General features: G+C 34.8%; 1 protein-coding gene across 2 annotated transcripts; it reads left to right on the top strand.

Moving 5' to 3' along the window:
* Window positions 1-4,779: 4,779 nt before the first annotated feature.
* LOC131162044 (methionine aminopeptidase 1D, chloroplastic/mitochondrial) lies at window positions 4,780-58,742 on the top strand. Of its 2 annotated transcripts, none has more exons than XM_058118156.1 (10): window positions 4,780-5,011; window positions 19,174-19,243; window positions 23,868-24,096; window positions 24,620-24,781; window positions 24,879-24,920; window positions 25,336-25,407; window positions 34,621-34,700; window positions 35,374-35,471; window positions 42,527-42,574; window positions 58,232-58,742. In XM_058118156.1, exons 1-10 carry the CDS (start codon window positions 4,906-4,908, stop codon window positions 58,375-58,377), a joined length of 1,053 nt encoding a protein of 350 aa, XP_057974139.1. In that variant the 5' UTR covers window positions 4,780-4,905; the 3' UTR covers window positions 58,378-58,742. The 2 variants fall into 2 exon arrangements, with proteins under 2 accessions (XP_057974139.1, XP_057974147.1); XM_058118164.1 differs by having other exon boundaries at window positions 4,924-5,054.
* Window positions 58,743-72,089: the final 13,347 nt, after the last annotated feature.

The raw sequence follows: 72,089 nt of genomic DNA on the forward strand, positions 1-72,089 counted from the left end.
TTTAAGGTCTTTTGAGGATACTGAAAAAATCCGGCGTCGGCCGACCGAAGAGTGATCCCTAAGGTCTTTCTATGGTCTGTGTATGATCATTTGCTGAGCTTACTTCCTACATGCATGACATACAGAAATGATTACAGACCCATTTAAACTAAAATTATTACAGACCCAATGATAAAAAATACAACAATAAATATGTTGTATCTTCACTTCTCTTCAGGTTGCCACATGCCATTATGTGAACTTGCCAATAAGAACCTATACACAAACTTGACAACCATTAAATACCTGAGTATTTGTCATAATCAAAACAAGATATGACCCATAGGGTCAACAGGGACTCTAAATTGTTGCTTCTTAATTACCAGACTCAATTCTATAGTGTTGGTTCTTAAATGACTACATGTACACAAAGAATACATGCCCATTACTAAAAGAATATGGATGTTGATCTAATGATAATGTTTTATGTTCTATTTGTTTATGATTTTCTTTAATTTTTAGGAATTTAGAGAGCAAATAATTTTATTTTATTTTTAAAAACAAATACATCTTTACAATTGATTTCGGGGTTGAGGATTTCCATGTAATTTTCTTAATGTAGATTAAGATGTTAGTTATGGTTAGTTCTGTAAAAAAAGGATCATTTATTTGTCTTTTCAAGGTCGCTCCTGATAGTTTGTATTTTAACATGACTTTTAATGATAATATAGGTTGTTTCTTTCATGATATCCAAAAGACAATAATTTTGGTATTTTCATTGGGATGATATTCTCAAAACTCTCATAATTAAAGCTCTCTAGCTTGCACTATACTTTTTACTGGCAAAAAAAAGGGGGAAAAAAAGAGTAGATGCATAGGGTGCTTCACGTTGTTATTTTATCTTCTTGTTTTACTTCTAGATTTCACCCTCTCCTACAGGATTGAAGCTTGGCCATTGTTGAACCATTTGAAAATGGACAACTCCAAGAAGGAAGAACTGTAAGGTTTCTTTGATCGTGTATTTTTAAAGATGCATCTGGTATGCATACTTTAAAGTTTTCTTTATTTATATTATGTAAAACCAGTGGTTACAAAATATTTTACCTTTGAAATTGTTGTATTATTTTTTCTCCTACAAGAATTAGGATTTTTTTTTCATGCTAAAAACATTTTTAGGGAAGTTTAGCATGATTTGTAGGATGTGCATCGCTAAACATATTGTGCGAACTTATGGGGAAAATATGATTAGTTGATTGTTGTACAATTGGAATAGGGTATGAATTTTTTTTTTATCTTTTAATAATTTAATATTTGCCCTTTTTGTGAAAATATGCTTACTATTTCTTTGGTGTTTGTGATTAATTTTATTGATCTCTGCATCTATAGAGATGAAGCTATATTATTTGCTATTTAAATGGGCGAGAGAAACTTGAGTTGCATTTTAATAAACTACATTGAGTGAATTTAATGGAATTAGCCATGGCTGATGTAAAGGTATTGTTTTCAAAAGCATTAGTTAAGCATTAAAAATTATAATTGTAGTCTTGTGTTTTATTTTTGATAAACTAATTTCATGTTTGAAAGGTTTGAGTAGTCTAGGTATTTACTTAGGGTTATTTTTGTAGTCTTGTTCGATAAATTTTGTTTACGTTGAATTAGTGTATCCAATGGATGATGGAGATCCTTAATGAAAGCATATGCAACAATGTGCAGTAATGTGCAACAATCATTATATTATGAATAATACATAAGGTTTTATCGAACATCAATTAACAGAGGTAAATGAAATTAGATTGCCTAATAGATCGCCCCTAGATGATGAAATATGGTAGCATATTTCTATTCTTTTATCTTGTTTGTATGCATTTAATTTACTATGCATCTAAGAGTTAACCAATAAATTTATGGTTGGACCTAATTTGCTATAAAAATTCATTTTTTCAACAATAAGAAGTTTTGTTTTTTTGGATTACGCACCGGATTTCCACGTGTCCGTTTTACGGTCCACGTGACTAATCCCACGCCCCTTAAAGCTGACCCCACAATTCCAAAGGGAGGTAAATTTTAGGAATCCAAGGGCGGAAACGAGTTTGAGAGAGTTTGAACACCTGACCTCGTGAGGTTCTAACTATTGATCTATTTCATACTTGGACAATAAATACTAAGTTAAAAGCGAGATAATATGAGCAGAAAATTGGTTGTCATTGAATTTAATTTTACCCTTCTTTTCTATTTATGAATCAGGACAACTTTTCTACTATACGACTTCATTTTGATGTTTAAATTTGTATGTTTTATAAATGAAGTACTACTCTTTAAATTTTTTTCTTGATTTTTTAAGTATAATGTTTGTGTAATTAAGTTTGCTTGAAAATAACAAAGAAAGCAAATTATAGGCCAAGAAAATTTTGGCTTAGGCAAAGTTTACGTGTCAATACCCACTTAATTTTATAAAGTGTTACATGAAATATGACATCTCTTATGCAATTACAGTCATATTATCCAAAGGATTTTCTTTTTGGTGGTGGAAATCTCAACACATTTTTATAAAGTTACCATAGATATTAGTCTCAAACTACTTCTTTGATATGCAGAATGTTGGTTTTAAAAGCAACCAAATTTAGCACTAAATATTTAGTCAGATTTTGTTGTTCATTGAAGTTTGTAGAGCATTAGATTCTGATTGCATGTATGAATAGTGAAATATTTGACCACAATGATAGAATTTTTAATTGCTAGTTTTTTTATTTATTAATTGGTAGCTTTCTATTTCTATTCATAACCTTTAGTAATCTGGTTCTAATTATTTATGTTGTAAAGAAAGAAATTTTTTGCTTTGTATCTTCATGAACTTCACATAATTTATATGCAACCTTGAAGAAGGGAAGAAAATTATTTGTAACAATATGTCAAATGTTGTATGAATAAAATAATAGGCATTCATGTTTTGCTTTTAGGCTTATGTTTAGTGTTTATGTGATAAAAGGGTTGTTAGAAGTTGAGTAGGTCGTCTCGGGGCTCAAAATAGGGGGTGAAAGTGGGTGATGGGTAACAGAAAAGGGAAAAAATATTTGTTTATCTAATAAACATACTCATTTTATTGAAGCACCTAAAGAGTTTCTTAATTATCATCACACCTATTATTACCTGTAGGATTTTAACTTAATCTTGCATGTCCATTTTTCTTTTTAAGCAATGAGAGATGACAAACTCAAGTATTGACGCTAGTTTTGATTTGTTTAAATAAATGGCGTCATAATATGAAAAATCACCACCATCAATTGTCAGAGAAATTTTTGAATGTATGACTAATCAAGTTAATGACTTTCTTACCCAAGTGGGAGGTTACAATTTGTAGTTTGTGAAATTGTCATATGCCTATTGTCTAAAGTAGCTTGGATTAAAAACTCACTAGGGAAGCTTTTTATGCTCTCTCTCTCTCTCTCTCTCTCTCTCTCTCTCTCTCTCTCTCTCTCTCTCTCTCTCTCTCTCTCTTTGTGTGTGTGTGTGTGTGAGATTAATTTGTATTATATGTATGCATCAAGCCAAAATGCAATCTTTTATCCTACATGTTTTCAAATTTCAACAATTCCATCATTGTATAAATTATATTTGGAAAAAATTCAGTGAAACACTCTCAAATTTATGATATATCTTATGTTTGAGTATTGATCTACTAAAGCTGATGAGCATGTTGAAAAAACTGTTCAATTGGTTGTTTCATTAACGAAATCTCTCAAACAAGTTTAGGAAGAGTTTTTACTTGAGCATATTCTAAAGATGATTGATGAAGTGGTGGTAGGTCACCAACACGATGGTCATGATGGCCGCAACCACCATGATGGTCATGCTCATGATCTCATCAGTTATATGGATACATATGATCTCGATCACAAATGAGTGGTTGAACTTCTTTCATAATTTTCATTGGTGACACAGGACTCGAGCATTAGATTAAACATCTAATTACATTTGATAATGTAATATGTTGAAGAAAATGTGAACAATGCACTTTTGACCCATTTGGTTGAAGTCATTTGTATTGGGGGGTCATTTTTTTTTTCTCTCTTTTTCCACCTTTAGCCTTGCATCTTGAAAGAAGCAAAAAGGGATATGGAGTAAATAATGCGATCCATACTATAAGTTGGTTTATTCTATGATTGTACATGTTTTTAGCATAATGTATCTATTAATATTATTTTAAATAAATACAATTTGATAATTAATAATTTGGATGAATATCATTACTTCATATATTTTAATATTGTGGATTTTTCACTCACTATATCAACTTTTTTCAAAAGTATTACAAAAGTACTTCGATCAAACGGTAAATCATTAGGCTAACTAATATTATTCATTGAAAAAGAGTATAATTTAAGACTTATTTAACAAAATAATATATTCAACTTGAACTTGAGTATTTTTATTTGAATAGAATTTAACCAGCCTAGATTTAAGGTTGAAACTATTTTATTGTTTTTCTAATTTGTATCACTCCTACATAACTATAAGAACCTTCCCTAGAGTCGTAAGTAATATTTGCAGGTGAATATCCATTAAATATTGTTCTCTAATAATACTTTGTCATGAACCCAAAAAAAAAAAAAAGAAAAAGGATAAACTCATTCTAAAATGCTTGTGGGAAAAAAAAATTTCAATTTTAATGCATGCACTAAACTTCAAGTTTGATGGTCAAGTTGATTGGCTAGAAGGAAGGCTTTTCAATATTTACTTGGGATATGGGCCCTACGGCCCAACGCCTTGGGTAAGACCAACTCTCTGAGGTCTGACCACGTTGGGCCCTTGGCCCAAAATTTCGATGGAGCCTGAAAGTAATAATATTTCCAGGATTCACAGCATCCATCCATACAGAGCACAGAGCAGTAAGTGCTGTGCTGCTTTCTAGCCGTTTATTAGAGGAACATGGCAGGCGCTTCGTTTCTGCAAACTCGTGTTCTGTCTTCTTTTGTTGGAGATCGGTTGAGTCATTCGAAGCGCCCTCTTCATCAACTCTTCGGTTACAAACGAGGTCCTTGTTTTACTCTTTCCTTCCCACTTTTTTGATTTTTCAGGTGTGTAAACTTTTATTTATCTTTCTTATCGATCATACTGTGCAATCTTGTACACCCATATTGTCTTACTCTATCTTTTGGGATTTTTATTTCAGCTGTTTGTCTCTTGTTTTTCGTTCTTAATGCTGTGTGCAATCTTGTACACCCATATCATCTTACTCTTATCTTTCATTCTTATTACTTTGTGCAATCGTCACATTTTTTTTTTTTGGAATTTTTCAGCTGCACAGACTCTAATTTATGCACCCAGATGCCAAATTAAAGTTATTATTCAAAGGGGTGCTTGACCCAGGTGCATGGTTGGTTTGTTTTGATGTTTGAAATGGAAACCTAGCTTGCGCAAAATGAGTGTCGAACTAGCAATTTTGGGACTAAAGATTTTTGGCAGGGGCGGGGCCTTTTTTTGCGAGGGTGGAGTTGGGGGTTTGGAGTAGATTAATTGCTGGAGGAAACTTAGTTTAGGGACTCAAGAAATTTTTAGGACCAGAGAAGAGTTTTTATGTATGGAGAAAGACTGAGATTTTGGAGGGACTCAGCAACCCACAAGCATACATACCATGTTAGGAGTACCTTGAAGCCACAGAGAGGTGTAATTTAGTATGAGTCCCAATAATGTTGGTTTTGTTCTATAATGACTCCAGACAATTACATGACATTGTCACATTGATGGGTTGCGAATCCTTCGTGGAGGAACATGCATTCCTAAGTTGTTCTCATTTGGCTACTTACAAACAAAATAAAGGATCATTTGTTATAAATAAAGACTTGGATGTAAATATATTTTAAAAAAATAAAAATAACTCAGTTTTAGGGTTTTGATGCCCTACACTTGTTTTAGGTATGATTGGCTTGAAAAAGGCCCCCCAGAGTAGTGAGCTAGCTGCTACCTAGGTTGAACCCTAATCTTCATCATGGATCAAGGAGATGGAAACCATTGAGCCAAACGGCCAAATTCTGTTACTGATGATTTACACTTTCTGATTTAACAACAAATTTGTCATGTTATTATATGTAAAAGCAAACAAGACACAGCCAAGTTGATTTTTACATAAAAAATAGAATGCAGTGGTGAAGAAATATGAAATACAAATAACTTTAGTGTCATGTTATTATATGGGTCATCCAGACGCAAAGGAGTGTCCTCCAGCTCCACTGGGATGATATACTCTCTCCGATGCTGCCATGCATCCACATACATCCCGTGGAAAGCCGTCGAGTCGGTCACCCTTTGACCGCATCCATCAACTGCATGGAGGTCGTGCGCATGTAGATGTACCCCCGATGTTGAGAAGGGGTCGAGAATGCCTTGACGATAGCCAAACTGCCGCATAACTCTGTCAGGAGATACCACTCGACAATATGAAAGCATATGAGTGGCACTCGGGCTACCCACAAGTCACTTTTGACGTGATAATTGGCGGGTAAGTCGGCTCTAACCTCATCGATGTATGGCCTCCATATGAACTGCCCATAAATAGAAAAAAAAAATTTGAAAAGGTCTATACATATCTCCTACAAAAAAAGCTATGATTTGTTAAAGTTGAATACCTTTTGCTCCCGATGCATGTCCAATTCGAACTTGTACTAGGGCAATGTATGTTGTGCAACTTACGGCGCCCTCATGTTGTCCCTCCACCTGTACAAAATGAAAACTTAAATATTAGAATGTAACGAGAGTACAACTCCATTGTAACAGATGTTGTTACTAACCGGTATGCCAGTGGTAATCGGTCAACTGAACAACCATCAGCCTCCTTTGCAATCTACAGCATACCCAGGTGCAAAGGAGCTAGGGAGGGGCATCTCCCCTATGCCCAGATCTGTAGTAAACGTAGAGCACCGGAGATCTCCCCCCTCGATGAGTGTGTGGCGCGACATATCTCTCTGTACAGCCACGCCAAAGTCGCAAATCCCCAACTATGCGAGCGAATCGACCTAAGGTCCTCTAATAGTGGCAGGAACATCAGATGGGCGAAACTGCCTGACAGATCGCAAAATAACATCGCATATATCAACCGCAAAATGTGGGCTCATGCGAAGCATACTATAGTCTCAGCATTTGCATCTTTCGGTAAATGACTGAACTACTTTTGTAGATAGCGCATCCGGATGCGGGCATCGTGCATCTTGGTGTCAGGTGGCACAACCCCTAACAATTGGTGGCACATACGGTGCAGTGCCATTTGTCCCTTTCGGTCTACATCACCGTCTGCTAGTTGACACGTATGACCAGTGATGGACCTTCCGTCAATGGGCAGGTCAAACAATATTGCGACGTCTTGTAACGTGATCGTTGCCTCACTGTGGGGTAGGTGGAACGTGTGCTTCTTCGGTTTCCATCGCTCCATGAAGGTTGTGATTAAATGCCAATCCAAGCGGATATGGACGATAGGGTAAACATCGTAGAATCCTACCTCCCGAATCCATGCAATGATGTGGTCATCCATATCAAATAAGGGCTTCAAGAACTATGTGCCCCCTCGGTAGTACAAGGACTTCGTGTGACCCTCGGCCCATGCTCGACTAGACTGGTGCTACTCGATCAACGTCAACACTGAACGATCCCTCGGTCCTGGATTGATGCTGCAAAATGGGAAAGTTGAATATAGTCACTATTTAAATCAAATAATATAACGTAGTAACATATTTTATAAGACGAGGCTTGCGTAGAGGTTATCAGTCAATGCGATGGGCTAGCTCCATCCCTAGGTTGGGTCCTTCTTGTGGACACTTTGTGCGGTTATGCTCTTGTTCATAACATATGCTGCAAGTGTTCTTCTTCCTCCCTTCCCTTACGTTCATCTCATTATGTAGACGTGAGCTCCTAGGCCAACCTTTATGTTGAGCTAACACAGGATTTGCTTGCAATGTTGGCAACGAGAATGTTAGCCAGTACACTTCGTGCCTAATCAGGTTAAAATCAGCTGCGTAGGTCGTACAGTGTTCGGCAGTGCTGTAGCAGGGATGACAAGCCTGACAGCGTTTAGCTGTGTCTCACCACATGTAGCTAACAAGTCAGAGCAGGGAAAGTTTAAATCTTGCCACTTCTCACATAAGCATTCACGTCCATTGGCGCTCAAAGTTTGAACATTGTTTCTTTTATGTGGCCCTTGTTGCGTCGTTGTTATGCTAAATGTACCAATGGACTTGTTGAACATCGTGACTCGATGTCCAGTCGCCTTAAGCTTCCCTCTTTCCATGGCTAGCAGTATATGTGGAGTAAATGCATTTCCTCTAGCAATTGCCTTACGAGCAGCCTTCCGCCGGCTATTGAAATAATGTGCAACGCGATAAAATGTTAATTGCACAAGGGCCGTTATTGGGAGATTACGAGCTCCTTTCAGGATGACATTGAAAAATTCCACAAGGTTAGTTGTCATGTTTCCATTCCTTCGTCCACCGTCGTGACACTGAGTCCACATATAAGGAGGGATCTGGTCAAAAAATGACTTTGCTGGTTCTCCACCTTCAGCTATTATCCTTTTCATCCACTTGTCAAACTTTCTTACCTGATGCTCCCTTCCCGCTCGCTGTGCCATATGCTTTAGATTGACACTTGCTACTTTAGTATTGAAGTTACTTACCATGTGCCGAAGGCAGAATCCATGGTGGGCACATGGTGGTTGTCAATCCAATTTCGTTGCACCGTAGCTAGAATTCCTGAATGTCTATTTGATATTCGGCAAATGTCATTCCTATCAGTAACAAAACGAAGACAATATAGAAACCAATTCCATGTATCGAAACTTTCCTTATGGATAATGACAAATGCAAGAGGAAACATTTGCCTATTTGCATCCAGGGACGTAATAATAAGGAGTTTATTTTTATACTTACCATACAGGTGTGTCCCGTCTACACATATAATAGGAGGGCAATGACGAGAACCCTCAATGGATGCTACAAACGACCAAAATGCAGATACAAACGTTGCAGTATTTTTGCATTCTGGAACAAAAGTCCACCTCCACTTGATTACAATACCAGGATTGTACGCGCACATTGCTTCCATCTACTTCGGCAATATTTGATATGACATCTCGCAATCGCTGAAGACTTGAGCAATGGCCTTCTATTTGCCCAACCACACCTTTTTATATGAGATCGAATAGCTGAAGCGACGATCTATGAATTCTTTCAATGTGGCGATTAATGTAGACGTATCTCCTATAATCATATTCACTATCTCCCCAACAATTAGGGACGATGTGATTTGGTTATGGTCCTGCGATAGCAGTTCATTCAAACACATGTGCGGACCACCATGTTGAGTGATTTTGAATAAATTGTGTTTCTTTCGAAACATTGCACGCAATCTCCATCTGCAATCAAACTCCTTACACTTAGCAACCCATAACACTGGGTTAGACTGCACCACGTAGAAGTCATGGTGAGTTTGAGCATGATAAATCCGTACCGCAGTTATCAACTTATCCTTGGACCCAAAGAACATCCCCTTACACAACTCATACGACTTATCCCAACAAGTCACTTCTATAGGAAGCTTCTCTTGGCGTGACACATTTGCAGCATTTACATCAATTTGAGTGTACATAGGAGGTTCGTCAATAGACCGTGCATTGTAGATGACATCATTTGTTTCACCGAAGGGGGGGTGGTGGATTCACATCATCGGCAAACTCATTTAACCCTTCAGCGGTTTCCTACTTGTAGATATCTTCGTCTTCTAAATTAACATCGTTCGTAATGTTCATCCCCTCATCTAACGCAATGTTCACAATGGCGAACAAATCAGCGAAGACGTCAGCGTGCCTTCCCTGTTCATCTGTGTGATAAACAGGGATTTCATATGTCGGCTGCTTAAACGACGATCCCGGACCTTCATTCAAATCCACTGCAGTCGTCCCACCAAATTCCGCACTCCTGTACTGCTTATCCATACCATATGCAGTCATTTCATAATGACGTGTTTGTTGGGTGTCTTCTTCCACTTCAGCCACATGTTTGGCAAGCGCCTTTGTCTACCTATCCTCGGCAACACCAATTTGAGGAGCGGTCTCCACATATAATTGCATAGTTATGTGTCGTGCCAGAGCTGTGTGCATCCAACAAAATGCGCAAACCATAGTCATCTGTTATAGGAATAGCCTCATATAGTAGTGTATCATTTAACCCCTTTATAGGGTATTTTGCGGTCACCCGCAATGCATATTGGCTTGGATCAATATGCAAATATTTGTATGTCTTCGGATACAATTTGTTTAATTTAGCCCTATTGCCAAATCAAATTGCTCGAACAAGCTTAGTACTATAACTAACACTTTTTACTCCTGTGATAATTCAACCTCCCCCCCCACCCAATATACAATAGCACAGTCATCAGAACATTGCTTGAACTTTCTGCCATTTAGATGGACCCTCAGGAAATAGTAAAGACCTATGAAAAACAAAAAATCGGTTGAATGTAGTGCGAACTTGAAAAGAGTTTATTTTACTTATTTGGCTTTTCACTATCTAGTGCGAAAACATATTATGCATATGTAGGATGTATATATAAACACATGGCATAACACGAAGTTTTTGTCTTTATTGGTGATTTTCTATTTTAATTGTAAATACACAACACGGGTCTATCTCATTTTTCAATTCTAATTTTTACAAGAATGGATTCATTTTGTTGCCACAATAATCTTCCTAAAATTTCTTGTTACTAAAGAAATAAATGGGGTGAAACAATTCATCCTAATCCAAAATAGGTTGAATGACAAACTATCATTTCAAAGACTTACTGTAGAAACACATGAAATCAACAATTAAACAGTTCCAAATTTTAATTCCACAAAATTATTAGATATCTTATTAGAATAATTTCAGGGTAGACAAAGAATCAAACACATATTTTGCATGGTATATTTTCCAAAGATAAGTATCAAACAGAACTTTCACAATTTTATTAGATTGCATGGTATATTTTTCACAATTTTAAAAAATCAAACACAAATATTTTACATGGTTATAATCAATTCTGTTATAACCAATACAAAAAATAAGCATCAAGAGGAAAATAACAAATCAGCAAGAACGAGTACAAATTGGACATGAAAAATCTAACTAACAGCTACAAAAAAATTTAAATTCAAGACAAAAACAATTGCACATGAAAATAATGACAAATTCAAAGAAATTAAATAGGAACAATTCAAGCCAGAATAAACCCTAATCTTAAATTGGGGGTTTCCAAATGATGCTTCCAATCACAAAATTTGGTTTAATACAATCAAATTGAATGTATCAAACACTAATTTATACCAGAAACTAACACAAATTTTGAATCAAAATTACGAATCATAAACAAACAAGATTAGAGTTTAAATGGAGGAAACCTATCTCATCCTCCCTTTATATAATACCTTCACCAATGTTCGAGTTCTCCCTTGTCTCACAACGGTCACCTCTTCAATCCCAACAACAGTCACCTACAACTTGCTAATCCAGCCGTTAGTCGTCCTTTTGTGCGTCAGTTCTCCCTCGCCTACAGACTCTGCAAATCGCATGAAAAATGGAGGAAGAAGAAGTTCAAAAACCGGAGCCAAACTCGTGAGATGATCCAGCATTTTTTCCTGCTATGCATCAAACGGCGCTTGGCTTTCCCAGGAAAAACTTGTTGGATGGTCCAGCGTCTTTTCATTAAAAATCGTTGGACCATTGAGCAAGTTTTGGCTGTCACGCGTCAACCAACGGGCAGCCCTCCTTGTTTATAAGACTTTGGATGGTCCAACGTCTTTTGTTTAAAAATCGCTGGACCATCAAGCGATTTTTACTTCACATTAAAATAGGAAATAAAGTTCCCACTGAACCTTTATTAAATATTTTATATAGAAAAAACCAAAAAAGGAAAAAACTCTGAAAGTTTGGCTACACAACATAGAGTCCTAGTATTAGATACAAATAATAGAAAATGGAAGAGAAAGAGTAACATAAATCAACACAAGAGGACTAGGTGGTGGAGTTTGAAAGGAGAAAATATGGTAAGATTCAAAGATAAAATGGTTAGAGAGTGTGATTGGATAATAGGGGGTAAGGTGGATGCGAATACTGTTTGGAATAAGATGGCTAACTCTATTCTAAAGATAGCAAAAGAGATTTTAGGTGAGGCCAAAGGAAAATACCAGCGTTGCAAAGAAAGTTCGTGGTGGGATCAAGAGGTCCAAAAGTCCTTTAAGACAAAAGGAAACTAGTATAAAATATGACAAAGTTGTAGAAATATAGAAAATCTTGAAAAGTACAAAGAGGCAAGAAAAAATGTGAAAAAAACTATTAGTGAAGCTAAAAATAGAGCTTATGATACTTTATACAATAGATTATTTACAAAAGAAGGAGAAAGGGACATTTATAACCTTGCTAGAGCTAGAGAAAGAAACTACAAAGATTTAGGTAATGTAAAATGTATAAAAGATGATAATTATAATGTCTTAACTAGAGAAGGATGCATAAAGAGGTGGCGAAAGTACTTTGATAATTTGTTTAATGTAAACCAAAATGAAAAATTAAACTTGGAAGTGACAAATGAGGAAAGGTCTAAAAATTGGAGATTTAATCGCCAAATTATAGTCCTTGAAGTTAAGTTGACTTTAAAAAAGATGAAAAGTGGGAAATCTATAGGACCATATATAGTTTTAAATCGCGGTAGTGAGTAGCATAACGTAACGGTAACGGGTGTAACGGGAAGCGGGAGTAGCAGATATTACATAACGGGAAGCGGGTGTAACGGCCGTGAATTTTTTTTGAAGCGTGCACAACCTTGTGCATATTAGCGAACTTGCATGTTTTAAACTTTTAGTCCTTCTTAGAAAGAGTTTTAGTGTATTTTGGATCCTTTAGTTCGAGTAACTAAGTCATTTGGTAAGGACAACAAGTTTACATTTGTTTTAAACCACCATTGATAGAAAAATTACATGTGTGTGAGTATTTATACTTCTCATTGTTCTTATCTGTGATAAATTCTTATGTGTGCTAAATTAATTAATAAAACAAAATACATTAGATACTTCATTAATCTATTAGACACATAAGACATACGAATAATACAAATGTAAAATAGCTAGAAAAGAAAGAAGGTTGAATTGAAAAATATAAAACATAAATATCACATTACTAATATTATCAAAATAAAATATTTTCCTAGCAAGTTAGTATTTTCAAATTGTTAATTAATGCATCTATTGTGAGTATTTAAAGAAATAGTAAATTTTGTATCATTGTCATCCTCTTTATAATCTTTTCCCCCTCTTGCCACTTAGTATATTGAGAATGATGTATGAAAGAGAGGGAAAAAGTGAGAAGAAAAAGTAAATAATAAAATTATTTTTTGGTGTAACAGTTGTGTAGCGGTTACGTAATGGCCATAGGGGCCTTTACGTAAATGGTCGCGGACTGTAATGGCCTCTACGACCATGATTTTTCTTCCCACCGATTTTACGGTGTGTAATGGTATCAGTAACCCAAAAAACCTTTACATAATGGCGTTATGTAACGGTCGCGGCCTTTATTTAAAACCATGGGACTAGATAACATACCAATTGAAGTTTGGAAATGTTTAAGAGATAGAGGAAGTATATGGTTAACTAATCTATTCAACATTATTCTAAAAATCAAGAAAATGCCGGAGGAATGGAGGAGAAGCATTTTAATACCTTTTTACAATAACGAAGGTGACATTCAAAACTTTAATAACTATTGTGAAATTAAGATTATGAGTCATATGATAAAAACTTTGGGAAAGGGTAATTGAACAAAGAATAAGATTAGAAATGAGTTTTTTAGAGAATCAATTTGGATTTATGCCAAGGAAATTGACAATAGAAGCTATTTATCTTTTAAGAAGAATAATGAAAATGTTTAGGGTAAAGAAGAGGGACTTGAACATGGTTTTTATTGACCTAGAGAAATCATATGATGGAGTACCTAGGAAAGTTCCTTGATGGGTGTTAGAAAAGAAGGGGTATGTAGTATATATTAAGGTCATTAAGGATATGTATGATAGAACAATGACTAGCGTTGGAACTTTAGGAGGATGATCTAGAGATTTTCCAATCTCAGTAAGTGTACATCAAGGTTCTACTTTGAGTTCTTATCTTTTTACTATAGTGATTGATGAACTCACTTGGAGTATTCAAAACGGGATCCCTTGGCATATGTTGTTTGCAGATGATACTGTCTTGATTGATGAAAGTAGGAGTAGAGTGGAAACTAAGTTAGAACATTGGAGAACTGCTTTAGAGTCTAAAGGTTTTAGGATAAGTAGGAATAAGATCAAATACATGAACCATAATTTCAATAATGTAAGGAGTAGTGGAGAGAAGATTAAACTTGATGAAGCAAGAAATTATTAGCATTATAAAATTCAATATCTTGGGCAAGTGGAAGGGGGAATTAAAGAGGATGTAATGCATAAAATTGAATTAAGTTGAGGAAAATGAAGGAGTGCGTTAGGTCTGTTGTGTGATTATAGAATACCCTTAAAATTAAAAGAAAAGTCTATAAGATGGCTATAAGGCCAGCTATGCTTTATGGCTTAGAATGTTGGGCAACTGAAAACAACATGTACAAAAGGAAGTTGTCAAAATACAAATGTTAAGATGGATGAATGGTATAACATTAAAAGATAAATTAGGGAAGGAGCATATACATAATAATCTAGGTGGAAGACAAGATTAGGGAGGGGCACTTAGATGGTTATTTCTAGCATGAAAAGGGATGGGGGTAGGCCTAAAATAACTTGGAATGAGGTAGTGAGGAAGGATTTAATAGTTCTTAATCTAGTAGAAGAAAATGCTCTTGATTGGATGGATTGGCGGAAAATGATTCATGTAGCTGACCCACCTAGTGGGACTTAAGGCTTCTTCTTCTTCTTCTTCTTCTTTAGAACACATGAAAAAAAGTTAGTGTTTGTGTTGTGGGGGGGGGGGGGGGGGGGGTGGTGGGGTGGGGGTGTTGAATTAGGCTTGGCACAAAAAAATTATTCAAAGGAATGTTTTTAAAGGTGATAACCCTAACGAGACCAGCAATATGCCTCTAGGTGTTAAGGCACAAACCTTTTGGAAGTAAATTATTTCTTGGTCAAACTAAGCATACAAACTTAAATTTATTGAAGTTTACCATTTGAGTGATAGCCACAACATTACAAAGCTCGAAGTTCATGATCCAAGATGCTGCTCCATTGTTTTCTAAATGTGAGGGCAGATCCACTGGTATTAAAGCCCTCGTATATGATCTGGTTCAATTTTTGCAACCTTAGTTTGTTAACCAAAATCTAACTTATAATTCAAGGACTTAGAATGCACAATCCTCAACCAAAAAAAGATAAAAGGTGCACCATTTGCACAATTGTGTAAGCCTATTTGTATTATGCATTAGACTTTGAGTTTTCTATTTTAGACAATGCCTTATGACATCTTAGGTACACCTTTTCTTGAGGCAAGACTTGATTGTGCATCTTACATTGTTGATTCAAAGAATTCAATCAATTTCGAATCCTACATGCAATTTAGTGTAATGTAAAAGAGAATGCGAAGAGAGGTGCGACCAATTTATGGTTCAGCCCAAACTTTATGTTCACTCCCCCTCCTCAAGGCTTCTCCTTGAGAATTAACTAACTGCAATCTTCTGTGCTTCAAAGGTCAATTGAAAATGCGACATGCAATTTAGTGTATAGATGTAAAAGAGATAGGGAAGAGAGATACAACCAATTTATAGTGGTTTGGCCAAACTTGATGTTTATGCCCACTTCTTAAGGCTTTTCCGTGAGAATTAACTAATTGCAATGTTCTGTGCAGCAAAGGTCAATTGCAAATGGCACAGGCAATTTACTTTTCCTTGAGAATTAACTGGCTGACAATCTGCATGGCAAAGATCACTCCAACGTTATAGCTGTTTATCACATTAATCAACAAGGGGCACCTTTTTCCTTGTTCGAAGGTCCAATCCTTGTTAGTAGGAGACCATGGTCTTAAATTTCCATGAAATTGTCAAAATTTTCGTCGAAATTTTCGATTTTCGTCACCCTCGAAATCGAAATGGCAGTCGATTTCTGCCTTGCATAATTCCCATTGAAATCTCAACGAATCATCCAAAATTTATCGAAATCTTGAAATTTAGTGAAACTTGTCGAAATTTTAACTATATGATGAAATTTCGTCGGAATTCAAATGAGAAATTTGGGAGTGAAGTGAAATTTCTATCTTAATTTATTTTATCGAAACAAAATATTATTACAAGTGCTTTTGAAATTATGTGAAAAAATAAACTTACAGTAACATTTTATTTAACCATTCATGTCTAAACTATCATTAATTGTGTACTAAATAATATTTAAATGATTTATGAATTTCATTTGTATTAACTTAATATGTTTAATGTACATTATCTTACAAATATGTTTGATACACATACTATTTTACAAGTTTTCCACCTCCTACAAAACATAGATGTATTTCATATGTAATGTATTAGTCCTAAAACTTATATTATTATGTTCGTTAACCATTTCTAAAGTTTCACAAAGAATTCCATGCTTTATTACTAATTTCCCTTATTTTTTCAAATCGAAATTGACATCGAAATTGAAATTTTCGTACTTTTGGAGCTTCAAAATTTGAGTCGAAATCGAAATTTAAGACCTCGAGTACAACAAAGTGTTTATGTTTACTTGGTTTGACAGCCCACTACAAAGGTTCTCAGACCCAGTTAACAAAAGATTTAAAAAAAAAAATCTTTAGCCCATAGAGTTAGAATCCTATGACAACACGGTCATATTGCTGGTTGAATAATCAATGATGAACAGAGAATGAGCAGAAAATGGATTTCCCAAACCATAGTGCACTCAATTTGCACAAGCCATCTTCAACATTGTCTTCAATCTTCCTTTTATTTATTGTCTTCAAAAATAGCTATGTAGATGCATACTGATTTGAATCTTGTGGTTGTTAAAACCCATTGCCACTTGGCCCATTATTTCCAATCTTTTACTCAAAATCTTCACCTAAGTTTTCAAATAAGGCTTCATGCAAGCTGTGGTCATATGCACACTTTATGGGAGGTTTTCTAGCATCCAGTGTTGAAACCTCATACACTTTCAGCTTTAGAAATCTTTCCTTTGTTAGAATATTGTTGGTGAGTTGAAAGTCAATCAACCAAGACTTTCTAAATCTTTGCAAGATCTTCATTATTGCAGGATTTCTAGCAATACAAAGGAGCCATTTGCCCATAAATTTTGAGCCCACTTTATTTAAAATTTTTCCTTTAATTGTTAATAAATATCTTTGTTAGATTGCTGCTTTACCAAAAAATTAAGCTGTTAGGTTGTGGGCCAACAATGTACATCAAGCCTTAAGACTTGCATGCACATGCAGCTCAATTGTATGTGGAGATAAAAAAATGATAAACTACGCCCATCATGGGGAATCAGATAGTTCTTAACAAGCAAACAATAAATGCAGGCAACAAGATTAGAACATAGGACCTTCTAGGAACCATAGCTCTCATTCAGTTATACCATGTTAAGCAACCATTTTGACTAAAAGCTTAAGCTTTTAAGTTGTGGGCCAAGAGTGTACATCAAGCCTCAACAATTTTCGAAAAATCTCCTGGAAGAATCTATATAAAAGCTCAAATCTTCAAAAACTCATGCAACTCCTTGAAATAACCTAATAATCTTTGTATTTCCAGCCATTAATGAAATATAATTGGTTTAAATGCTCTTTATGAACCAGAACAATCTTCATAAAAGCTCAAATCTTCAAGAAATCTCGCAACACATATTCTTGGAAGTACATTGGAAATCATTTCCAAAATAGCTCCTTGAAATAAGCTAATAATCTTTATATTTCCAGCCATTGTTGATGAAATATGATTGTCTTAAATGCTCTTTACGAACATTAATATATTAAGTCAATTTCCTGCGCACTTAAATCCTGAGCGAATCGGGGGCAGCTCACAATTTTGTACAGTTTCATTCTTAACTTGTTTCCATAGTTTCTCATCCAAGAACAAAGTATGGGACAGCTCAGATGAGAATATGCTTTCTCAATTTGTTTGACTAGATTTTTCAAAACAACTAAAGAAAATCTTAATGAGTTCATGACTTAATTGGGTGATATGTGTCAAATATGTATGGGATACCTTAACATCAAGTAGTACATGTGTTCTTAATTTACCTACAATTACAACACTCAAGTACAAATATTAGCACAAGTGTGTTACCTCAATGTTAAATGTTTTGTTATCAACAAAAGTGGTAATGAAAGCTTGGGCCTACTGAATTTTTTGTTATTGTTTTTTAAGAGGGAAAAAAAACTCTCCTGGCCATTTTTCTGCATGCATACCTTTTGGAGTTGTCATATGGATTTAGTGTTACTTTAGTAATGATAAGGATATGGTTATCTTATATTATAGTCAATAACTAGTGAATAAATTTGAGGGAAAATGGAGAGACCAGAAGTGTGTTATGAAACTTACAATGCCAATCCTTACTAACCAAATGAGAAAATCATTACATACTTTATGAAGATGAGATGAAGGTTGTGTAGTCACTGGTTCAACCCCCCCTCCCCCCCAAAAACCCCCAATCTTCCTATATATATATAATGAGTTTGAGAGAGAGGTTATTGAAGAATTTACCATTCAGTGCTAAAAATATAAAGAGAAACAATCTGACTGAGTAAGCCCAAGAGTGCTTTAATATTTCTGAACACTGAACAATTTTATCCTACCAGCTGCTCAAAGAAATGGCAGATAGTGCCAATCTACATCTGAGCCTGGTATTATTTATTAACTAATATTTTATTCTGCTAACTGAAATCACAAAAAAAAGGCCTTGGATGTTGTGTCATCTGACATTATCCTAGTTTTTTACACTTGTGACATAAATTACCACATGAAGCAAGCTTCACTGTTTTTCTGGCCAACTTGGTTATATTTTGTCTAGAGATATAAATAAAATATTAAATTATTAATACAATTTTGAAGGGGGTTGTTGTTTTGGATGCGTGGTTTTTTCCAACATATATCAATGTGCAAGGGGTGGCAATATATTCATAACCATAGATATGCATTGTTTGTTTGTCTGTTTGTTTTTTAATATATATTTTTTCACAAACAGGAGGCAAATATGCGTCCATGCAACTATCAAGAACACTTTCTGGCTTAACAAACCTCTTATTCAATAAAAGGTATGCTTTAGTACTACTCTCTCTCTGTCTCTCTCTCTCTCGATGGCTGGTTGTCTATATGTCTTGCCCCCCAAGGGATGCAAAAATATATCTCTCAATTCCTCATCCTTCCTCTGACAAGGGACCACCCTACTTATTGCGATCCAATCATTTATTTTTTCCTACCTCAAAAGGGTACAGTTGTCTTTACCTTTTTTAGTTCTAGCCATCGGTAAAATTTCTCCCCTTTGTCTTATTACTATTTTTTTTTTCAATAGTTGGTTAGCTGTGGTGATTTTATGTTTAGGATTTATATGCTTAATATATGCATTTTTGTTTTTTTTTGTTTTATTTGCAAGACTTGGAATATAACAAATTTTTCAAAAGTACTATTACATGGATTTTAGTCTAGCTCAGATTTACACCCAAAACTGTATACCTTAAAACTTTTTTATTAAATGTATTGTATTGTGTGTGTGGTTCCTACTAGTTGTAGGGTGTGACTAGGAAAATTATCTATGTGAAATAAGTTGTGCTAAAAAAATAAAATAAAATAAAATATGCAAATGTGTACTTCGCTTGTGTAACACAAATTATTTATACATAGAGCCGGTCCCAAGCCTGAATAAAGGAGTAGGGTTGTGTTAGGTAGCTGACAACCAACATAAAACTTTGTCAGATCTAATTATTATTGATTCTTACCAAATTCACCTTGATCAAAGGAATAGACCAGGCTAGTATAAAAGGGAGAGGGTTAGCAAGTTAACACAAGAAACTAAGATACGATTAGTAACTTGGAATATAGGGACTCTTATGGGAAAAAGTATGGAAATAGTGGAAATAATGTTGAGAAGGAAAATGAACTTAATTTGCCTTCAAGAGACGAAATGGGTAGGAGAAAAAGTTAGAGAAATTGAAAAATCAAGATTTAAACTTTGATGCATTGGTAAAGAGAAACATAAAAAAGGGGTGGGTATTATTGTAGATAGAGACCTAAAATATAATGTAATAGATGCTAAAAGAATAGGGGATAGGATCATTAAAATGAAGATAGCTTTAGGCTTGGAGATATTGAACATCATTAGTGCGTATGCTCCCCAAATAGGCTTAGCAGAAAATTTGAAAAGACAATTTGGGAAGATATGGATAGTATTTTACAAGGGATACTAAGGTTTGAAAAGACATTCATAGGAACTGATTTGAATAGTCACATTGGCAAGGATAATGTAGGACATGAGAGGATACATGGAGGCCATGGATATAGAGATAAAAATGAGGCCGGTGATTTAATCTTAGATTTTGCCATGTCTTATGATTGGTTATATTAAATGCTTGCTTTATAAAAAGAGAAGAACATTTAATAAATTTTAAGAGTAGGTACAATAAAAGCCAAATAGATTTCTTCGTAACTAAGAACGGGGACTATCTATCTTGTAAGGATTGTAAAGTTGTTCCAAGTGAAAGTTTGGCTACACAACATAGAGTCGTAGTATTATATATTCATATTAAAAAATGGAAGAGAAGTAGTAGCATAAATCAACACAAGAGGACTAGTTGGTGGATCTTGAAGGGAGATAATATAGTAAAATTTCAAGATAAAATGAACAAAGAGTGTGATTGGATAGTAGGGGATAAGATTGATGCAAATACTGTTTGAAATAAAATGGCAAATTCTATCATAAGGATAGCAAAAGAGGTTTTAGGTGACTCCTCCAAAGGAAGATACTCGGGTAGTAAAGAAAGTTGGTGGTGGGATCAAAAGTCCAAAAAGTCGTTAAGACAAAAAGAAATTGGTATAAAATATGGCAAAATTGTAGAAATATAGAAAACCTTGAAAAATATAAAGAAATGAGAAAAAATGCAAAAAAGACTATCAATGAAGCTAAACATAGAGCTTATGATACTTTATATACTAAACTAGATACAAAAGAAGGAGAAAAAGACATTTATAGACTTGTTAGAGCTAGAGAAAGAAAATGCAAAAATTTAGGTGATGTAAAATGTATAAAGGACGAGAATGATAATGTCTTAAAAGACAAAAGAGAGGTGGCGGAGATACTTTGATAAGTTATTTAATGAAAACCAAAATGAAAGATTGAACTTGGAAGTGACAAATGAAGAGAAGATTTAAAATAGGAGATTTATTTGCAAATTAGAGCCCTTGAAGTTAAGATTGCATTAAAAAAGATGAAAAGTGGGAAATCTATAGGATCAGATAAAATACCAATTGAAGTTTGGAAATGTTTAGGGGATAAAGGAATTATTTGGTTAACTAATATTATAAAAACCAAGAAAATGTCAGAAGAATGGAGGTAAAGTCGTTAGTACCTTTGTATAAAAACAAAGGCGATATTCAAAATTGTAATAACTATTGTGGAATTAAGATTATGAGTCATAAGATGAAATTATGGGAAAGGGTAATTGAACATAGAATAAGATTAGAAACGAAGACTTTAGAAAATCAATTTGGTTTTATGCCTAGGAGATCAACAATAGAAGCTATTTATCTTTTAAGAAGTTTAATAAAAAAGTTTAGGGATGAGAAGGAGGACTTGCATATGGTTTTTATTGACCAAGAGAAAGCTTATGATGGAGTACCTAGGGAAGTGCTTTGGTGGGTTTTAGAAAAGAAGGGAGTTTGCAGTATATATACGGACATCATTAATGGTATGTATGATAGAGTAGTGACTAGCGTTAGGACTGTAGGAGGAGATTCTAGAGAGTTTCCAATCACAATACGAATACATCAAGGTTCTACTTTCAGTCATTATCTTTTTATATTAGTAATTGATAAAATTACTAGAAATTTTCAAAATGAGATCCCTTGGTGTATATTATTTGCAGATGATATCGTGTTGATTGATGATAGTAGGAGTGGGTGGAATCTAAGCTAGAACTTTGGAGAGCCACATTAGAGTCTAAATGGTTTAGGAGAAGTAGGAATAAGACAGAATATATGAAATGTAATTTCAGTAATGTAAGGAGTAGCAATAGAGAGAAGATTAAACTGGATAGTCAAAAGATTAATAACACTGATAGATGTAGGCATCTGGGATCTATTATGTAAGGTGAAGGGGAAATTGAAGAAGATGTAGTACATAGAATTAAGACAAGTTGGGTAAAATGGCGGAGTGCGTCAAATGGATAATTAGGAATAAGACAGAATATATGAAATGTAATTTCAGTAATGTAAGGAGTAGCAATAGAGAGAAGATTAAACTGGATAGTCAAGAGATTAATAACACTGATAGATTTAGGCATCTGGGATCTATTATGTAAGGTGAAGGGGAAAGTGAAGAAGATGTAGTACTTGTGTGATCGTAGAATATGCTTAAAATTAAAAGAAAAGTTTATAAGACAGCTATAAGGGTAGCTATGCTTTATGGTTCGGAATGGTGGACAACTAAGAAACCGCATGTACAAAAAATGAAAGTTACTGAGATGCATATGTTAAGATGGATGAGAGGTTTGACTTTAAAAGATAAAATAAGAAATGAACATATACGCAATAATTTAGGCATAACATCAGTTGAAAATAAGATAAGGGAGGGGTGATTTAGATGGTTTGGGCATTTGAAACGTAGGCCTAGTAGAGCACCCATAAGGAGGGGTGAGTTAGTTATGGTTTTTGGAGAAGGGGTAGGGGTAGGCCTAAAATAACTTGGAATGAGGTATAGTGAGGAAGGATTTAATAGCCCTTAATCTAATAGAGGAAAATGCTCTATATTGTGTGAATTAGCGAAAAAGGATTCATGTAGCCGACCTCACCTAGTGGGGCTTAAGGCTTCTTCTTGTTGTTGCTGTTGTAAATTTTCAGTGCACAATTGCACAGAGAACAAGAACACATTGCCACTGTTTTTTTTTTTTTTTGATGGTTGAGCATATTTAGGTGATACTTGTACACTCGTAGTACCCATTTTGTCTTATGGATCCTTGCTTATATGTTATATGACGAGTCTATGACACTTCCCTACCACTCACTCTCCTGACTTGCGTCCAGATAAGACTGTTCTATAATTAATGAACAATAAACTATTACGCTGAAATACTGGTAAATGGAGACAAATAGTTCTAGAGAAGTAAGAATTCAGCATGAGTAAAGAGAATAGCCTTTTTTTTTTACAGTATTCTTATCATGCTTCATCACCTGTTTATTGAATTCAATTGGTAAGATTTTATTGCTGTCTTCTGTAGAAAGAATTATCTGTATAAACAAATTGCTGTGTTCTCGTCACTACTCATCATCTGGTTATTGATTCAGTTGGTAGGATTGCATCTTTGCCTTCTGTTGAAAGAAGTATTTGAGTAGACAAAGCCTGGTAGATGATTTGAATTTGGTTATGATTTTGTGCAGATTTAATATAGTTTGAACTTATATATGTTGCATATACTTATTTTTGGGCCTTGATGAGCCTCATTCATCTTAATCTTTGATCTGAACATGGATTTTCTATACATGCACACACACATGCACAGAAGGGCATGCTTCTTACTTCAAGGTTGGAGTCTTCTGTGCTTGACATGCATGAGCACAGAGGGATGTGAAAACTTCATATATGACAAAGTCAAGCACATGCATGCATGCCTTGTCTGCTTCTGTATTTGAGTTCCTGCATTAACAGATGATTGTTTTTGGAATTGGCAGAAATCTGGATAAGTGGCCAGACAGCAAGCGTAAACGTTTAAAGCCTGGAAAAGTGTCTCCTCTTCGACCTGTTCCAGATCATATACAAAGGCCTTCTTATGTCAATTCTCAGCAAGCACCTGGAATTGCTAGTGGACCAGAAGTGCATGATGAAAGGGGGATAGACTGCATGAGAGCTTCTGGACGGCTTGCAGCTCAGGTTCTTGAATACGCAGGGACTCTAGTCAAGGTGATATTGTGATTTCTCTGGTCTTGCTAGTCCTTTGAAAATATTTCTAAATTTCAGTAGAATTGGTAACTAAAACTCAGATGTGAGACTATAAGATGATTAGGTCACCATATCCAAATACAAACTCGAAGAAAATATATAATCCTTTCAGATCAATGAGCTCTCTTTGTCCCTGACCTAGTATTGGGGAATTAGGAATTTGGACTTTGGATATGGTTTTTTGTGAAGTTTTTACAACACTGCAAAATTATAATGAGTTTCATATAAACCCACACAGGTCCAAATCCAAGGCCTGAAATCCATAATCTATACCCCCAAACACAACCTAACTGATTTTTTTTTTCTCTTTTTGGCTCTTTGTTATATGTTTCAAGTGGCTGTAATGTGCATGATGATACACATAAAATTTTTAGGTTGGCATTTTATAGCTAGTGAGGTAAGAGATTGAGAATGAATTGTGTATGCACTATCTTGCAGGGATGTTTTCTACATTCAACTGAAGTCTTAGTTGTTCTATTCGCAGCCAGGCATAAAGACAGATGAAATTGACCAAGCAGTTCACCAAATGATTATTGATAATGGAGCGTATCCTTCACCTCTGGGCTATGGTGGGTTTCCAAAGAGTGTCTGCACATCAGTGAATGAGTGCATTTGCCATGGAATACCTGATTCCCGTGCACTTGAGGTCTTCTTATTTTGAATGGTTTCATTACTCCATCCTGATTTTGTAAGGCATGTACATTTGAAGAAATCCAGGAAATTGATACTTCTTGTATTTGCAGGATGGTGACATAATTAATATCGATGTCACAGTTTATCTAAATGTGAGCTCTCTGTTGCCTGTAGTTTTGGAGCCTAAGCTCATGAAGTTAAATTTGGTGAAATGGGTCATTTGTTTTTTGTTTAAACCGAGAAAAAAATTTAAAAATTGTAAAAAAAGAAGTCCTTTTTCCTTCTGCATATGTCTCTAGACGGACTGACTTTTCCTTCTTGTAATATTGATGACTGTGGGAGCAAGAATATGCTACTGCTTTCATTTTAAACAACAAGAGTTTGTTGCTTCTTTAATATTTTCTTCCTGTTTTTCATTTTCTAAATAACAGGAGTTTATTACTTCAATTGTTTGCTTATTGCATGACATTTTTTTCCCATTTGTAAATGTTGTTGTCTTGCATATATTGCAGCTTCCTATTACCAAGGTTTAGTTCATCCATCTTCTAACCTAATCGCAACATGCAGGGTTATCATGGTGATACATCAGCTACCTTCTTTTGCGGAGATGTTGATGATGACGCTAGAAACTTGGTTCAGGTATTTTCCTTGAATGTTGCTCTAAACATAATTCTTTGTGTTTTCTTAAATTTGTGTTTCCTCAATGAATCAATAGTCTTCATTACATATAGTTTAAAAATCAGTCTACTGTTATAAGTTCACAACATTTTTGTGATTTAACAATCTTAGTCTTATTTATTTTTAAAATGATCTCCTCATACAAGGAGTTCACAATCTTTTATGTTTGGGTAGTGTCAATACTGGGCTCTGATGGACCGCGTGGTTGCCAACAAATTTGGTGACTGTTTTGAAAACTAAGTATAGACAATCAAACTAATTATTATCCAACTTACCCTTTTATTTTAAAAAACGGTGTGGCCACTTTATTTAAGTTTTTTAGAAGGCAAAGTAAAGGGAAGCCTTTTTTTTTAAAGAGTTTTAGGTTCGGGAGTACAATTGTGAATGGAGATGGTAATCTCTTAATTCCTTTTGAGTGAAATTAAGAGACTAGCACCCTAAAACACTCATTCTAATGGTTACTGCTTTTACTTTGTGTGAGTCCCTCAAGGAAAACCAATGTTTGTAATAAAAATACCAAAATTTCATGAAAAATTGAAAGGTTGTAGGTGTCACGGGTCGAATATTTCACATCTTTGTGAAAGGACCGTGCGGCATTAGCTAAAGCACTCATGTTTCTAGTGTTTACCACAATTCACCAACAAAACACTTTCATTGTCATTCAAGCAAAATTAATCGGAAGCAATAAGTAACTAATGAAAGCAATGACACTTAAGCAGTAAACATTGAAGCAATGTAATTCATTATCAACACCTCTATTAACAATGTGCGTCTAGAGAGGGAGGCAAGTAGGCTAAACGCGTTGACAATAGCTAGTGAGTTTTACAAGTTGTTGAACACTCACCCTCCCCTAAAGAGCTTTTTATGCTATTCTCACTCTACCACTAGGAAACATCAATATGACTGAAAAATAACCCTGCACTAGTATTTATATGATGGAAACCCATCCCAAACGCACGAGACAAGCGGTCACAGGCAAGCATAATGCCTTGAACAAACTCGGCTCTTGACGCAAGGACCGATTGACCATCTTCAAAGGCCAGTTGACCTATCTTGCTCTCAAGCAACACTAAAAGACCATCCTTTGAGGGGCAGTCAACTACCTACAGTGGACATGTATCGCCTTTTATTTATTTATTTATTTTGCAAACATGGTTTCGTTACCCAAAACCCATTCAAAAAGGCTATCATAACTTAAACTCATGGAGACCTTACTATTTTGGTGTCTTTCCAAAAACGACGAAGATTCACGCAAACAACAAAAAGAAAGAGAGAAAGAGAAGAAAAGATTTTTGATTTTTGATTTTTTTTTGTTATGGTTGAATCTACCAAAGTAGACTATCTACATATCCTCTAGAGAGGAATCAAACCATCTGTAGTTCATCAAAACATTTTCAAATTATAGAATTTAGAAAACGTTTTGACGATTCCTGAACACTGATGCTGCGTTTGGGAGCGTGGATTTTGGACCTAGGATTTGGATTTGGGTGGATTTGGACAAATTTCAATACAATTTTATATTACATTTTACTAAAATCTAATACAAATCCAAATCTAAGGTCTCTCCAAATAAAAGGTTTAAGTTTTTAATTGAAAAATCCATATTTATGAAAAAAAAAATTGAATTTAAAAGAAACTCTCTACAAGAGCAGAGCCTTGAAACCTTATTAAATTTAGAAAAGCAAACATTTCTCCACCCTCAAGCAAGTGATTACTTTGAGTCGTCATAGTGTATGCAGCCTTTTTCTTACTTTTATGTAGAGAGATTGTTTCCTATGACTCAAACTCATAACCAACTGGTCACAAAGGAGCAACCTTACCGTTGATCCAAGGCTTGCCCTCTTGGAGAAATAAACAATGAAATTCAATTTTATAAAGTATGCAATTTTTGAAATATGGGATGCCAAAACTAAATATGGTCTAGCATAGTGCATGTAAACCCCTCTTACTACATTAAGAACTCACAAAAATGTGCAAAAACACTAAAATTTCATGATAGAAACCCACTTCACAATAACATATATGACTTCATGCAAAACAATAATGAAATTTGAAAATAAATCAAAATAGGGTGATAGAACTGACCTGAAGACATGTAGCAATGTATTTCAAGTGGTGGATTCATTATTTAAGTGCACACACCCAAAAGAACCCAAAATAAAGAAGGAAGATTGATGTAATCCCTTCAAAACATCTTCCTAAATGGTACTCTTTCTCTCACCCCTAAACAACTCGAACTCTTTGTATTTCTCACCCTTACCCCCCACTTGGACGTGGAGGAAATAAACCACACCATGGATGGTGGAGGGAAATGGGATTAGAGATTTTGAATTTCAAATTCACCACCATAACTACCAACTGCCAACCAACAATAGCCTTGGTCGTTGCCGGACATGTAGCAATGGCTGAGACACTTGGCACACCCAAATGCACCAACCAATCAAATCAAAACAATTCAAATTTTGAATATTTATTGAACTGGTCAATTGTTCCATAGGGACCGGCCAACCACTATTAGGGTGGCGCCAAAAGGTTCTTTGCGCATGCACAAAAAAAGGGTTGACTGTCATCAAATGGCTGGTCATTCGCCTATGCAACATTTCTTCACTCTTTGTTTTTTAACTTAATTCTTCAAATATTCAGCTAAGTTATACATTTGTTTAGGCAAAAGAAGACTAATAGACTATTGACAGGTGGATGGATACTAATGAAGCTCCTTACTAGTTACAGAAGAATCATTACTTCACCTTTCACACAGTCAATGTGTTAATGAAATACAATTTCTAATTCAATTTCAAATATAACCATTATTTTCTATGGAAAAATAAAATCAAAGATGACAACAACCATAGAGGAACCTATAAAACAATGGATCTAGACTCTGTTGGAATAGAAGAATAGAAAAACAGAAAAAACAGAGAAGAAAAATATTGAAGAATATCTCTTTAATTTATTGACTTGATGAATAAATTACATATATAAAAAGCTACAGTGCTGCAGCACTTTTTGCTGGATTTTTGAGATTCTTTTCTATTTTTTCACTACTTAAAATGATTGGGATAAGGCCACTATTTATAGGGCAGAGTACATGGGGAATAGATGGGAAATTTTAATATTCTAGGAACTTAACAACTCATTAAATAAACCTAGAAACAAGGCAAAGAATATGACAAGTTCCTAGACTAAATAACTCACTCCTGTGCTATTAATGGATGACAGTTATGTTCCACTTCGAAAAACTGAACAGAACTTTGAATAAGAATCACACTGGCTGCAACTTGTTGACTGGATAATTTTATTGCTGAATGTTTGCTGGCTATAAGCTGAGTTGTCTCCTGACTTTTCAACTAAATAACTGAATTAATTAACTTCAGTAGGTTCACGGCTTTCTCACAAATTCCCCTCTAAAGCCGTGAGTCCTAACATGTCTCTGAACTTCAAAAACTTCTCAGTAGTAATAGGTTTTGTGAGCATGTCTGCTTGGTGTTCATTAATGCTGATGAATTCTACCTGAATTTCTTCCTTCTGCACAAGGTCACGAATAAAGTGATGTCTGACCTCAATATGCTTTGTCCTAGCATGAAAAACTAGGTTCTTAGTTAGAGCTATTGTTGACATATTATCACAATAAATGGTTGTAGGACCCTCTTGCTTCAGTCCTAAATCACTAAGTAATTTCCTCAGCCAACCTCCTTCACAAGCAACCTCTATTGTTGAAATATATTCTGCTTCTGCAGATGACAAGGCAACAGTGTTTTGCTTTCTTGAACACCATGAAATGGTGCCATTTCCAAAGCAGAAAACATATGCCGATATGCTTTTTCAATCATCAACTGATCTGGCCCAATCACTGTTAGTCAAACCGGTCAAAACAAACTCAGAATCTTTGCTGTACTTCAGTCCAAGTTTTAGTGTGCCTTTAAGGTATCTTAATACCCTTTTTGCTGCTGCATAATGAAGTGCACCTGGTCTGTGCATGAACCTAGACAACATGCTAACAGCTTGTGTAATATCAGGCCTAGTATGAGTCAAGTAAATAAGGGATCCAACTAAACTCCTACTGATTTTCGTCGAATTTCTTAGCTCCGTCATCAAAATTTAATTTTTCATTTAGAGTCATAGGAGTACTTACAGCCTTACAGTCCTTCATATGAAATTTATTCAAGATATTAGCTGCATACTTTTCTTGGGAAATGAAAATTTCCCTTCTTACTTGCTTAACTTGCATCTCGAGGAAGTACTTCATGATCCCTAAGTCCGTCATCTCAAAATTTTTCATCATTGAGTGCTTGAATCAAATCATCAACGTACAAGCAAACAATGATGAAATTAGTTTCTTTTTTAAAAAAATAAAGAGCTGGTTCATGAGAGCTTTTCTGAAATCCCGAATTCTGTAAATAAGAATCAATCTTACTGTTCCAAGCTCGTGGATCTTGTTTGAGGCCATACAAAGCCTTCTTTGCCCTTCACTTCATATCCATGTGGCTGCTCAACATAAACTTCCTCATTCAGTTCTTTGTTGAGAAACGTAGATTTAACATCCATTTGATACACATTTAACTCCAATTTGGCAGCTAATGCAAGTACAAGCCGAATTGTCTCAATTCTTGCAACCGGTGCAAAGGTCTTATTGAAATCAACTCCAGGTTGTTGAGAATAATCTTTGGCAACCAATCTGGCCTTGTACTTTTGAATGGAACCATCCTCGTTTTAGTTGGTTTTGTAAACCCACTTGAGACCAATAATGTCTTTGCCTTCAGGAGGATTCACAAGCTTCCATGTGTTGTTCTTTTCAATCACGTTCAGCTCTTCTTCCATGATCTTTTTTCATTTTTTATCCTTCACTGCATCTTCAAAATTCTATGGCTCACAAGAGAAAAGAGCAAATTCTAAATTTTCATTAGAAAAATAGCTTCTAAAATCGTCATACCTCTCCAGAGGTCTTCTAACTCTTTCAAATCTTCTTAGGACAGATGAAGAAGATGAAGTTCCTTCATTTTCTGAATTTTCATATTTTGAACTAAGGTTCCTGGGTGCAATTGCTGGATTTTGAGATTTAGTAGTTGATTTAGGTCTTGTTGCTTTAGTTGGTACAAAATCTGGAATATTTGTTGAGTTCTGGCCGCTGTAAGTCCATTGCCATACTCCCCTTTCATCAAAGATGACATCTCTTGCCACTGTCAGCTTGTGATTAACAGGATTCAACCGATAGCCCTTTGATTCATCACTGTACCCAAAAAACTCAAGCTTTTCTCCCTTTTGATCAAACTTGTCCTTATTAGGAGCTTTGTTGAGTGAGTAGGCTAGACAACCAAACACTTTCAGATGGCTAACATTTGGTTTTCTCCCACTCCAAGTCTTATAGGGAGTTCTATTCTTCACCGATTTTATTGGTGACCTGTTTAAGATATAAACAGTGGTATGTACAGCTTCAACCCAAAGAGAATTAGGAAGTCCTTTACCTTTTAATGTGCTCCGAGCCATTTCAACAATGTCCGGTTCTTTCTTTCAGTATCTCCGTTCTGCTGAGGGCTTCTACTCACTGTTAGTTGCCTTTGAATGTCTTCCTTCTTGCAATATCTGAATTCACCTCCACGATTAGTTCTTAAGGTCTTCATTTTCAGCCCACTTTTGCCTTTCAATAAAGGCTTTGAACTCCAGAAATATTGAGAAGGCATCTGATTTTTGCTGAATAAAATACAACCATATCATTCTAGTAAAATCATCAACAAAAAAGATGAAATACCTTTGGTTTCCAAGAGATGGTGTTCTTGTGGGACCAAATACATCCGCATGAACAAGCTCTAAAGGAGCTTTGGCCCTCCAAGAAGTTTTGGGGAAAGGAAGGTGGTGCATCTTCCCGTAAATACAGCCTTCACTAACTCCTTCAATTGGATTTATTTGGGGAAGACCACGAACCATATCCTTTTGCTTGTGAAGCTGCAGTCCCTTATAATTTAAATGCCCATATCTAAGATGTCATAGTTGAGATTCGTTTGAAATTTCACTCTTCAAAGCCACTGGACTTGTGTAGTTGATGGAGAGTGGAAAAACCTTGTTTTGAGTCATCTCAACTTTAGCCATCAGTGAGTTATTCTTCTTGTCTATGATTCTGCATTCATTTCCTTCGAAATGGACTTGATATCCTTTTTGAATTAACTGGCCCACACTTAAGAGATTGTGAGCAAGACTTGGGACATAAAGAACATCATGGATGAATTTTTGCTCACCTGATCTGGACTGCATTGCTATTACACCTTTTCCTTTAACTTTTACAAATTTCCCATCACCAAGAATAACGGAATTTGAAGCATTTTCATCAATTTTAACAAACAACTCACAGTTACCTGTCATATGACTGCTACAGCCACTGTCAAGGTACCAAACCTTGTTGTCCTTGCTGAAATTTGCTTCTGAACTTTCATTCTTCTTGTGCCAATAATCCCGGTCTGAATGGTTTGGAATGCGGCACCTTTTACACCTTAAATAGCATTCAGCTGAGGTGTGATTTGACTTCTTGCATATGATGCAATTCTGTCCTTGATTGTTGGACCTTTGAGGCTGAAAATTCCTGCCTCTGCCACAACCTCTTCCACAACCCCGAGACTGATTATTTTGGCCTCTTTGAGACTGGTCTTGTTGCTGAAAATTTCCTTTCCTCTTGATTTTCCCGGTTCAAATTGAGCTTTGATTGAAAAGCCTGCTCCAAGGGCTGTCCTGAAGATCTTTTAATTCTTTCCTCATGTGATTCTAAAGAACCACAGAGGGCAACATGGTCATAATTGAGAGGTCTTTTGATTCTTCAATTGTTGCAGCTGCATGATCAAATTTTGGTGGTAAACTTCTGAGAATTTTTTGAACGATCATTTTTTCTTCTATCCGATCACCATAAACTCTGATTTAGTTGACTATTTCAGCAACCTTGAAGAAAAAATCTTTGATGCTTTCAGAATATTTCATTGGCAAGCATTCAAAATTCTTCCAAAGAGATTGTAGTTGGGTCAAGACTACTTTATTGTTTCCTTGAAATTCCTTCTGCAGTATTTCCCATGCATCTTTAGCCTTTTGAATGCCAAAGATGCGGGGATAGATGGTCTTGCTAATCCCTTGATGAAGATAACTCAAAGCAAGAGCATTATTTTTTATTTTTTCTTTGTTCTGGGCTGATCTCTGAGATGAGGTTGCTGTGCTTGTGTTTGTAGGGGATGAATCATCATTTGCTGAAGTTGAATCATCATGCCCTTCTTCAATAAACTCCTATAAGTCTCGTGCAATGAAGAAAATTTTCATTTGATCAGCCCAGTACCTATAATTTTCTCCTTTGAAGGTGGGTACTTGGTTTTGAGAATATTTGAACATAGTTCCAGCATAGGAAGAGGTGCTGGACGACATGGCTTTGATACCAAATTTTGTTGGAACAGAAGAATAGAAAAACAGGAAAAACAGAGAAGAAAAATACAGAAGAATTAATTTACTGACTTGATGAAGAAATTACATATATAAAAAGCTACAGTGCTGCAGCACTTTTTGCTGGATTTTTGAGATTCTTTTCAACTTTTTTACTATTTAAAATGACTGGGATAAGGACACTATTTATAGGGCAGAGTACATGGGGAATAGATGGGAAATTTTAACATTCTAGGAACTTAACAACTCATTAAATAAACCTAGAAACAAGGAAAAGAATATGACAAGTTCCTAGACTAAATAACTCACTCCTGTGCTATTAATGGATGACAGCTGTATTCCACTTTGAAAAACTGAACAGAACTTTGAATAAGAATCACACTGGCTGCAACTTGCTGACTGAATAATTCTATTGCTGAATGTTCTGCTGACTGTAAGCTGAGTTGTCTGCTGACTTTTCAACTAAATAACTGAATTAACTAACTTCAGTAGGTTCATGGCTTTCTCAGACTCTAGAATAATTCTCTTGAACTTCAATCTTACCTCATTTGGATCAGATGCAACTATTTCATGTCATACAGGGATGTAAACAATCTAAGCGTGAATATATGTGACATGAGCTTGGCGATAATGACCCATGATTAGGTTCAGGATCAGGCTGTGCTTTAATATTTTTGGACCTCAACAGTACTGAAGTTTTGATCTAGGAGTTGAACTGTTGGAATCCAGCATTGAAGGATTTAATACCTTCTCTAGTGCTTAGAAGACCTTTCTTATGTCTCCATGCTAATTTGATTATCTGAACATATGGTCAACTGAAAAACAAATTTGCATGTGCATAAAAAGACACCCCTATGATAACCTTTTATTACTTGTTCTCCTTTGCCATGCCCATATAGTTGCTTCTCATTTCTTCTTTTGGAGGTTGTTCTTTGAGAACACCTGTCTTCATGTGGGACTTCTGTATCTGTGACCCTTAGGCAGTTTAAACATTCCAGAATGTCCATGCTAGGGAGAGGTATCCAAAATAGACAGAAGTAACTGCAAGGAATGACTTTCTGTGCAAGCCATTGTCTTAAATTTCTAGAAAAAAATAGAAGGAAAAAATTAACTGAATAAGGTCTTCAGAATCCTCAAGCTCAGGTGACCATAAATGCATATCTACCACAAAGCCACAAACATAAGGAGATGAGATAAAATCTGCTTGCAAAGTTGCTTGATGTAGCTGATTTATTGCTTCAAGTCGTCAAGGGAACTTTGCATAATTTTGGTCTTACCAATTAGGTTTGTAGTATTGGGTTCGTTGAGAGTTGTACCAAAGAAAAATAGTGACTTTGGACGGAATTGTAGTTGAGGACAGAGAGTTAGAGATACTGAACTATGAGGAAGTAATTATTCTTTTTCTGAGTTACGTTCTCGAGGTTTTATGTTGAGTAACAATAAGTTTTGATCTTGGATCAGTGCTACTGTGATGCCATAGCATTGTTATGTTAAAAAATCAGAGTGGTAACTGAACTGTTTTCTCAAACTTTTGCTGAATAATTGTTGTTATAATGTGTAACTTTTCTGTCATTTTTCTGTTTTTTTTTTTCCAAATTTATGCCTTTTTTTTTTTAATAGTACTCGAAAAAGGTCACATTTGCTTTGCATCTAGTTATCACCGGGGCAAGTGATGAAAGAATTTATTTTTTATCTTCTTGAGTTGCCTTTGTCTGCTTCTTTATATTTATTCTGGTCATGACAATGGCTTCCTCAATTGTTGCTTAGGTAACTAAAGAATGCCTTAATAAGGCAGTATCAATATGTGGACCAGGAGTGGAATACAAGAAAATTGGTAAAACTATAAAGTAAGGCATCATATTTGGTTTTTGTTTTTGCTTCCTGTTTTTTGACTGTTTCCATATAACATTAGTAAACATCACCCTTGGTTTTTTATTTTATTTCGTAGAAACTGTGAAAAGAGTAGAATGTCAAAGTAGAAAATTGCTTGCAATTACTTCTGAACACAGTCCTACATCACTTTTCCAGTTTTCTTTAAAATTTCAAATGGAGGCAATATAAAGATTGCAGCCTGATATCTTGATACAAAAAATATGAGTACATGCAGCATGTTCAGATGTACTTAGTTTGTTTATTTCTTTAAAAGAAAAAAAAAAAAAATCCAACCTTGCCCCCTAACGCCTTTGTTTTGCTTTCCCCACCACCAATAATTACCTATGGATTAGATGTGTCGCCAGTTGTTTTAGTAACTTGTGACTTTCACTTCTAAGCCAACCAGCATTTTTCTACAACTCTTTCTTGGAAACTGGTATAGTAAAAATGTCTGGGGACAGGACCGACACGTACGCATACTTGAACTTTTGAAGTTTTTATGCTGACATTGAAGATTCATTGTAGTCTTCTTTTAGTACTGGTTTTCAGTTAACACGTAACCATGTGCAGTTGGAAGCATAATGTGTTTGTTCATGAATGTTAAGCTTTGATTTTTATATCTTCTCATTGTATTGTTTTCGATTGAAGTGATCATGCAGATAAATTTCATTATGGTGTTGTCCAACAGTTTGTTGGCCATGGAGTTGGACGTGTATTTCATGCTGATCCTGTTATTCTACATTTCAGTAATTATCCTGAACTCCTTTATTCTCCATTTGCTGTTGTGCTAGGCTATAGCTTTTATTGCCATCTGTGTACTGTTTATCTGCTGGTTATTATCACTCATTTGATCTTATGGTTTGGAACTTAGGATTTTTTTTATCATTCATTGTTATTATTGTTAACAGTATATAAATGTTCTGGGATTCAAACTTTATTTTTGAACTCATGCCTCATGGTGATGGGCAATCACCAATGGAGAACTTTAGATGTTTATATTGTAGCTAGGTTCTATTATTTTAGCTTGGGAAAACTTTGGTTATTTTAGAAGTATAGTTAATTTACGTTTATTTTGCATATTTAAGTACCTTTGTGCTTATTTTGTAATTTCTTGTTTTATAGGGGTTTTTATGTAAATATATGTTAGTAGTAGTGGGTATAAATACTGGTCTAAGTTACTTGGACAGTTACTGTTTGAATCAGAATTGCAAGAACAGTTTCCCTCCCTCCCTCCCTCTCTCTCTCTCTCTCTCTCTCACAGGTTCGTCCTCCTCCTTTCTTCTCCTTCTTCTCCCCTCTGTTCTATCTAAAGTCTCTCAATTTTGTTCTTCTATCTCCTGTTCTCTCCCTATTATGTTCTGTCCCCGCTGTCCAGCACCCTCTTAAGTCTTATCTCTTCTCTTCTTTTCTGTTCTTCTTCTCCTCCTCTTCATCTAATTCTCTCCCCTTATTCTCTCAATTTTCTCTTCTAATGCTGTCCTACATCAATTTGGCAGCAGAGTAGCCCTAGAACCGTATCCACACTCCTCTGCCTCTACCATTGCTGTCACACGTAAGAACAATTTATAGTTAATTTGAATCAATTTCAATTGCTGTAAGTGTTGTGCATAACTGTAAGTACCTAACAAGCATCCTAAGTTCAGAAATTGCAGGAAAAGCCTCGAGGAGTTCATTTGTAACTTCCAAAGAAATTGCAGTTGCGCCTCTGAAATTCAAACACCAATAAGACCACCTTTACCATTCTGTATAAATAGGCTATTCCAGAAAAATTTTTATGACACTTCTTTCACTGCCAGAATCAGAACCCTCCGAAACACAACCCCCTGAAGTTCCATCATCCACCGGAGAAGATCCAAATGCTACCTGAATGTTTTGATGTTTTCGAGCTGACCACCCTTTAAAATCTCTCTTGATGATGTTTACTTGAAACACCACCGCCACCATTTGATTCACCACCCCTCAATCTGTTAGCATCTGGAGCACCATTGCCGGAGGCACATGCAACCTGCAAGTGAGGAACTGCTAGATTCTTCTCCTGCTTCCAGTTTAGAGAGAATTTGTTTCCAACTACTTTTTCCCTGGATTTTGAAGCTCAATCGAGGAAAATTCAAGTGCTAGTGCAAGTTACATATTTGGAGGATAACTTCAGCACCAATACTGGATTCAGACTTCATTGCTGCATTCTGTAGGCTTTTATTTTGTGGAAACTTGAGAAATTGGGAAGTTAGCTCAAAATATTGGACAGCCAATGCAAATTTCAGAGTTGAAGGTCTGCCAGCATTCTGATTGAGGCCTATCTGCAGTGTTTTGAGATTTACTGCATCAAATAAGCTTTCCTTTATGAGACGTTAATGTTCGCTTGAATAAGTCCATCTTCAATTGTTTAGCACATATTTTTTGGAGGATAAATTCAGTGTGCTGGCACACTCTCCAAATTTTTAAGTGGAGTTATATTGGATTGTCAGTGAGAAAATGAGGTGAAATATTTGAAGAATCTCTTGAAACTACAAAGCGGAAGGGCTGTTTAGTAATGTTGAATGAACTTCCACTGCTTGGACTCCACGAAAACTGATTTAGTGTTTCTTATATTTGGTACTTGTTTGAATTTGCATTGGTCCATATTTTCCTTTTGTTTTAATGGAAGAAAATGATGGATCGATTCCACATATCTAGCTCCCATCTAGTTGGCAATTCTAAACAATTGATAAAACCTAGGTGTCTTTATTTTTTATGGTCATTCAGGTCCTCAGCCTTTCCTAGATTGGTTGGATGACATGGAGAATTATTTTAATTGGTATAGATTGTCTAACCACAAGAGTATCTACTTAGCTAAATCTAAACTTCTTGGTTTGGCAAAGCAATGTTGGCAAAAAGTTGAAAGGGACAAAAAGTATCTTGGAGAGCCACCTGTTATCACATGGTCCAAAATGAGATATATTCAAGAGAAAATTAAAGGGAGCAAATAATGGACCAATTATGCAGTCTTAGGCAACTTTCTTCTAGTGTCACAGATTATTACCTTAAGGCGTAATATATGAATTGTGTTGCTTTACAATATTCCACTTGACTCAATATACTTTCACGCTTGCTTATTGCTTCTGCGTAATCTGCAGAAACAAAATCTCCTTTATGGAATTCTATTGAGGATGTCATATAAGGATTTTGCTTTTCTATTTCGTAATCAGGTCATATAAATCCTCACGAGTTAAATTTGCACTATTGGGATCATATAAATCTCCAAGGACTGCCCACTACTCTGATAATCCACTCTTGGGGTCAGCTAAATCTCGATGGATTACCTTTTCTCCTTTTTCTGGTAGCCATTCCTAGAGTTGTATAAATCTCCAAGGACTGCCTTTTATTGCTTTTTAAAGTGTCCACCCCAGGATCATTTAAATCCCTAAGGTCATGTTTGGTCGGTCAGAATGTGTATTAGGAATATAGTGATTATAATAGAAGAATTTAATAGTTTACATCAAAATTGTGCTACACCATTAGGCAAATAAGAATGCAATTTTTTTTTTAAATTTTTTTGGAGTTCATAACATAGAATAGACAAGGTATAGCTATTCCTAAATTTTACAATGGAAAGGCCTATTTCCATCATATTCTACATTGGACAGAATAAAGCAAACTTTAGCATGGGTGACTTCTTTTAAAATTATTACATCCCTATACATTTTTAATTACATTTTCATTTTATTCCATCCTAAAAAGATATTCTGTGAACTAAAACACAACCCAAGGGTTCCCCTTCTCTCCTATTGAAAATGTCCAATCTTGATGTCATGTGAATACCCCCGCCCCCATCACTTACTTTCTCCACGTGATTAAAGCACAAACTATACTCTATCTTTGCCTAACGTCATACAAAGACATTAGCCAATCATGGACAACTGTCGATAGTTCATTCTGCCTAAGGTTAGCTCGGATTTTTCTTTGAAGAAACCCTAGTTCACTTTATTTTTCTCCCTTTCCCCTCTTTTTTCTCTCTCTTATTTTAATTCTCTGTTCTTTTTCTTATATTTTTTCTTTCTATTTTACCCTTTGCCAGTGTCTGGAAACAGACTGGGATGATTCAGCCCTTCGAGGGCTGGCCTGGGCAGCAAAGTTTGTCTCCTCTTTTTCCCTGTCCTCTCTCTTCCTTCATTTCCATCTTTATTTGTTTTTCTCTACATCTTCTCTCTCGATTTCACTCTTGTATGGCAATACAGAGTGAGCTATGGCAACCATACCCTTCCAAGGCTAGCCCAAATCCATTATGAAAAGCTTCTTTCTTTTTGCTCTCCTTTTTTTTTTTCTTGTCCTTTATTCCCATATTTTTCTAGCTTTTTCGCCATGTTTTCTCCCATCTTTCTCTCTGTGGTGGCAATATGAAGCGTGTCATGGAGACTTGGGCCTTCCAAGGTTGGCTCAGAGCCAATTGGTGGAGCTTCTCTCTCTCTCTCTCTCTCTCTCTCTCTCTCTCTCTCTTTGACAACCTATACAAGCCCTCCGGCATCAGCCAAAGCCCTCTTGGAGAACAACTCTTTTTTCTCTCCTTCCTCCCATCTATCTGTCTACATTTTTTTGTGATTTATCTCTCATACATACTTCCTCAGCCTCTAAAAGTTAGCAATAAGTTCTAGGGCGGTTTGGGGCTCATTTTTTCATTTATTTAAGGTTTTCTTTTGGATTTTTCTAGAATTTTTGGCTGTTTATCTAGGGCCTTAGATAATGTCCTTTTTCATTTTAAAAGTTAAAGTTTTTTTTTTTCCAAAAAATATAAATAAATAAATAAATAATACCCCCAATACAATGTTGTTTTGTTTTGTTTTGTATTTTTGTTTTTCAAAATGTTTGGAAAAATGGGGCTTGTGGTTAAAATAATACCCTGAGCTTTGCGTTAGAGCAATTCCTGCTATTTAGTAGAATTACATTAAATTCTTCAACCTTAGCTAAATTGGTAGAAAAATTAGATGACCAATCACACCTAAGGTGAAAAGTTGGTGGCTGCTCTATTTATTTCACAAATATAAAACCCCTATTTTTCTTTGGCCATTGAAGGTATTGCATGTTGCAGCACTTATTATATATTATTTTTATTGATATTTTATTTTTTATGTTACATTGTTACTAAGTCTGAGTTCTCGTGATATATGGTAGAACTTTATGTTTGCCAAATTCAAGACCAGTTTGGAGGCAGCGGGTTTATTTGTTTTGGAGGAGAGGGCAGAGGGTGCAGCAAATTTTAAACTATGGAGTAAACAATTATGGTTTAATTGATCGTTTAAGAATTTGAGGATGGTTCAGGACCAGCTAGTGACTGATCAAAATATAGAAGGGCAAAGTGTGAAATTAGGTGTAATCCCAAGAGGGGGTGAATTTGGTTATTTTAAAATTCTAGGCCTTTTAAGTCCTAATTTTAAAATCGCAACTACAAACACTAGCTTGAAGATATTCAAATATCAGTATCACACAACTTAATAAATTCAAGTTAAGATTATCTCAAGCAATTTAGTACTACCCAATCAATCTCAAGTGCAGCAATTATTTAAAACATATACAATAAACAAATAATCAAGCGCAAGAGGAAATAAAATGAGACAAGGGAAGAGAGATGCACACTCCAGATTTTCGGTTTGGCCAACCCAACCTACGTCCTCGCTACTACCCAAGGATTTTACTATACCGCTCCTTAACTTGGGACGGAGCTTCCCGTTACAATCCGCTGCTTACAAGAAGCACAATTTCCTCTTTACAATCTGCTGTTTACAAGAGGCGTAGCTTCCTCCTCCCATATTCACAACTCGAACCATCAATACAAGTGACAAATGAAAATTTTCAGATACACTCAGATGCTTCTCAACAAGCTAATGTGTACAAGTGAAATCCTACACACTCTCTTAAGATATAACTTGAAGCTCAATGGAGTAAATGTGTTGATCTCAATATGATATTTGTAATAAAATAATATATGACCTCTGTATATAAAAATATGTATGATGAGTTTCTTCAAAGATCTAAACCCAATGCAATATTTCTCCAAAAAATAAATTTTCAAATAATACATGTGTTGGAGATCCTAGGGTTTGCTCTAAAAACTTTTGCAAAAATAAAATCTTTGAATAAAAATATGAGGGTAAATACTTTCAAAGATTCAAGCCCCAGTAACAAACAAAAAACTTTTTCCCCAAAAGATTTTTCAAATAAAGGATATATGGAAAACTAGGATTCTTGCTCCCCAATAAAGATTTTAAACAAAGTTAATAGGAGACTAGATAAACTTTGAAAAGATTGAATGCTCAAAATAAACTTTACCAAACCTCAAAATCTCAAGATCAATAATGCTTTTCAAGATGATGTGAGTGAATGCCCTTTGAATACTGAGAGAATGCCCAAAAGATGTCTAAATGTGATAGAGTGTAGGCAAGAGGTGTAAAACTAGGTTTTAGGGATTTTAGGTTTGATATATATAAGCATTTTCGGCATCTAAACATTTTCCAACCGTTGGATCATTGAAAAATATTTTAATTAAAAAAAATATATGCTCGTTTAAGCGCTGGAGCGTCAGTTTGCCCGCTAGACTTGTCGATGAGTGGACACACTAGTTGATGAGCGCCCTTCACTCGATCGGCGACGAGACCAGGGGAATCGTCGACTAGTGGTCTGTCTAAGAAAGTTAGGGTCTCAGTATTTTCTCGTTGACGGGAACATGCATTCGTCGACGAGTGGCCTTCATGCATTCATCGGTGAGGCCAGGGGACTATTAACCTTCTAAGATGTAGATCCAACCTAGAACAAGTGCATATGAATGTTTCATGAAAAACATGCATCCTAAGGTTCGTCTATTGGTCATTTTGAGCTTCCAACTATATCTTATGAGACATGTAAATACGAATACGACTAAATGCACATTACAATTGAAAAGTTGAACCATCTTCATCCTTTTGTCCTTCAACTTCCATGGAACAGGCCAAGTTGTATGTGCTTCAGGTTTTTCATAGCTTCCATAGCATTCTTACCATCCATGTGTGCTAAGTAATGATCCTGTTCAAAAGCTCAATGCACGGGTAAGATACTAAGTAATTTTTCATTATCAAAACTGGATTGGATTCATAGAGTCAACACAAAGTTGTAAATTGTGATGAATAAAATAATTTGTTAACTAATCAAAATATAATAAGTTACAGGGATGATTGTACTTTTTACAAAATTTTGCAGTCCCCAAAAGTGTACAATTCTTCTCAACTTTATCTAATATAAGGGAACATTTTCTTTTTGGGGAGCGGGAGCGGGAGGGGGAGAAAGGGGGGGGGGGGATGGGAAGGTTTTCTTACTTGCATTTCCGCCCATGTTTGGAAGTTTGTTTTCCTTACAGGAACCAGTGGTTAACTTTGTTTCCATTCATGCATGGATTAGTTAGTCATAGAAAGTGGATGTTTAACCACATTATCCAAGTTGTTTGATGAATGTGAATATGTGCTGCTATGACTGGAATGTCAAAATTAAATACCTACACCAGGAAGTTTATGGGTAAATATTTATTGTAGAACATCTGATCAGATCTAAACAATGTACTACTGTTAGAGATGGTTTCTATGTATAATGAATGTGTGCACCCTGAGGCCTGTAAAAATTCCTCTTCTAACTTGGGAAAAAATTCATCATTTATTATTATGTTCCCAAGTTTTAAAGTTAGGATATGATCCTTCACAGAATGGTCCCTGTTTTAGCTTGTATTGTCATCTTCATTATATTGTGCTTTTCTGTCAAAACTTCCATGAATTCAGCTGGATATAACACTTGTTTTTCTTTCTAGGAAACAATGAAGCTGGGCATATGATGTTGAATCAAACTTTCACAATTGGTAATATATTTTCTCTCTTGAAATTTACCTCGATCTTCTCACCAACTATCTGGTTAGCAGAATTTTTTTTAAGCCTTGCAGGAGTGAAAATTTTACATGTAAGTGTTCTGACTTCAAAGTTGTCCAAGTAAATATTAACTCACACAGAATTTGATATAATGATATAATAAATGGCCAAAAAAAAAGAAGCTTTGATTAATTTACTGAGCACTTGCAATCCATTTATGTGTATTTTTGTCAATAATTTTTGTTGAAACACTTTAGAGTTGGCTCAAACTTCTTTGTCTTGGTCTTAAAAATTATTGGCAGCCTTTTTTATTTATGTAGTTTCTTGTCTTCTATGCTGGAATAGCATGCATGTTCATGTTGGTTTCTGTTTGTTGTTCTCAGAATTGGAGTTGAATATTCACTGTGTTATGCAGTTTGTGTGTGTGCTTTAATAAGTACTTCAATTACATTTTTAGTGTGTTTGGGAGCATAGATGTTGGGTCTTGGATTTAGATTTGGATAGATTTTGACGAAATTCAATATAATTTTGTCTTACGTCTTATACAAATCTGAGGCTTCTCCCAACGTTGTGCAAGTAGAATTGAGATTATTTCTTTTTATGTTTCTCAAAACTTGGTTGAGTTAATCCGTACTTGTGCTTGCTGGCTCCAAATTTGATCGAGTCAAACAAGGAAAGTTTTTTAAACTCTAGAGGGAATTTTTAGAATAGTTGCACCTTTGATGATCTTGTTACTTTCTTTGGATTGCTTAGATCTTGGATATTCACATTTATGTGATGCTGAAAAGATGTATGTATCAAATTCTATGCTGCCATTAGGTTAGAAATTATTTTATTCTTGGTTGGACTAGTTTTCCTTTAAAACTGCTTGTTCTGCACTAATGACCTTTGGAACTAAGTATGCGGAGTGAGATGCATAAATGCTAAATGCCAAAACCCAGACTTAATAAAGAAGCTTATGCCCCTATAGTATGAAAGAAACCGATTACCTCGTTGTTTTCTATGGTCATTTGCATTCGATGCTGATGGAATCAAGGAGATAACCAACCTTGAGCAGAATATGTCAGGAATTCACAGATGTCGCAGTTCCACATCATATGTGTACTAGGGAGATTTTGGGCTTATAAGGAGGGTTTGAGCTCTAACTAAGTGAGGTGCATTTTTATAGGATAAACTCGTGAGACCAATAGGCCAAAGCGAACAATACCTCACCAGAGTTGGACTCATGACCGTTACATTTGGTATCAGAGCATCCTTGTGGGTACTATCATGTGAGTGGATCCACCTTGGGGGTACTATCTTGTGAGTGGATCCTACAAAGAGGTGTAAACTACTTTGATGAGGACATCAAAGATCGAACGGGATGGCCTGTTGCGGTCTCAGATCGGATGTGTACTAGGAAGATCATGCTGACAAGGATGTCAGAAATCAAACAGAATAATCTGTCATGAGCTTATATCGGATGTGTACTAAGGAAAATCATGCTGACGAGGACTTCAAATATTAGATGGGAGAGCCTGTCATGGTCCCACATCGAATGTGTACAAGGGAGATCTTGGGCATATAAGGAGGGTTTGGGTTCCAACTAAGTGAGGTGCATTTTATAGGACAAATCTGGGAGGTCAATAGGCAAAGCGGACAATACTTCAAAGGAGTTGGGCTAGGACCATTACAATAGAGAATGCTTGATAGACACCACAAAGATGAAATTACTTACGAGAAATTCAAAATAGTTGTTGTAACAACCGCTAAGTCTTCCCAACCACCAATTTCTATGTTTAGCTTGATTTCCTAGCATTCATGTAAATAATTGAATGATAACTTCCAATTTACATGTGCATAACTATCATATATATGAATCATGTTGTAAAAGATACAGAAAAATAAATAGAAACAAGACTGAAATTTTACGTGGTTCAGCTATGCCTACTCCATGGGCGGATGAGATCAAAACTTCACTATTTTGAGAGGAATTATAAGATGATTTAGAACTGGCCTTGTACAAAATGTCTTTCTTTATTTCTATCTCTCCTCTTCTCTTATCCTTTCTATTTGTCTGCACACTTCAAGCTTTTTTATGTATGTATATCAAAATGAGAGGGAGAGGTTCCTTTTATAGGACAACAAGGATAGCACATAATTTATGATGGTGAAAAATGAAGGGGTGACAGCCATTAATTTTTATACTTTTCATAACACTCCACTTTGGATGTTACTCGTATATTAACTCTTTCTCCTAAGATCTTTAAGATGTGTCATTCCGATGAGATGAACCAATTTCTTGAATATTGTAGTAGACAAAACTTTGGTGAACAAATTTGCTAGATTATCGCTTGATCGAATCTGCTGAACATCTATATTACCATTCTTTTGGAGTTCATGTGTATAGAAAAATTTTGGAGAAATATGCTTCATTCTATCACCCTTGATGTATCCTTTCCTAGTTGAGCTATACATGCAGCGTTATCTTTATATAAAACTATTGGAATACCCTTGATTGATTGAAGACCACAATTTTCTTGGATATGAGAAATACTTTATCTGAGTCACATGCATTCTCTACTAGTTTCATGGATAGCTAGTATTTAAGAATGATTGAAGGACGTTGCTGTAACCGTCTGCTTTATTGATTTCCAAGATATAACAGGTTTTTCGTAAATAAATGCATATCCAATTTGAGATTTAACATTGTAAAGATTGAATAGTTATCCAACATTTGCATATCCTACTAGTTTAAACTTAGAATCAAATGAGTAGAATAGACCCAAATCAGATGTACCTCTCAAATAGCTTAGAATGTGCTTAATTCCACTCCAGTGTCACCAAATAGAAGCAGAGTTATATTTTGTTAGTAGATTTACAGCAAATGCAATGTCGGGTCTTGTACAATTGGTTAGATACATCAAAGAGCCGATAACACTTAAATATGGTACTTCAGGATCAAGTGATTCCTCCTCCGGATCATGAGGTCAAAATGGATCCTTCTTAACATCAAGGAATCACACCATCATTGGAGATCCCAAAGGATAAACTTTGCTCATATAGAATTGTCTTAATATCTTTTCGGTATATTTAGAATGGTGAACAATAATTTCGCCATTTACATGTTCAATCTGTAGGCCAAGACAATATTTTATCTTTCCTAAATCTTTCATCTCAAGTTATGCCATTAAATAATGCAGCTTTAGTGAGCTCTTCAGGAGTCTTAACTAAATTCAAATCATCCACATAAACTACAATTATAGCAAATCCGGATTCTGATCTTTTAATAAAAAACGCATGAAAAAATTGGAAATGAATCTTTCTTCCACAAGGTACTCACTTAATCGATTATATCATATGCGTCCATATTGCTTTAATCCATATAAAAAATATTGGAGTTTAATTGAATATAAATTTCTGGGTTTTGCTTCAGGCAATTTAAATCCTTTAGAGATTTTCATATAAATTTCACTATCTATCGACCCGTATAGATATGTTGTTACTACGTCCATAAGACGCATGCTTAGTCATTCAGCGACTACTAGCCCAATTAAGAATCTGAAAGTGATTTCATCCATTTTGAGAGTATATGTCTCCTCATCATCAATTTCGGGTTTCTGCGAGAAACCTTGTTCCACGAGTCTTGCTTTATATTGAGTAATTTCATTATTTTCATTTTGCTTGCGTACAAATACTCATTTATATTCAATCGGTTAGACATCTTCTGATGTCTGGACTATAGGTTCAAAAACGCCTCTTTTTAATATAATGTTTAATTCTGCTGTGATAGCCTCTTTCCATTTTAACCAATCACTTCTATATTGGCATTCATTAGCATATTTAGGTTCAAGATCCACATTACTTTTGGTAATGACAGTAGCTACTGCATATGTAAATATATTGTTGACAACAATGTTATTTCTATCACACATTTCTCTGTGTAATGAATGAAAATCTCATTATTATTTTCAAGTACCTACCCTTTTTCAAGGGATGTATTTTCAAGAGTTTTCTCTTCAGGAGATCTCTCTTCGGGAGGTTCCATAATAGGGATTTCATTTACAGGAGAAACGTGTTTGTGAATGTTGAATGGATTATCCACCTCTGTAACATTTTTTGGAGTGTATACAGATTTCAATTTTTTCCTTCTAGGAGTTTTATCTTTTGCACCAATAGACCGTCCACGCTTAACTTGCGGTTTAGTTTATTAGTCGGCTGTTGTCCTTCGAGGACCTCATTACGTGTTGGAATATTTGCAGCAGGTATATGTGATTTTAGTATGACCTTAGTATCTGGTAACTAATTTGCAATCTCTTGCAAATGTATAATATTCTGAACTTTAAGTTCATTTTGATTTGTGCAAGAATCTAAATGAGATAAACTCATAGCATTCCTTATGATTTCATATTATGCTTCAGACACTTATTTTGCTCCCCCTAATGTACGGAACACTGCTTCATGAAAATGACAATCTTGAAACCGTGTTTTAAACAAATTACCTATTAAAGGTTCAAGATATCTAATAATAAAAGGGGAATCAAAATAAACATAGATACCAAGCTTACGCTGAGGACTTATTTTTATTCTTTGAGGAGGGGCAATAGGAACATATACTGCACAACCAAAAGTTTTTAAATAAGAAATATCAAGTTGTTGCCTAGAAACTAATTGCATGAGTGAAAGTTTATTGTAAGCAGTTGGCCTTATACAAACTAAACATACAGCATGAAGAATAACATGTCTCCAAACAGATAAAGACAATTCGGTTCTCATAATTATAGGTCTAGTAATAAGTTGAAGTCTCTTAATAAAAGATTCGACTAAATCATTTTGTGTATGGGTATGAGCAACGAGATGTTCAATATCTATTCCAAGTGACATGCAATAGTTATCAAAAGTTTAGGATGCAAATTCACCAGAATTATCCAAACGAATTGATTTAATTGGATAATCGGGAAAATGAACTCGTAATCTAATCAGTTGAGAAAGAAGTCTATCAAATGCAATATTACGAGTAGTAAATAGAGAAACATGTTACCATCTAATAGATGCATCAATTAAGATCATGAAATATCTAAATGGTTCAGATGGTTGATGTATTGGTCCGCATATATCACTATGAATTCTTTGTAAGAAACTAGGAGATTCAAGATTTACCTTTGAAATAGATGTTTTGACAATTAATTTCTCTTAAGAGCAAGTAGTACACATGAAATCGATTGATAAAAGAATCTTCTGGTTCTTTAGTGATGACTGTGAATTCTCAATGATTCTTCGCATCATTACATCTCCAGGATGTCAAAGATGATCATGCCTAAGTGTAAATAACTTTGGGTCATTGCACTTCTGGTGCAAGACATTATATGATTCAACTGCTTTAATCTTTGTATAATACAATCCAAAAGATAAAGATAGTTTTTCTAAAATTTGTTTCTTCCTAAAAACTATAGAAGTAATATAAAGAAATTTTTTACTGCCTTCATTTGTAGTTTCAATGTGATATCTATTGAATCTTAAATCTTTAAAGTTTAACATATTTATTTATTCTGGATCTACTGAAATATAAAGTTTCATCAATTTGTAATAAAATATCATTGGGTAATTTTATATTAGCTCTTCCGGAATCTTCAATCAAATTTTTAGAACTAGATACTGTATTTGCATTTGTTGAAGATATATTAAAGTAATGGAAATATTTTTTTATCTCAAAGAATTGTGTGTTGTAGCACTATCAGCTAAACAAACTTCTTCTACAGACATCTTAGAATTGATCAAAGTTTTAGGATAATCGGCGCTTTAATACATATTTTAAAAATTCATTATTATAATTGATCATAACAACAATAAATACGATAATTTATTTATTGAAATCCAAATATAATATTGCGTACTTTATATCTTAAAATATTACATCATTATTTTCGTCTTGATTTACAAAAAAGTCAGTAACATCAAGATAAACAGAGTTGGATGGTCCAAAATCAAAGTCTATTGGAACAACATTATCAGTAAAATTTGTTTCAACTTCTTTACTCCTTTTCTTTTCTTTTGTAGAGACTTGATATAGATCTACTAAGTGTCTAAGCGTACGGTAGGTACGTGACTAATTAGTCTTTTCCTTCGCATCTGTAGCATTTATTTTCATGATGTTTGGGTCGTTGATTCTGATTATTATTTCGCTTTTGGGGGTCTTCTCTCTTCTGGGGTATTGTAATCTCACATTGATGCTAGTAATTATTTCGACCACGACCACGCCCACGATCATGCCTACAGTCTCATCCTTGACTACGAGATATATTTGTATTCACTTCAGAGGAATGGGGTTGAACCAGTTGGATGAGTTGACTGATTTTTCATCAAAAGCTCGTTATTTTGCTCAGTAACAAGAAGACATTATATAAGTTCAAAAAAATTAGTAAATTTCCTCTCCCTATATTGCTGTTGCAGGAGCACATTAGTGGGATGGAAAGTGGTAAATTTCTTTTCGAGCATGTCTTCATTAATAATATTTTCACCACATAATTTTAGTTTCGAGCTAATCTTATGCAGAGTTCAGTTATATTCACTGACTGTTTTAAAATCTTGCAACCTCAGGTGCAACCATTCATGTCGAGCATTTGGTAAAATCATAGTCTTTTGATGGTCAAATCTATCCTTTAAGTTTTTTTATAAGATAAATGGGTCTTTGATAGTAAGGTATTTAATTTTAATTCTTCATCTAAATGATGACGGAAGAAGATCATAATTTTTGCGCGATCCTGCAGGGATGTGGTATTTCCATCTAAAATAGTATTTCTCAAGTTCATTGCATATAGATGGATATCAACATCAAGAATCCATTATAAATAATTGTTGTCTTTAATATTAAGGGGAACAAATTCAACTTTGCTTAGGTTCAACATGTGGATAAATTAACAATAATAAGGTAATTTAAAAAACAAAATGTAAAAACTGAAATAAAATTGAGATAATAATAAATATAAATTACTTTCATCCTTTCGGGGGTTACTTTTTTATGTGTTTTCAGGAACGTTATTTATTTATTTATTTTTTCTCAATTTGTATTCCTTAGGAGTATAATATCAATTACAATATGAAAATGGGTAATAATTTACCACCTCTTTCGAAGGTTAAATGTACTTACCTCATTTAGACGATAAACGTCTCACCTCTTGAGGAGGTCGATTTTAACATCTCTTTAGGAGGTTAAAAATATACTCTATTGAGAAGGTAAATATTTAGAATCTCTTCTGGAGACTAGATTCATAGCCTCTTTAGGAGACCTATCTTAACATCTTTGAAAACTAAGGAATAGTCCTAAGAGGGGAGGTGAATTGGGTTTTAAATTTTCTTTTAAAACTTATTATGAATTCTTTAACTTAATTTAATTCTTTCAACGAATTCTTGATTTCTTGTTGATTTAGCAATCACGCAATAAAAGCTTAATTATCTTTATCTAATCCACAACCACAAAACAAATAAACATTCAATCAACCACTCAAACTAATTAACCACAATGCAAGTAACCAATCAATTAGCTACACAATAATCAATCAAGATGTTTAGCTTGTTTGCAACCCTGTGGTGAATGAAATTGTAAGTCCTGCAGAGAATGTAATTTGTTTCTCTATTTGATATTTAACACAACATCCGCACTCTTCCCAAAATTTAGAATTTAAATAAACTCTTAGTTAATTTATCTTTGGATGTTAACCAATTAACGTACTTCCTTTGAGATTTTCGCAAAGTATTAATCAACTAACGTACTCTCTTTCGGTTTCCGCAATCCCAAATCAAAATTAAACTTTAAGTTTACTTAATTTTTAAATTTACGTAGTATATATGATTTAGGAATTTAAAACATTCACACAGTTAATATATGTGCTGAAAATAAAGAGCAAGGGAAAGAGAGAGTGAGACTACGGCTTTTACGAGGTTTGGTTTATCCCCAGCCTACGTCCTCGCCTTTGGCAAACTACCAAAGTATTCACTAAAATCAGTTCCTTTTCCGGGCTAACAACACCGTTTACACACCTTCAGTAGGCTAGAGTCCGTCTCTCCAAGTGATATCCCCTTACTCGGTCATTTATTCAATTAGGCTAGAGTCCGCCTCTTTAAGCGATATCCCCTCACTTAGCCAACAATCTTAATACCTTGGACTCGTCACAATCTACAAGTGATACAAAAAATAGATGTGTACAAAGAGTGCTCTCACAAAGAGCTGATTAGTACAAATTAAATCTATACACTTCAATCAAATTCACAATATGGAAATATGAAGCTCAAGAAGATATCACCGTAAGCCTTCTTTCTAGGTTGCAAGAATTAAGAGTAGGCTCAGAATTTTCTTGATAAATTCACAAAAAATCCTCAGTAGTGAAATTTGGAAATTGATTGCACAAGAGAACTTTGAGAGAATTGGGAGATTTGAGAGCAAAAAAGCTTGTTTGCTGTATTTTCATGGTGTATTTAATCCTTAATCTTGGAGGGTTATTTATAGATGAGTAATCAAGTATATTTCGTGTTCCCCAAGTGTCTTGAAGTGTCTTTCAAGTTTTCTCAAAGTTTAGAGCCCAAGAAATATGAATTTGAATTTCAAAACTTTTTAAAAAAATGACTGTTAACAGTGTTCAGACGTCTGAACTTTCGAGTTGAGTCGTCTGAAATGGTTCTGCCTCTTTAGAAAACTTTTTGTAAAATCTTCAGAAGTCTGAACTTAATCTTCAATCTTCTGAAAATAAATTTCAGACGTCTGAAGTGGTTCTATCTGCTGTTCAGTCTTCTGAAGTTCTGTCGTGAACAGTGTTCAGTTTGCTGACAGCTTTGACCCCGCTTCAATATTTTGGTCATAACTTTTTATTTACAACTCCAAATTAGGTATTCTTGGTGTCAAAAGAAAGGTAAGAGAAAATCCTACAACTTTTATGTTGAACATTTTTTAAAATAAGGAGTGTTTGATAGAGAAAAATGCACCTCAATGCGGATGTAGAAAAAATGACAGCATTTGGAAAAACCTCTTTTTGGTGTTTTTCATTCCAAAAATAATTTTAACGTTTTTGAAATATCTTTTCACCTTATAAAAATATTTTTCAAGTATTTGAAAAGGTAGAAAGGTCCGAGAAATTAACCTAAGAGCTTCTTGTATTCATATTAAAATCGAATGAAGTACTTACATAAAGACTTCTTAGATTTTTGACATTTTTAAACACTTAAGTCTTCATGCTTTGTCTTTGCTCTTTCTTCAAGCTTTAATATCAAGTTCATCATTTCATAGTCGTCAAGCTTTAATATATCATTCATGCCTTTAAGTATTCTTAAAGCTTTATATGATCATGTTCCTTTGGAATATAAGTTTCATTTGATCCTTACGAACACTTTGATCTTGCTTTCACATATGTGATTCTTGTGAGTTCTAAAATATCACCACTCAACCAAAAATATTAAGTTTCACTTGTTTGTTAGCATCAAAATAAGATTTTAAGCTTTGTAAGGTCAACAATCTCCCCCTTTTTGATGATGACAAATAAGAAGCAAAAATTTGAGTAAGTCTTTGGAAGACTCCTCCTTTCAATAAGCATCATATTGACAAACTTAACAATATCATGATCAATTTCAAAAACTCTTTTACTATCGTGCTCATCACATTATTCATTGTCAATATCAATCAATATCAAGTACTTCTCCTGCTTTTGATATATCATTTCAATAAGCTTCCAATTTTTAATATCATGCTCAATTTTTGCCCAAAACTTCTCCCCCTTTTGACATCAATCAAAAATAGTAAGACTTTAAGTATTAAGGCTATGAGCAACCATAAAAAGTATAGTACTTTAAACTTCAGCATGCATAATAATTCATGATACCAATTATTTATTCCATGATTCCAATTTAATAATTTGGGAAGAAACATAATACAAGTAATAAGTCATAATACTCCCCATGAATTTAATACATTCAGATTTTATATATTGATTCATATCCTATATGTTCTCATGAACACAATCATCAAATACTAATATCATGTTAACATCATCAATATCATAACATGCTCATGAGTTCAATTATGTTTATCATTCTTAAATATCAATTTGTGATACCAATTGAGCCTTTTAAAATGTGATACCAATTAAAAATTTTAAAATGTGATACCAAAAATACTTTATAGATACCAAAACTAAGATCACATCATGCGTAGTTCGTGGATATCAAAAATATCATTCATAACTCATGGATACCAATATAAAGAGCAGCACAAGACAAATTTATCCACTTGATTCATTATTAGCATGCATAGTCAAAAATTAATTTTATATCAAGATTCATGCTCTTGCTCAATCATCTCATGCTCAAACTCTATACTTCTTATATTAAGATTTAGCTTTATAATCATGCTCAAGTTTGCAATATAATGAGTCATACATTATTAATATGAGTCAAGTCATGATCATACATGTAGTATATATAACAAATTAGCACAACATGTATTTCATTTTCATTTGCTTTGTCATATTGCTCAAGTTGTCTACAAGTATCTCTCATTCTTAAAATGTTTCTTATCAAAATATTCATTTAATATGCTTGATTTTTGCTTTCATATGAATTTTCTTTCCAAATTTTAAAACTCTCTATTTTAAGCTTGTATGAATCATCCTATGATTTTGGTCAATAATGTTATTTATTTGTCTCATACAAGGTTTTTTATCTAGGTACGCATATCTTTTTGGGTCTAGTAGGTTTCATAAGTGATGTTTCTTTTATTCTTTATACTCGTTGAATTTTTACATTCTTTCTCTTTAATGGACATTCAAACTTTATATGACCATTTTTCTTGCATAGGTAACATATGGTGTTAGTGTAGGTATTAGAAGATGTGTTAGTATAATCTTTGGATGCTTTTGAAAAATATCCTATGTAAAGATTCTTTTTCTTTTTATTTTCAACCCCATTAAATCCAATGCCTTCTTTGTTTAAGGACATCCTTTGTGAGCCTATCATTTTGTCAAAGTTTTCCTTTCCTTTTGTGAAGTTGTAAATGATCTTTTCTTTATCTTCAATTTAATTTTTGAGATCATTTATCTTAATATCTTTCTTGTCATCAACCTTCTTTTGTGATTTCTCTAATTCTTGAGATAATTTTCTGATTTTATCCTCTAAAAATATGTGTGTTTCTTATATTCCATAGAGGATGGGATCAAAGATCTTCTATCATTTTTTCATTTTTGCTTTCTAGTTTCTTGATTTTTAAATCTTTTTCATTTTTCAGTAAGATTTTTAGATTCTAACTCTTTTGTCATAACTTCATTCTTACTTTCTATTTTCTTGATTCTTGAATCCTTTTCTCTTTCAGCAGTTCTAAAGGATTCTAACTCTTTCATTATACCTTCATTCTTATTTTTCAATGAAGTATATCGTTTAGTCACATTAATTAACATCTTATGCACCTTAAATAAGTCATTTTGAAGTTTTTCATAAGATGACATGCTCTCATCATCGGACTCATTAGATAAATCACTATCATATTCATTATCTGATTTGGATGAGGAACATTGTTCTCTATCATCATCCCATGCCATGAAGCAAGTGTAAACAATCTCTTGGTCACTTGATTCACATTTCGAACTACTTGTACTCATGTTGTCCCAAGTAGTTGCTTTCATGGTCTTTTCTTTTTAGAATCTTTCTTAATTAGTGGACATTCCGGTTTAATATGTCCGGCTTTGTTGCAATCATAACATGTAGGAGTTTTATTTTTTGATTTCTTTTTGCTAATTTCTTCTTCTTCATCATCTGATTCAAATTTGGATTTTTTTTTTGAATTTGTTTTTCCTTCTTAGAATTTTCGCTAGCTTCTTAGATATGAAAGTTACTTCATCTTCATCCATCTCTTCTTCACTACTAGAGTTTTCTTTTGAAACTTTGAAAGCTATAGATTCTTGGGTTTTAGTTTTTCCACTTATTTCATTCATTGTCATTTCATATGTAAGGAAAGAACATATAAGTTTATCTAGGGAAGTGTTTTTAAAGTTTCTTCTTTCAATTATTACAGTGGCTTTTGGTTTCCATATAGGTGGCAGCCCTCTAAGAATTTTTCTTATCATCTCATAGGTAGAGTATGTTTTTCCTAGTGCATTGAGGGAGTTTATAATGTGAGTGAACCTAGTGTACATGCTAGTTATAGATTCATCTAGGTTCATCTTAAAAGCTTCATATTCGCTTGTAAGCATATTAATTCTATTATCTCTAACATCTATAGTGTTTTCGTAGGTTACTTCTAGCTTGTCCTATATTTCCTTGGCCGATTTGCAAGTCATTACTCTATTAAATTCATTCATATCAAGGGCACAATATAAAACATTCATAGCGCTAGAATTAACTTGCAGTATTTTGTGATCTAAGTCAATCATATCTTTTTTCTCCTTAGGAACTTGTTTTCCGTCTACTAGTTTAAAGGGAATTAGGTCACCATCCGTGACAACCTCCCAAGTTTTCCAATTCATAGTTTGAAGATATATTTTCATATGCTGTTTTCAAAAACTATAGTTCAAACAACAAAAATAGGTGGCCAGGTTGAGGATTGACCCTCTCCGAAGGGAGCTACTCCTATGTGTGTCATATAGATATTTATATAACTACTTGTTAGGATTTGTTATAACCCCGCTCTAATGTCACTTGAAAACTAAGGTGTAGTCCCAAGAGGGGGGTGAATTGGGTTTTATACTTTCTTTTAAAACTTTTTATGAATTCTTTAACTTAATTTAATTCTTTCAACGAACTCTTGATTTCTTGTTGACTTAGCAATCACACAATAAAAGCTTAGTTCTCTTTATCTAATCCACAACCACAAAACAAATAAACATTCAATCAACCAGTCAAACTAATTAACCACAATGCAAGTAACCAATCAATTAGCTACACAATATTCAATCAAGCAAAATACCCAACAAGCATTAGCTCTCCTTGAAAAGGAGGTGATCCAGCCGCACCTTCCAGTACAGCTACCTTGTTACGACTTCACTCCAGTCACTAGCCCTGCCTTCGGCATCCCCCTCCTTGCGGTTAAGGTAACGACTTCGGGCATGGCCAACTCCCATAGTGTGACGGGCGGTGTGTACAAGGCCCGGGAACGAATTCACTGCCGTATGGCTGATCGATGATTACTAGCGATTCCGGCTTCATGCAGGCGAGTTGCAACCGGCAATCCGAACTGAGGACGGGTTTTTGGAGTTTGTTTGCAACCCTGTGGTGAATGAAATTGTAAGCCCTGCAAAGAATGTAATTTGTTTTTTTATTTGATATTTAACATAACATCCACACTCTTCCCCAAATTCATAATTTAAAAAACTCTTACTTAATTTATCTTTGGATGTTAATCAATCAACGTACTCCTTTTGAGGTTTCCGCAAAGTATTAATCAACTAACGTACTCCCTTTCGGTTTTCGCAATCGCAAATCAAAATTAAACTTTAAGTTTATTTAATTTCCAAATTTACGTAGTAAATATGATTTAGGAATTTAAAACATCCACGCAGTTAATATATGTGCTGAAAATAAAGAGTATGGGAAAGAGAGAGTGAGACCACGGCTTTTACGAGGTTCGGCTTATCCCTAGCCTACGTCCTTGCCTTTGGCAAACCACCAAAGGATTCACTAAAACTAGTTCCTTTGCCGGGCGGAACAACACCGTTTACACACTCCTTCAGTAGGCTAAAGCCCGCCTCTCCAAGTGATATCCCCTCACTCGGTCACTCCTTCAGTTAGACTAAAGCCCGCCTCTCTAAGCGATATCCCCTTGCTTAGCCAACGATCCGAATACCTTGGACTCATCACAATATATAAGAGATACAAAAAATAGATGTGTACAAAGAGTGCTCTCATAAAGAGCTGATTAGTACAAGTTAAATCTATATACTTCAATCAAATTCACAATATGAAAATATGAAGCTCGAGAAGATATCACCGTAAGTCTTCTTTCTAGGTTGAAAGAATTTAAGAGTAGGCTCAAAATTTTCTTGTTAAATTCACAGCAAATCTCAGTAGTGAAACTTGGAAATTGATTGCACAAGTGAGCTTTGAGAGAATTGGGAGATTTGAGAGCAAGAAAGCTTGTTTGCTGTATTTTCTTGGTGTATTTAATCCTTAACCTTGGAGGGTTAGTTATAGATGAGTAATCAAGTCTATTTCGTGTTCCCCAAGTATCTTAAAGTGTCCCTCAAGTTTTCTCAAAGTTTAGAGCCCAAGAAATATGAATTTGAATTTCAAAACTTTTTAAAAGAAATGACCGTTAACAGTGTTCAGACATCTGAACTTTCGGGTTCAGTCGTCTGTAATGGTTCTGCCTCTTTAGAAAACTATCAGCAAAATCTTCAAAAGTTTGAACTTAATCTTCAATCTTCTGAAGAAATTTTTCAAACGTCAAAAGTTACACTTCAGTCGTCTGAAGTGGTTCTATCTGCTATTCAGTCTTCTGAAGTTCTGCCGTGAACAGTGTTCAGTTTGCTGACAGCTTCGACCCCGCTTCAATATTTTGGTCATAACTTTTTATTTACAACTCCAAATTAGGTGTTCTTGGTGTCAAAAGAAAGGTAAGAGAAAATCCTACAACTTTTATGTTGAACATTTTTTAAAATAAGGAGTGTTTGATAGAGAAAAATATACCTCAATGCGGATGTAGAAAAAATGACAGCATTTGGAAAAACCTCTTTTTGGTGTTTTTCATTCCAAAAATAATTTTAACATTTTTGAAATATCTTTTCACCTTATAAAAATATTTTTCAAGTATTTTAAAAGGTATAGGTCCAAAAAATTAACCTAAGAGTTTCTTGTATCCATATTGAAATCGAATGAAGTACTTACATAAAGACTTCTTCGATTTTTGACATTCTTGAACACTTAAGTCTTTATGCTTTGTTTGTCTTGACTCTTTCTTTGAGCTTTAATATCAAGTTCATCCTCTCATAGTCGTCAAGTTTTAATATATCATCCATATCTTTAAGTATTCTTTAAGCTTTATATGATCATGTTCCTTTGGAATATAAGCTTCATTTGATCCTTGTGAGCACTTTGATCTTGCTTTCACATATATGATCTTTGTGAGTTCTGAAATTTCACCACTCAACCAAAAATGTTAAGTTCCACTTGTTTGTTAGCTTCAAAATAAGATTTTAAGCCTTGTAAAGCCAACAATTTCTTCTGGAGATTGGTACTCTTTAAACTTTAAAAGACATTCTCTTGTGGGGAATATTTTACTCTTGTGGTGTTAAACTTACAATAAATAAATTAAATAGGATTTAAAGAAATATCTCAGATAGTTAGTCTCGTACTGATAACGTGTTGTAAAAGATGCAGAAAAATAAATAGAGACGAAATAGAAAACTTACGTGGTTCGGCTATACTTATTTTACAGGCAGATGGGGTCAAAACTTTACTATCTTGAAAGGAATTATAAGATGATTTGGAACCGATTTTGTACAAAATTGCTATTTTTCTTTCTATCTCCCCTCTTCTCTCATCTTATCTATTTGTTTGCACCCTTCAAGCTTTTTTGTGTATGTATATCAAAATGTTAGGGAGGGAGAGCCTTAAGCACATAATTTGTGGTGGTGGACAGGGATTAATTTTTATACTTTTCATAACAAATCATTTGTTTCATTTTTAATTTTTGTGTGCAGAACCGATGTTGACAATTGGTAGCATTAAACCGAGAATTTGGAGAGATGACTGGACAGTGGTCACAGAAGATGGAAGCCTGTCGGCACAATTTGAGCACTCCATTTTAATAACCCAGGACGGGGCTGAGATACTAACCAAGTGTTAAAATGGCATTATCACCATTTTTTGAGCAACAACAAACACCCGCAGATGCCAAGCTTGGAGAATGCCTACGGGCTATACCCCCAGATTTGAATGCTCTCTTTCTTCTGGATCAAAATATGTGCCTTGGACTGGGGGCAACGCCGTATTCTTATGCCTTGCTCATTGATTCTTTGTGATTTAATAATGAGAGGATGAACATTAATTTTTGTCCACATTGTTGTTAACATGTCCCGCCCTGCTTTACCGGCTGACTGAACACGAAGTATTGTTGTGTATCAGTTAATAAGCTTGATAGCTAAAGTCTTTACAATATCTGTGAGCATTCACTAATATGATCATACTATAAAATATTGGTTGAGCAACAAATAGACAGCTCAAAGTGCATGCCCCATTATGGGCAATGCGAATATATATATTAGCAAGAAGAGGCAAAATGGCGATGGGGGAATTTTGGGGGCTAGGAGGTCTGAAGGTGATCTACAAGGTTGGTGTAGTTGTGCTAGGGTTCCAAAGTCCAAACACTCCAATGTTAGAGAACCTGACTCTCTATACCTTGACCTATTTGTATTTTCTTTTCTTGATTTTTGTTGATAGAATTAAAGGAGCAACATAAACATAATGTTTCAGTACAAGAAGTGTCTTGGAAGTGTCTCGGTCGTGCTCAATAATAAAAATAAAATAATTAATTCTCAATACGTGTTGGATATGCTTCGAGAAAATATCCGACATGTGTCAAACACTGATATCAGGCTTTCAAAAGTATTCATATTTTCTCGTATTCATCATGTTTTCTAGTGGAAATATTTATCTTATCCAGAGAGCTTCTTACTCTTTTATGTAATATTTGGTACTCTAAAATGGAATAAAAACTGTTTAAAAATAAAACAATTAATTTCATTTCATATCATTGCATTTCAATGTGTCAAATATTGTTGTGTGGTTTTTCCCAAAATACTCTCAATTATATATTATTTTAAAGCAATATCACTTCAAGAAAGTTGTATTTTGGAAAACAATTTGCCTTTGCCCGCAGCTTTTAAAGTTTAGACAAACACCGGTATAATCAACATTTTGCTTAATTATTATTACACTAAATTAGTTCATTTTGGAAATTTAGAATATGGAGCATGAATTGAATTTATGTCAATTTAAATAAAATGTAATATAAAATTATAATTAATTTTTTAACTTAATATAATTTTTAAATTTGAGATATGAAATTAAAGTACAACTTAAACTTTATTAAATTTGACATAATTTTGATTTTCGAATACTTGAGACAAAAATAAATTAATTAATTAAAACTAAAACCTTAATGCTCACAAAAGTTTAGGGGATTTTTTTTTTTTTTTTAACGAAAAACCCAAATTTATTTATAGCCCTCACTTATTATGGAGGAAAACCGTGGTTACAAACAAGTCACAAAGGATTTACAAATAAACTAGTAAAACCATCCCAAACAATAAGACCAAAACAAACCTAACAGAACACAACTCAAAACCAAATTAAAAAAACTAAACTAGACCATATTAATCAAAACAAAACTGTTGGAATTGGTGTGATCCCAAGAGGGGGGTGAGTTGGGTTTTAAAACATTTTGGCTAATTTAAAAGTTTGCCGATTCACCACATGTCATATATCATTCAAAATGTACACGTGTATGTAAAATAATTTAAGCAGTGAAAACAAGCACACGCGTTTGCAGTATCTTATTTAAATTAAATGAATGTATGCAAATTGTTATGACAATAAATATAAACAAGCATACACATGTAGGAATTTAAATAAGATAGAGAGACACACACAAGATATTTGTTATCGAGGTTCAGCCAAACCAGCCTACGTCCCCGCCTTGGGCATACTCCCCAAGGATTCTACTATCACTGCTCACTTAAACGGGTGAAACAAAAGTCGTTACAACCTTTCCTTACGAGGCGAGGTAATCTCCAACTCAATTATAAGGCTGAACCCAACTTGTCTCCCTTATGAAGCGGAGACTCCCCAGTTCAATTTTCAGGTTGAACCCAACCGGTCTCACTTACAGGACTGAGACTCCTCAGTTCAATTCATAGGTTGAATCAAACCAGTCTCACTTACGTGTCTCGTCGACGAATCTGGTCCTATAAATAGCTAAAACCCGAATTTTTATCCATTTTCAACGCTTCTCTCTCTCTCTCTCTCTCTCTCTCTCTCTCTCTCTCTCTCTCTCCCTCTCCCTCTCTCTACGTCCCTCTCTCACTTCTCTCTTTGTTTCCGGGCCTATTCCTCGCCGGATTGAAGATTTGAAGCCACCACGACATTCTTGGCGGAGTTCTCTTCAAGTTTGTTAGGACAGATCGTCGGTGGGATTTAGTTGGAATTCATCCGAAATTCAGGGTAAGGTCTTTTAGTCCATTTTTAGCCTTATGACAATCATAAGAAATGATGTAGGTGAAGAAATACTGATATTTTATTCTAGCAAACGTTGTTTTCAACATGTTATGTAGGAGGTCCTGCGGGTGTTAGGCCAGTTTACCATAGGGGCTTTCTAGTAGTCAGGTAAGGGAAATATGCTATGCTAGGTATTTTTAAAATATTATACAGTTCAATAAATTTTGAAAATTATGTATTAAAGTATAGTGTGGCTTGAGAATATGAATATAGTATGGAGATATGTTTTATGAATTTCAGTACTATGATTTTACGAATTTCAGTATCATGATTTTATGAATTTTAGTACCATGATTATATGAATTCCAGTATTATGATTCTGCAGTTTCAGTATTATGATTATACAGTTCTCAATATTATGACGTATGAATTACAATACAGTTTATGCAGTATCATGGTTATTACGATTATTTCAGAATCATAGTAAATCAGATAGTTGTATATAGAGATATATTATATAGTATCAGACCCTGTTGGACTATGCAGTTACAGAGCATGATACCGTTGCTACAGATATTTATGTTATGAGTGCAACCACCTATTTAGATAATACGTGGTAGTAGGTCGATCACCTAGGCCCTTGACGTGGACAGGCTCCCCATCAGATATGGGTTAAGGTGGGCAGATCAGACCGATGGAGTATAGTGATTTATTCCTGGTTGGCCAGCCAGGGTAAATCCCGCCTACAAGCTGCACAACCCTGTCATGAGGGGTTAAATCATGACACACAGTTATCCACAGGGAAAGTTTTCAGTTACTATTACGTATGTATAGATTTATAGAAACAGAGAACATACTTATGTATAATAGAAGTATTTTGAATAGTAACCTACGATACTGTTATGTTAAGCAACATGGAAATGGGGTGAATTTTATTACTTATATTGTATTTACATATTCAGTTATATATGTTTATATGAAAACATATTTTCATCATACTGTAGCTCATTTTCTACACATTAGTAATAGCATATTTTGTCTTACTGAGCGTTGGCTCATCCTAGTGTTGAATTATTTTTCAGGTGATCCAGGTAGGCGAGCAGACTAGGCTCGCAGATAGAGGGGCTTCAGTAGTGCCCTGTCAGTGAAGTGAGTATTGTGAAGGATTTTTGTATATCCCAGCATAGTTGAGGGTATTTTGGGGAACAGATATATGTGTATATTTTGGGAAACTTTTTAGTACTCTGGTATTGTAGATATTTACCTATGGTTATGAATGTTATGTGATTTCTACTTCTTGCTGCTTAGGTTAATGATTGGGTTTAATATAATTTGGTATCAGAATATGTTAAATGTTACAGTGAAAAAAAAAAACTAGAAATTAAGCAGGTCTTTACATATATAATATAAATATATATCTCCCTTATGATTTTCAACAAATGCTTGGGAGTTGTGCTTGCTGAAAAATAAACTTTAATTTAAAGATAAAGCAAGCAATGCTTTTCTGGTTTGGTATTTATGCACAAAATATTTCAACAGATAACCAGAAAAACCAACATGTAGATCAGAAAAATATCAAACCAATTTGAAAACACAGATCACATGGTAGAGCCTAAGACACTGTGGCAAACAAAATATTTTCATTTATGATATTCAAAAAAACATTATAATAAAGCATATGCCACAATGAATTCAGAACATCAAATCTAAGAAAGAAAAGTTGGTGAGCACAACAAGATAGAAATTTAATTTCTAGGTGCTCCGCCTATCAATTTGAATATGTGCTTAGAAACTGTTAATTACTTATACTGATATTAATTGTGAAAATTCATTTAAAGTTTAAAAATATATAAGTACTGTACTCATTCTTAAATAAATTTTATTGGATATATGTTAAGTAATTTTGTATTTTACCAATAAAATATTTCCTAAAGCACACATGCACTAAAAGTCTAACATTTAAGTCATGTGTTGTGTTCATGCGTACCAGGAACAATCCATATCAAAGATAATTCAATGAGGATACGATATGATGTTCAAGGTACCAAAAACAAAATTAGGACTCAAAAAGTAGAAACAATGAAAGTGTGAGTTCATGGGAGAGGTTCTATTAATCCTTTTCGCAAGGATGGGGCTTAAACTCCTCGATATAGCCTCATGCATATATAAGTGCATTAACATTCAAGGATGAATTTCATTCAGGTACATCGATCACATGTTCATCCTTCTTAATATTACTTAGCATGCAAGAGATTTTAGATATTAAGTTCTTATCATTTTTCCTAAAAGTGGGGCTTAACCTCCCCTTGTATATTTGCGTGCACACATACTTGTATTACAATTCAAGGATGATAGTCATTAAAGGATACTCATCAAATATTCATCATTTTCAAGGGATTTCAGTATGCATCAAATATTGATCATTTAGCTTATGTGCATGACATATTGCATTTCAATTTAAAACAATATAACCAGTCAAGGCTATTACTCAAGATTATGCAATAGGGGTTCAATAAGGATGACACAACTCAGAATATACAATGAGTGTGTCCAATACAAAAATCTTACTTAATTCATGCAATTGTCCTAGTTTATGGACCATCATCAAAACATGTAACGTTTGATTATAAGGATGATGTTTTACCATTTGAGTCTAGAATGAAAGTACATAAATCAAAGAATTTGACCAAATGGTGTCCATGAACTAGTTCCTCCTAGGATGATAAGATGTGTACATGTTTTAAATTTATATAGTGGTTTGGATTTTATATGTACAGGTTTATTCAATTATTTGGGATCCTATGAAGGGGAAACATGTAGAGACCCAAACATGTAAAAAATAAGAAAGGATAAAAAGGGGAATTTGCAGGCTTCATCGACGAAGCCAATGTTCTCGTCGACGAATGCCCTTCAGTGCTTCGTCGCCGAAATTCAGAGTCTCGTTGGTGAAGAGATTCCGACCGACATGAAAAATATCAGGTTTGGGTTCATCGACGATGGAGGAGGTTCGGTGACGAACACCCTCCTATGGCTCGTCGATGAGGGACCAATTCGTCGACGAGTCTAACTGGGTCAAAAGGCCTATAAATAGGATTTTTCATTTCTTAAGGGTTAAGAAACCCAAAATTCTCTCTCTCTCTCTCTCTCTCTCTCTCTCTCTCTCTCTCTCTCTCTCTCTCTCTCTCTCTCTCTATAGTTCTTTGCCATTCGTCGCCCGTTACGACGATCGAAAGTTACTACGAGGATTAGGGAGCTAGGGTTTATAGTTCTAGCGGATTAGATTTTTCAGTTTGGTAATAAAGGTTGGGATTTGGTTTCTGAGCGTTTCGATTTATGTTTCGAAATCAGGTAAGGGGATTATGTTTAATGCAATATTGTATCATTTTTTAACCAATAGAAATGTTTGTGGGGTGAGTATATTATGTTTTCAGTTGAGATTTCTAAAAACCAACCGTTCAAAAGGCTCGTTTTCAAGCCTAGGATATACTATATGATATTTTGAGTAGAAATAAACGGTGGAAAGATCGGTTTGTTTCTACGAACCATTTATACAGTGTTTTCATGGTTGCCTATGGGCTATGTGTTTAATATGGAAAACTATGTGGCAGGTGAATATTATTTTGAGAATTATGAAAATACCAGAATGGGTATGTTTGTGTAATACTGAACTGTTTGCGAAATATTCTGGAACTATTTTGAGAAATGTAAGGATTTTATGAGAGGGCCAAGGCCCGAATTGGTAACAAAAAGGGGTCAAGGCCCAAGTGTGTATTAAACGGCCGAGGCCGAGATTTATAAAATAGCAGAATTTTATTTAGAGGCTGAGAGCTGAGTTGTAACAAAGGGGCCAAGGCCCAAGTTTGTACTTTATGAGAGGGCCGAGGCTTGAGATTGTATTAAACGGCCGAGGCCAGAGTTTATTTTGTGAAATGAGTTTTAAAGTATAGTTTTATTTACTTAAATTGCGCAATATGCTTTAGGAAACCTATGACCCAGAGTTGCAAGCGTGGTACCGTTGCTGGAGAGAGTTTCACCAGTTGACCATGTGCGCCCACATCTGCGAGCATGTGGTGTTGGATGGTCCTAGCCGATTGACCGAGATGCAATCGGACCTGTAAGCATGCTTGCGAAAGCCTGCTGACGTATATAGCAGGGAGTTGACTTGGCTTGGGTTGATCCCCAGGGTTTTAGTCCAACCTTTGAGCTGCACAACCCTGACCACGGGGGTTTATACATAGCGAGTAGTTCTAGGGTGTATCTTTTATGCATATTTGTATATTTATGTAATAACGTAATTGTTTTCCAGTATTGATTTATGTCATGAGAAATGAGTGTACATACTATGTTCAATAAAAGAGAGAGGCATGATTCTAGTATACACTGAAAAGCATGTTGCCACACATTGTCGTTAACTTAATCTTCCTTTCTGAGAGGTGTCTCACCCCGTTGTACAACATATCTTTTTAGGGAATCCCAAAGATCAAGTTTAGCAGGATCCAAGGGGTGGAAACTAGTTTAGTTACTTTTTGTGAGTGTCTTCAAGAACTCAGGTGTGAGTAGTCATTATAGTATGCCTTCGGGTTTGTATCGCTGGTCATATGGATCGAGTAGGTGAACTCGTTTTTGGAATGTAATATGTGTATGGACAGAACCTCGATATATATATGTTGATTTAGATTCAGGTAATAGTATGTTGAGATTGTTTCATTTATTCTGCTGCATATCGTGTATGATATGATGGTATCAGGTACTTAGACATCACTAAAGTAGCACCCTGGGCCCATGTGTCGGGTCGGGGTGCTAAAAACGAACTGCTTATACTAATCAAAAATTAATTCCACTAGGTAAACCAAACAGTATAAGCACTCCTTTAAACATAACTACACTAGTTATCTATTAAGGCATTTTATCATATGACCAGTGCAGTCTTCCCAATATGTTCTTGTGCATGCATTTTCAAATAAGGATGAAAAATTATTATTCTTTTATAATTCACTCATCATTCCAAAGATATTTTTGCATGCATTAACTTATTATCATCTTAGTGCATGTTTTACAATCTTTAATATACTTGGGAAAGTCTATCGAAATTTCAGCAGCATACTGTCTATAAATAGGATAATTCCCAAACATTCATGTACTAAACCTGATAGATTCAAGCATCCAATATATAATAATTTAGTTTGAGTATGTGAGAACCTATAATCTCTACCAACATGCAATTCACATCACAGCATTAGTCATGCAGGAGGAATTCAGTACAAGCATGCACATTCAATAAAGCAGTAAGAAATTTGTCCATTAAATGAAAATATCATTTAAGTGAGGAATGGACAGTAAACATTCAGCTCAAATAACAGAGTATCCAAAAATAAATCATCCATCAAATATAATTAATCTTTGGGCGAAAGATGGATTGTGAGCATTCAGTGCAGTAATTACAATTAACTATCCATCAAAAGATGTGATCATTTTGTGAGTAATGGATAGTAGTATTCAGCTTAAAGCATATCAAATTTTTTAAAAAAAATATCAATCCATCAGAAAATATATTCATTTAACACAAATGGATAGCAAACGTTCAGTTCATAATATCATACAATTCATTTTAATTCAATTAATAAACTATCCATCAAACAATTCACAATCAATGAATAATAGCATTCAGCTTTTACAAATCATCCAAAAAGTGTAAGCACAAATTAATATGTTTATTGGATGAATTTTAAGCAAAGCTACTCCCCCTTGATTATGCAGCCAAATCATTAAGTTTTTTAACCAAAAGTTTTAGATTTTCAACATGCAGTTGTTTGGCATAACAAATATTTTCTAATATAGGGAGGAGCTTTGAAAAGCATTTTAGCTCCATTATGAGTGTAGGGTTATGATATAGTATTATGATAAATTCCCTAAACCCCATTGCTATGTGATGGACAATGATATACTATATTTGAAATATTTCTACTTAAGCATATATATAGCATCATTAAAAAAATATTGTCCATTTGAATGAGATTTATTGAAGCCTACTTATGAGATTTGATTTAAGAACTAAAAATTTGATATAAGCATGCACTAGCCAATATTATCATATAAAAACCAACAACAATGATATGTATACATTAAGTAAATGGATTGGATCTTTATCACATATATATATATATATATATATATATATATATATATATATATATTCATATTGGCATGCTTTTCAATAGTTCTTAGTAAAAATAATAGTGCATATTAAAATTTAGAATTTTAAGCATAAAACACTATTTGAGCATTGACATCATTATAACCTCATATTATACATCTTATGGGTATAAATGAAATTCCTTTTTAAGAACCTCATAAGATAGCAAGCTATAATCACAGAATTATCATATGATTCACAACAAAAATCTAACACAAAATATATCATGTGAATCATAACATGAATCATTCAATAAATTAGAAGGAGAATAGATATACCTTTATGTTTTACTCCTTCTTAGTCGTTTAAGCTCAAGGTGGCATTCTCCTCTCTCTCGAATTTTTCAACATTTTTATTGTTCCCAAAATTCCTTAGGACTACTATAAAACTTATGCTTTACAAGAATATTAGTAGCCAAAGCACAATATGCATGACACTAAAACGATATGCATTAAGTTCAAGTCATGCACTTTCAAATCATTTTCATGTTTTGGAAACTATGTGTAACGACCTAAAATTTCATGCCATTTTTTTTAGAGTAATATAAAAAATATATTGATAATCATTTTACTCTAATACCCCTAAAATCACTTATGTAGCGGAAAGCATAAAGTCATGCATCCATAATTACAATATCAGAATCCAGTATTAACCCAAAGCATACATACATCATCCCAGTACCTTCTACCCAACACTCCTAAATACTACTCAAAAATACAATCCCCTGATAACATTTACCCTTCAGACAGGGTAGTGTAGATGACCTCTCTACCTGCGAGCCTGATCCGCTCGTCTATTTGGATCACCTAAAAAATCTTAATCTATTGGGATGAGACAACGTTCAGTAAGAAGAAATATGCTATTACTAGTGTGATAACTGAGTCTACATAAATAATTTACTAATAAATAACTGAACTGAGATATCATGTAAATACTGTGCAACTCACACCTACATGGCTTAAAATACAATTGTATTATCTGAGTTTTCTATTTATCCATACTGATAAGAATATAATATATCTGTTGTTCTTCTAGAAATCTATATATATATATATATATATATATATATATATATAAATAACTGAGAAATATCCCTAAATTTGTCTGTCATGATTTAACCCCTCATGTCAGGGTTGTGCGGCCCGTAGGATAGACTTAACTCTGGTTAGCCTACTAGGATAAGTCACCTAAATACTCTACCAATCCTCAGTTTGGCCTTTACTGCAATCTCTCCAAAGGCACGATACTGGTATCTACCTCGTCGAACCGGCCTCCTCAACCCAGAATACTAGGAAGACTGCAATCTCTCCATAGGCACGGTTGACGGAATCCACACACTATCTAAGATATGTGGTTGCACTCTGATATGAAAATAGCAATGATACCATGCTCTACTGACTAAATCTGTCTAAAATAATTCATCAGGGATCTGATACTGTATAATACTAAAATATATAATTATCTTGTTGTTTTATCATGATTCCAAAATAACCATAACACTATAAATGTGATGACCTGTTTAATTTCCACATTTTTTTTTCATAATATAATAAAATCAATATCACAAAACTTAGCAGATCATAATCCACCCGGACCTGTGGGTACTAGGGATACATAAGAATCACAATGCAAAAGCCTAAGCAGCAGGAAACATAAAATCAATATATCATAAACACAATCCATACATCACAATACCAGAGTTACTACATCCATTGTATTTAAGTTTATACATCACAAAAATAAAATCTAGGGACATTTTCACAAAAATCCAAACGTTCCCACCAAAACTTACCTTTTAGAGAGGGCAGCTCAACAGAACTATAACAGCGGAGCTTTACCCTCTTTCCTATTAGGGGCTCCTGAAACATTCATGAAATTTGGGGTGAGACACCTCTCAGTAAAGGAAATAAACTAACACTAGTGTGTGGCAACATGAGCATTTCTGTGGTATACATATAATCATAAACATAACCAGTAGAACTGTATATATATATATATATATATATATATCATTTCAGGGAAAACATGTATAATCAAAACATGGCAGAACATAATGGTTTCCATAGCAAAATTCATCTCATATAAATAGTAATACAAAAACATTAATGTTGGTTAGCTGGCAATTGTCATGTATTACCCCCACATGATTGGGTTGTGTGGCCTGAATGCGGAACCCGACAATGGTTGGCCGACCACTGCCAAGTCAAAAGTATAGTCTGTAAGTTTGATGGGTCTGCTAGACCTGGTCCATACACCAGGGGCGCTCACACACTTCTTAAAAACCACATCGACCATCCAATCTCACACAACTCTGTACAGCGGCGTTAACAAAAATATCAAGATCATGATGACCATGGACACATAACAATGGTACCATGCAAGTGCTAGCCTAGACCAAGTCAACCAGGTTCTGATAACATATATCATATATTGAAACTGTGATACATGGATAATTCATACCATTAATTATCAAATCATATCATATCATTTCGCATATATACGTATATCATGAAAATCATCTGCCTGTACGTCGATATTTCACATTTTACTATAGCTCGGCCTGTACGCCGGCAAATCATATCCATAGCTTAGCCTGTACGCTAGAAAATCATATTCATAGCTCAGCCCATACGCTAGCAAATTATATACATAGCACGGCCCGTACGCCAACAAAATATATCCATAGCTCAGCTCGTATGTTGGCAAATCATACACATAGCACAACCCGTACGCCTGCAAAACATATAAACATCTCAGCCCGTACGCCATTTTTCCATTATACAAATCTAAATCTTTATCATATTCCCAGAAAACAGTTTTTCATTATAATTTCTACTCATGCCACACAAAATGGGTATTTTGTATAATCAAAACATAGTATCGTTTTCAACAGTATTTCCTAACATAATGCATATATATATACATACATACATACATACATACATATATATCTGAAATCAAATGTTATAAAATCATACTTATAATTTTCATAAAAACGTCTAACTTACTTTATCCCCTATCCTGGTTCCTGAAAAGCCCCTAAGAGAAATACTCTTGAATTCGCAGGGTTCCCCACTCAACACCATGAAAACGACTTTATCCAGAACTAAAGTTCAGTATTTTTTCGCATACTACACTTTCTACAACTGTCAAATAGGCAAATACTGAGTAGAAAGTCTTACCCTGGATTTGGGATGGTTTCCAACTTAGCCCTACCGACAATCCGCTCCGGCAAACTAACAGAGAACTTTCCTAGGAGCGTCATGGTGGCTTCAAATCGTCGAACCGGCAGAAAATCGGCCTGAGATCTTAGAGAGAATGGTAGGGAACCGAATGAGGAGAGAGAGAGAGAGAGAGAGAGAGAGAGAGAGAGGTTCTTGCGTGAAAATGAACTGAAATATCACGTTTAACCCTATTTATACTGCGGGATTCATCAACGAGCCACGTCACCCCATCGACGAGTCCTGTAGAAAGTTTGTCGACGAATCTCAACCTTTGTCGACAAATTTCAAGCTTCCAAAAATTCTCTTTCGGTATCTTCTCATCGACGAGACGAAATTTCGTCGACAAGATCCTGAAGAGCCCTCGTCAAAACCTCTGTGTTCATTGATGAGGCTTTGAAAATTCCTTGGGATTATCCCATCCAAAATGCAACATCGTCGATGAACGCTAAGCGTTCATCGACGAAGTCAGCTGCCTCCTTCTGTTCCTATTTCCATTTCCCTTTCTTCTTATTATTTAAATATCATTATTCTTCGGGTCGTTACATTCTCCCCTCCTTATAAAATTTTATTGTCGAAATTTACTATTCACGTAACTCATCATCCCTAAAAGAAAAAGGGTCTACTTATTTTATTACTTACCCTCACTTATGGTGGAGGAATACCATGGTTACATTCCGAGTCTTGGGAGATTACATATACAAAAGAAAAATTCTCCCAAAATTAAAATGCTACACTAATTAAACCATTACATGTACCTATAAAAGAAATATTACCTAACTGCTTAAGTTTCTTGAAATAATTGTGGGTACTTCTGCTTCATCTGTTCCTCGGACTCCCAAGAAGCCTCTTCTATCGCATGATTCCTCCACAAAACTTTTACCTTAGGAATCTCCTTATTATTTAACTCCTGTACTTTCCTATCCAGAATCTGTACTAGTACCTCTTTATACACCAGTGAATCACTGAGCTCTAATTCACCATAATTAATGATATGAGAAGGATCTGGGACATATTTCCTCAACATAGCAATATGAAATACGCCGTGGATCCTAGACAACACAAGTGGCAAAACTAGCATATAGGCAACCGGTTCCACTTTCTCTAGAATCTCAAATGGACCGATAAACCTAGGACTAAGTTTACCCTTCTTCCCAAATCACATAACCCCTTTCAACAGAGCTATTTTCAAAAATACATGATTACCCATATCAAATTCCAAATTCCTGCAGCGATTATCAGCATAACTCTTCTATCGGCTCTGAGCTACTCTAATTCTGTCTCTGATAAGCCGAACCTTATCACGCGCTTACTGAACAAGTCTGGCCCCACTACTCGTTGCTCATCCACTTCATCCCAAAATAAAGGAGAACGACATCTCCTACCGTATAACGCCTTAAACGCTGTCATGCCAATACTGGTTTGATAACTGTTATTATATGCAAATTCTACCAATGGGATGAACTGAGTCCAACTACCCCCAAAATCCAATACGCATGCTCGGAGCATATCCTCTACTGTTTGTATCGTCCTCTCAGTCTGCCCATCTGACTGAGGATGGAATGTCGTGCTAAACGATAACTAATACCCTAGTGTTTCCTGCAAGCTCCTCCAAAAATGTGATGTAAAACGCGGGTCTCGATCTGATACAATCGATACTGGCACCCCATGAGAATGAACTATCTCCTGAATGTAGATATCTGCCAAACAGTTAAGGGAGTAGCTGATCTTGATAGGTAAAAAGTGGGTGGTCTTAGTCAAACAATAAACAATCACCTAGATGGCATTCTGGCCATGTAACACCATCGACAGTCCTGACACGAAGTCCATGGATATATGATCCCACTTCCACTTTAGGATAAATAACGGTTGCAACTGCCCTGCCGGCCTCTAGGGCTCAGCCTTTACCTGCTGGCATGTCAGACACTG

Source organism: Malania oleifera, chromosome 1 (assembly GCF_029873635.1).
Source record: "Malania oleifera isolate guangnan ecotype guangnan chromosome 1, ASM2987363v1, whole genome shotgun sequence".
NCBI lineage: Eukaryota > Viridiplantae > Streptophyta > Magnoliopsida > Santalales > Ximeniaceae > Malania > Malania oleifera.

What these genes read in the sequence shown, in the direction of transcription:
- LOC131162044 (XM_058118156.1), top strand. Translation starts at nt 4,906, where the DNA reads ATGGCAGGCGCTTCGTTTCTGCAAACTCGTGTTCTGTCTTCTTTTGTT. An exon ending in ACGCTAGAAACTTGGTTCAG is followed by an intron (nt 25,408 to 34,620) that starts GTATTTTCCTTG and finishes ATTGTTGCTTAG; the next exon opens with GTAACTAAAGAATGCCTTAA. An exon ending in TCCTGTTATTCTACATTTCA is followed by an intron (nt 35,472 to 42,526) that starts GTAATTATCCTG and finishes TTTTCTTTCTAG; the next exon opens with GAAACAATGAAGCTGGGCAT.